Source organism: Medicago sativa, chromosome 8 (assembly GCF_051527215.1).
Source record: "Medicago sativa cultivar Bolivia chromosome 8, Bolivia_mono, whole genome shotgun sequence".
NCBI classification, from domain to species: domain Eukaryota; kingdom Viridiplantae; phylum Streptophyta; class Magnoliopsida; order Fabales; family Fabaceae; genus Medicago; species Medicago sativa.
In genome coordinates, this window is record NC_140756.1 from 39,069,530 (window position 1) to 39,141,618 (window position 72,089).

Sequence of the window (72,089 nt, forward strand, 5' to 3'; positions counted from 1 at the left end):
AAACTCTTAATCACAAATGCACCACATAAAAAAAATAAAAAAATCAATAGACGTCTAACTAGTTTTTTTACTAAACCATGTCACTTTTAGTTGTATTTCACTAACCCCGTCCCACTAAACCACACCACTAATCTTGATTCGTTTACTTTACATGATGAACTCACTGAAATAAAATAAATAAAAAAACTTTGAAATACTCGAGCACCTATTTTCTTCAAGGTCAAAATTGAAAGCGCGACCAGGATTATTCAGACATATATTAAGAATAATTCTATTAATATTGTATGTGTGTCGCACGGGTAGACGTCTAGTAAATAACATCATACTTAATAATAGCAAAATAATTAAAAACCGCCAAAAAAAACAAATCTTAAAATAAATCCAACAATACAAGGAAAATGCAAGTCTAAAATAATAAAAGAAAAACGAGTTAAGCGAGACGACCCGCCCCGCCTCGTGTCCGCCTCGTTTTTCATCGAGTTAAGCATGGAAAGCCAACTGTAGGAAGCAAGTCCGCTAAAAATAACGGGCTAAACAGGACGGCCCGGCTCATTGGACCCGTTTTGCCAATCATACGTATCAGATACCAGTACGTCATCCATTTTGGCGAAATAGTGCTTTTTCATATCGGAAGCAAAACCAGATAAAACACTTGGAATTTCATTTAGGAAAATGTCAGCAGATTTGTAATCTCCCGAGTCCAAAAGTACTTGATACATACTACAGCCATAAAGTAAAATCATAAGGAGAAGGAATATATTATAAGAAAGGGGAAAAAATAGCATAAAGGTTAGAAACCCACCTCATATAGCTTAATTCATCATAAGGATGTTCAGCTAATACATATTCTCTCCAAACCAATTTAGCATTATTCAAATCTCTTGATATGGCACAAAGACTTAGGAGAATATCAAGACACATTTTTGAAGGATCAAGGTCAAGCTCTTTTTTTATTCGATCCAGCAAGTCCAATCCAAATCGCAAATATGTGGGCCCAAATTTCAACATTACATAATACGCCTATACATACATACATGAGACCAATATGTCATGCTTCATGCACAAAAATATTAAACCAAAATTTAATTCTTATAATCGCATTCAAGTCATAAGGAAACAAAAACTTACATTATCAAAAAGATTCTGGCTCTTTCCTATGTAGTAGTAAAGAGGATCCCTTCTATTGGGTGCTTCATTTTTGTAATAATCCTTGAGCTGTTTAAACAGTTCAATGGTAGAACTGCGAAATATACAATGAACATAAACAAATGGCAGAATAAAATCATAATTTAATATTGGGAAAAAAGAACCGTCATACCTTAAATTTTTGTTTTGAACTGAGTACCGGATAGCCCAGCGGCAACCGTCAACCCAATCTTGACCGCTCAACTCCTTGAGTAGGAAAAGCACCCTCTCCAACTCGCCATGTAAATTCCATAACACATCCTAAGAATGTACAATGATTGATGAGTTTTAAGGTTGAAAGTAGAAGGTATACAAATTAGGCTAAATTAATGATTTGATCCCTTAAGTTATTTGTTGGTTATATTTTGGTCCCATAAGTTATTAACGTCAAGTTTTGGTCCCTTAACTTATACTCTGTTGGTCAAATAAATCCTCTCCGTCAAAATAATTAACTGAATGTCTAAGGTGTATACATATTATAAGTGGTCCACCAAAGACCTCATTAACATGTTTAATATTAACCGTTTGATTTTTTATTTTCTTTTCAAAAAGTACAACCATTAGATCATGCATGTACCAGATTAAATATTGCACCATCAACACCTAATTTTTTTTTTTTTTTTTTATCTTTCTTCATCTTCTTCCATGCTACTCTTCTAACATCTTCATACATTAATGAAAAAACTCAAATCAACCCAGAAAAAACTTAGAGGAGGGAGGAGGGGGGGTGGTTTAAACGCAAGCGATCACCTGGTCCTGTAATTTGGTGTCATATTTGTTGTCTCTAGAGTTGAAGAAGCAAACGGAGGGAAGAATCCTTTTAGAATTCAAACGGTAATTGTGAGAAAGAAATGCAGAGAATTGGTTGAGGAGGAAAGTTTGTGGGGATGGAAGAGGGTGCAAGGTAGAAGTGATGATGATGGTGAATAAAAAGAAGTAACTACAATTGAGTTTGAAATTGAAACCATTATTGTGTTAGAGATGACTGCCTTCATTCAGATGCTAGAAACAACAACAAATTTAATATTAGTTTTAATTAAATTTTCCTAGTGTTCTGGGTTTTTCTCGGTTAAATTGAGTTTTTTATGAAGGTATGAAGATGTTGATGAAGATGAGTAAGGAAGAAAATGAAGAAAGGTACAAAAAAATGGATGTTGATGGTGCACTATTAGATCTGGTATAAATGGGTGATTTAAAGGTTGTAATTTTTAAAAATTGATCAAACGGCTGATATTAAACATTTTAATGTGGTTTTTGGTGGACCACTTACAATTTGTATACACCATAGACATTCTGTTAACGTTTTTGACGAGAGGATTTATTTGGCTAACAGAGTATAAGTTAAGGGACCAAAACGTAACATTAATAACTATGGGACCAAATCATTAATTAAGCCTACAAATTAATAAATAATAATCTAAAACCCTACCATGAGACTTACAACATGCTATGTCCTTTACAAGGTCATTCCAAAAGAGAAACCGTAGAAAGACAACATATTTACACAAACATACCTGTTCTTCATAATCTTCAACGCAAGTTGCATATGCATGAATCAGGGCTACAAAAACTTCTTTTGTCAAGTGGACTCCAGATTGTTCCATCTCTTCATAATACTACAAGTAAATATTCTAATTAGCAACTTGATTAATGAAAAATCAAATCTTAATCTCAATACTTGATTTTAAAACTAACAACCAAGTCGTGAAAGTATGTGAATATATGGATTTTTTTTTTTTTTTGGAAAGGAAAATTTATATACACGAAAAGGATAACAAATGTACAAAGAGAATAAGCACACCAAAGGTGGCCCAAGGAAAAAACCCCAACAGTAACATAAAAATAACACCTGCAACACTACTAGGAGGAACTAAAAAACCAACACCATCAGAAAAACAACAACACAAGAAATCTCCCTCCCTCGTGGTGCCCAAAACAAATTAAGAATGGACCAAGCCAACTCCACCAGAGAGATAAGACACATGTAACCAGGAATCGGACCAAAAAACCATGCTCAGAGGCCCCCAAACTTGAATATATGAAATTATTAAACTCAACTTACCTTTTTAATCTCTTCTTTTGTTTCACAATTGCCAATCAAATAGCTGAAAGTGTATGAATCCAGCTTTACGTTGGCATCTCGCATTTGTTCGAGAACCCTCAACCCACCACTGATGTTTTTCTACAATATCGAAAAAAGTCAGAATATGAAAGAACTATTTTAAATAGATTTCATACACTCATTTAAATATATTTTTTAATGAATGAAATCATTAAGAGAGAGAAGCTTTCATAGTTGAAAATCTGAGTGAGAGCACAATCCAACAATGATACCTCGAAAAAATATCCTGCCATAATTGCATTATACATGGTTGTTTTGTATTTGAAATACTTTTTCTGCAATTCATTAACCATCTTGTACGCACATTCAAACTGCATAATGAAAGTAAATACATTATCAGGTTAGTAAAAAGCTTTAGTTCAAAAGATATCATTGTAGAAAACAAGCAGACATTAAGAAATAAAAAATAAAAAGGTAAAACTTACATCTTTCATCACCACACAGCAGTGTACCAAAAGCCTGCAAATCTTTCCATTTAACTCGAAATGGTGGGGATGGCGACTTATGATGGAATAGATTTCAAAAACCTTGATTTTCAAAATAGCAAAAGGAATAGAAGATGAACAAACAGATATTAGTAAAACAAGACAAACAAGAAACAATGCTTCAATTAAGGGGAAAAAAGGAATCATAAATTTCATTAAGTAATTGTAAAAGTTTAAGGGTGAGCCTTGTTGTCACGTGACTGAAAGAAAGGTCGCGAGTTCAAGTCCTTCAAATGGTGGAATCTCCTCCGTCTGATCACCTTTCTACCATCTTTTCTACTATAGGGGCTACCCCAATCTCTCTCTCTCTCCCCCCCCCCCCTCTCTCTCTCTCTTAATCCTATCTAATGGTGTCATTCCTAATCCTATTTTGTCTAGTCTTGTGCCACTCATCCAACACAACATAACATATTGTGCGAAGAAATTGATTAGAATCTAATTGAGAGAGAGAGAGAGAGAGAGAGAGAGAGAGAGGAAGAAGAGTAAAAAAAAAAGGGAAGCTGGTTTACGTAAGATATATAGTACCCGAAAATGTTGATCAGTTTCCGAGCAAGTCTCTAATACAGATTGCATTACATGACTAGAGAGTGTAAAGCCTGCTTCACACATTTTATCAACAACATCAATAGCTACATCCACCTGCATAAGTGAAAAAGAAAAATGAAATGCAGTTTTGAAAAATGATGGTAACAGAAAATAGAATGAAGAGAGAATTTGATATGAAGGGAGCAAACGTCTTGTTATCGTTTTCCTTCTCATGGATGATGCGTAGCCTTTCATATAGGAGGGGTAGCCTTGGCTACCCCAAAAAAATATTATTCTTGACGTGGTCGGTATGTATTTATATCCGGCTACCCCAAATAATAATATTGAGCTACCCAAAACAAATTTTGTTGTAAAAATCACCATAAATAATAAAGTAAAAAAATTACTACAAGATTGCTGGATTTATTTATATTGGTTTGATACTCACGAACTCAATAACAACAATAGAGAAGCCTTTTGTTAGAGATTAAATTTAAGACTAAAAACATTTGTTTTTGTAAAATTTTAAAAAACTGAGATAAAAATTGAATAATTTTTATCAAGGACTAAACCTAAACCTAAAAAATTATAATTTATGTGACTAAAAATATATTTTTTTTTTGCAAGATAACCGTATTATAACTAAAAAAATATTATTCTTGACGTGGTCGGTATGTATTTATATCCGGCTACCCCAAATAATAAACATTGAGCTACCCCAAACAAGTTCTGTTGCAAAAATCAGCATAAATAATAAAGTAAAAAAATTACTACAAGATTGCTGGATTTATTTATATTGGTTTGATACTCGCGAACTCAATAACAACAATAGAGAAGCCTTTTTCAACAACCTATTTATTTACATTTGAAAAGACATTATTAATCTATTATTAAACAAGCAATTATTGATAAAATTGGGTTCTTAAAACGTTTCTAAATAGCGATTTGTATGTTAAGTTTCTAAGATTTGTTAATTTTAGTCCTTAATTTTTTTTGTTAGAGATTAAATTTAAGACTAAAAACACTTTGTTTTTGTAAAATTTTTAAAAACTGAGATAAAAATTGAATAATTTTTATTAAGGACTAAACCTAAACCTAAAAAATTATAATTTGTGACTAAAAATATATTTTATCCTTAAAAATATATGTTTGTTTTCAAAAAAAAAAAAAAATTTATAGTTGGCCCCTGCATAAATTTTTTGCAGCTTCACCGCTGATAACTGTATTATGAGAATGAATAAAGGAGAAAATTATACCTTATCCGAGGCACAGCAATACAAAACTAGCTTTTCATACGTAGAGGACGCAGGCAAAACTTCACCATGCAAATTCTCCATCATTGTTATGATATGCTCAACCTTGAAATTACCAACAAACCATCTAATGTCTATATTTTTCAACACATCCGAAATCTGTGTCTTGCGGTCACTTTGGCTTTCACAAAGTTGTTTCCTCTCAATTGTTAATTCCTTTTGTCTTGTTGAAGCGAAGTCAAGAAGCTTAAACTTCTTGTCAACAGAGTCTAACAGTAAATTTCACAAACAGTTGGTGTTCATTATAATATAGAAGAAAACTGAGATACTCATTAGTTTTAGATACCTGCGGAAGAAGCATCATGGAGTTTGCGAGACGAGAGAATCGGGTTCCATGAAGATGATGTTCTGCGAAAATTTTGTAGATCTGAACCGAAATAAGAGCCAAGAACCCGTAGTTTTTTTAGGAAAAAGGCGTGCATCTTTGAGCTGCACACACACAACTGAGGCAAGGTGAGTTTTGCATCTTCATATCATAATCATACTTGGCATTTGTTCCAAAAATTCCTCCTAAAAACCGTTTTTTATTTAACATTAAATTGTACGTAAAATAGATAGTTTTGTTTTTTTACAAGACGTAAAATAGATAGTTGGTTACAATAAAATAATTATTAATATAATTATTGTTTCGGTTAAAATTTATATGTTACATTAAAAAATTGGTACATCACAATCAAATAATTTTTGTTTTGATTAAAATTTATATGTTGCTTTAAAAAATTGGTACGTTACAACCAAATAATTATTAATATATTTAGTATTCGATTAACATTTTTACGGTACATTAAAAATTTGGTAGGTTACAAAATTATAATAATAACTTGAATAAATTATATTTTGAATTTTGGTCCTTTACACTATGACAGTAACCTACTAATTAAAAATTTAATTGTAGTAATTAGTTTTTGTGGTTATATAATTAATTTTTATTCGTTACAAAATAATATTACTTAATATTAATAAGATATTATTAAATTTCAAATGTTATGAAGTTAATTTTTTGTAGGTTACAAGAAATATAATCCAATTGTTTAATGTACATTTTATAATATTAAAGACGTTGATAATATTAATTTTAAAACAGTCAAATTAATAAATTAATATAAATAGTAGCGCTTTTGGGCGATTACACAACAATCACAAAATATAGTTCTTCTTTTTCTGTTCTCTGATATCTATATAATAAGTTATTTTTGTGATTTTATCTATTACAAAGGAATATGTCTACGAAACAAGACTTCATCTATGATGTTTCGCCAAAAAAACAATCGTGGACATTGGTTGTGAGGATTGTTCGTGCTTGGTTTGTTCAAGACTACAAAAATAAAAAAATTTACCATTTTCCATGGAGTTGGTTCTAATGGATCGAAAGGTACTTTTTTCATATCGTTTTTGTTTTTATTTTATTTTTTTGTTTAAAGTATCATGTTTTAATCTTTGTTATCTAGGGTGATCGAATTGGTGTGTCTATATGAAGAATATTGATCTACAAGTTCAAGGAGCAACTCTAAGTGGGAATGGTGTTCACGATTTCCTCATTTGCTTGCAACAGTGGTTCGTATCGACCATCATGCGGCGAATACAAACTGAATTTCACAATCAACACAAAAGTCAAACTATCTAAAACTGCTTTGGTCCCAACAAACGTGTATTCGTTTACACATGCATATGATGTTTTCAATAATTTTTACAACAACTCCTTGGTTGGTAAGTGACTATCACTTTCTTCGTATCAATTGTATTATTTGATATTGTTTATTTACAATAATACAATAATAAATTAATTATTTTTTGGTGAAAATAATTTTATTTTTCAATATATTTTTTTTTTCAATATTGACCATCATGCGGCGAATACAGACTGAATTTCACAATCAAAACAAAAGTCAAACCATTTAAAACTGCTTTGGTCTCAACAAACGTGTATTCGTTTACACATGCATATGATGTTTTCAATAATTTTTACAACAACTCCTTGGTTGGTAAGTGACTATCACTTTCTTCGTATCAATTGTATTATTTGATATTGTTTATTTACAATAATACAATAATAAATTAATTACTTTTTGGTGAAAATAATTTTTTTTTTCAATATAATTTTTTTTTTCAACTTTGATTTTTCTCATTCATATATATTTTGTTTTTTAATGGTATTTCATTGTTATACATTATTTTTAAATGTTGTATAATTATCTTAAAGGTTGAATTAATAGGTTTAATAATTAACTGTTTAGATCTTTTTTAATGCTAATAACACGTTTTGTTTAATATGATTCAAGTATACATTATATTCTTATAATATTCAATTGTAATTTAATCAATATTTTAATTTGTGTAGTATATGCAGATGTAATTGGAGTCATTACTGGAGTGGGTGTTGAAAGAGAATATGAAAGAGATGGTGGAAAAACTAAAATGAATGTCATTGAACAGGATTCAAATTGCTAAGCTTAATTTTTTGTATGTTTGTTTTTTTTAAACATGTATTACAGGTAAGCTTAAATGTACTCGTTTGACAATTTTTATGACAGGATTTAATGGATAAGTTTTCTGAAACAAGTCCCACAACTCCACAGGATGTGAACGCAAAAGATTCTTAATCATTTGCACCTCCTAAGAAGAGAATGTTGTCAATAAACGAAAATTGTGGGACCTCTGACGCAATTGTTCAACCGGTCAAAAAGATTGTGAAGATAGAGAAATAATATTTACAAGTGACTTGGTTACGTTTAAGTTGTTTATCCATTATGTCGATGTTACGTGTCTGTTTTTATTCCATGTTATAGACAATGGAATTTCGATTTTCAATTGAATAAAATCACTATTGTTGCATGTATTGACACTTCAATGAAAAATATTTCAGTTTTCATGTTATCAATTTACGATTTACTTATGTCTTAAACTTTACACAAATTCAAAAATAAATATAATAATTAAATTAAGGATTCTATGGAAGAAGTTATATATTGAACAAGATACACCTTATCTCTCTGAATTCCTTACTCCCTCCACACAAAAGCAAAAGATAATCATAATAATTAAGGATTCAGTGGAAGGAGTTACACTTGTGGGAGCCTTAAAGAAGGGAATAAATTAAATCAAGGGAGGTGGTATTGAAAGAGAATACATAAGATATAATACAAGAACTAAAATGAATGTCATTGAATTGAATTCGAATGAGTGACCTTTATTTGTTTTTATTTTTTATTTTTAATATGGAATATACTATGGTATTTATTTTTAATTTTGATTATTTGTCAATTCATTTTGAATATATATCGGTTTGGATATGCTCTCTTCAGATATTATGTTGAGGAATTATTTTTAATATCGGTTTATAATTTTGATTGAATATACTCTTTTCATTTACTTAAATCGTTTTATTTGTTTCTTTAGGGATAGGAAAATCAATGTTACAAAATCTTTTTTCATCAACTAGGATCACGTTCAACCCTAAAATTATAGAGACAAATTAACTAAAGAAAATGTATTATTATTTTGGTAGAGAGAATTTTTTGTCACACTTTACTTATGTCTTTTTTATGCTACATATTTTGGTCACACTTTAACTTCAAAAGGTTCCATATAGATTATGATATTAGATGAGTTCAGTCTTTATAATGAAAAAAACTCTACATTCAATCGAGGGAGTTGGCACATATCTTATACCTTTTTATTCCCTGCGTTTGGGTTTGTTGGTTTCAATTAGGAACTTTGAGAAGGAGGGATGGTTCTTTTTGAAAAATGGAAAATAATGATTTGGAAATCAGAATTACGGTAAAGTAAAAGAACATTAATTTAGAGTCTTTTAATTTGTGACCCTTGATCTCCATTAAAATTGAGGGAACATATTAAAGAAAATTGTTTTCTCATTTTTTTCTCTCTTCATAGATAATTTGTTTCCGAGAAAAATACTATCTTCAATATTTTTTTAGGGACTCTTTAAAATCTTAAATATAAATAAATAATTAATTTTTTTTAATCTCAAATCAAATATAACTTACTTTGTCTCTATTTAATGTTGTTTATCCTATGTGGTATTGTAGAAATAATCAGATTTGATAATTCAAGACTTTTGTAACAAAAAAAAAAAACCCAAGACTTGCCAGAAATGCAATTATTGCTATGAAAAGTTCCTCATGAACATACTCTTTTTGTGAAGCATGTTGAAAATAAGTTCCTAATTGTCAGGTTATATGTTGATGATCTCATATATACTGGAAATTGTGAGGCAATGTTTGAAAGCTTCAAGCATTCAATGAAGACAAACTTTGCTATGACTGATTTGGGAAAGATGAGGTACTTCCTTGGTGTGGAAGTAACTCAAAATGATAAAGGAATCTTTATCACTCAACAGAAGTATGCAAGAGAAATATTGAGCAGATTTGGCATGGAGCAATGTAACATGGTATGCAACCCTATTGTCCCAGGTAACAAGATGACTAGAGATGAAAATGGTAAAAAGGTTAATGCTACTAATTTCAAGAAAAAGGTAGGATGCTTGATGTATCTGCTTGCTACAAGACCTGATCTGACTTATGTTGTCTGTCTCATAGCAAGATACATGGAGAAACCAACAGAGCTTCACTTTGCTGCAGCAAAACGTATTCTGAGATACCTCAAAGGTTCATTGCAATATGGAATATTGTATAAGAAAGGTGAATTGAACTGTGAATTAGAGGGTTGGTCTGATTCTGATTATGCAGGAGATCTGGATGACAGGAAAAGTACATCTGGATATGTGTATAAGATGGGTTCTGGAGCAATCTCTTGGTCATCTAAAAAACAAGCTATTGTCACACTGTCAACTACTGAAGCAGAGTTTGTAGCTGCCTCATCATGTGCATGCCAAGGGATATGGCTGAGAAGAATACTTAATCATCTGTGTCAAACACAGAAAAGCTGCACCAAGATTTATTGTGACAACAGCTCATCTATCAAGCTGTCAAAGAATCCTATTATGCATGGAAGATGCAAACACATAGATGTTAGATATCATTTCTTGAGGGATCTTACAAAAGATGGAACAATTGAACTGATACACTGCAACACAGAGGATCAAATTGCTGATATATTCACCAAGCCTCTGAAGCTGGAAAGTTTTTGCAAATTGAGAGCCAAACTTGGAGTCTGTGAGATGAAGATGATAGATTTCTAGTTGTCTTATATTCCTTGTATTTCTATGTGTTTTTGTGTGCTTTTTGTTTGTTGTTTTTAATCTGAATATGTTTGTAGAGGTTCAGATTAGGGGAGTGTTTGTTATGTGTAGTTGCTTGCAACACAAGTCTTGTACCCTTGCCTATATATATAGGCTGAACTCTTAGTGAAATGAAGATGAGAAGCTTACCATTCTAACAGTTACTAGATCTAATATATGTTGTACTGTAACTTGTAGTGAGATTTAATATATTAAGATCTGGAAAAAGTTTATACACACATTTAATTTGATCGCTAAAAGAAATACTCACTAAGACATGAGAAGGATGGTTTCAGTTTCAAATCTTACAATGCATTGCACATCTTTGAACTCCAACTTTATGGGATAGGAAATTTATAAACAAAGTAATCATTGGCTCTCATCAGATTTGGTGTGCCACATAAATCAAACCAACGTTATCTTTACTTTCCACTACATTCCACAAGAGTACCTTTCTCCAACACTTTTTTAATGATAAGTGATGGAAAGTTGATAACATCACTGTTGCTTGTTCCTACTTCCTACTCTTGACATACTTTTGAGCTGAATTTACTAGCAATGCAATTTTAATATAGGCAAAAGTAATGTAAATCAAATAATGTTCAGCTAATGGTTTTTTTCTTCTTTATATTTTGAATATGCTTTTATCTAGAAAAGAAGACATTTTTCATTTTAGCAATATTTTTATTAATAGTAAAGATAGTAATAAAAGGTTGAATAATTTTGTAGGTAACTATACTTTTTGCAATTAGGCCTTTCCTTCAATCGAACCGCAAGAGTCAAATTTCTTTAGCTACCGAATCTTTTAGATTTTGAATTTGCTTTTATCTAGAAAAGAATGCATATTCTCTCTTTTATTGCAATAAATAATGAAAACTTGTAGCCTTATTAGAGAAGTACAACATCAATTTTGAAGGTCCTAGAATGCCTACAACACAAAACGCTAAACCAGCAACCGCTGTTTTTAGAGCAAAAGCATTAATTTCAAATAATCAGAGCTTAGCTTAAGTGCAGCAACAAGAAGGGGGTTAATGGGAATATGGTTGAGTTTGGTTTTGCAAAAGATTCAAATTTTCTCTTGCCTAGTAATTCTTGTAGACTCCCGACTTGCTAAAATTTATCTAGAAGAGGAGTGTTATTGGATGGTGTTAGTTCAGATTGTGTGTGGTGTCCTATGATTCGAGAGGTGAAGGATCACTTGTTTTGTAGAAGTAACTTCGTTGAAGAGGTATTCAATTTTTAAATGGATCGGAACGGGGGTCAATCTACCTGGAAATGTTGTTTCCCACCAGGATTATTTATCTTGTTTATTAAAAAGGCACTGTAAGGGCTTAACACTTATCCAGCATGCAATATTCTAGATGATTTGGGAATCGCAAAATGAGGTTATTTTCTCCTCAAAGATTGCGGGAGTGCAAGAGATTGTAGAAGTTATCAAAGTAACATCTTAGAGTTGGTTTCTTGCTAAAAAAAGGGGACCATGTTTGTATAATGAACTCAAACCCTCTTCTTTGTTTAAATACTTAAGTTATAGGTTGGTTTTTTCAGGGCAAGCACCTTATACTTTCCCCGAGTTGTAGGTTAAGTACTCTTTCTACTTCTCTCCTTTCTAATAAATTTGGTTGTTAAAAAACAAAGCAAAAATCATAGCTTTCATAAGAACACCTGTTTTAGGCTTACGTACTCTTTGTAATAAAGAAAAAAGACACACATACTTGAATATCTAAACAAAAAAAAAAAAAAAAATATACAATGTCCTTTCATTATTTATATCAAATAATTTAATTTCATTACTTCAGTTTAAAAAATATATAAGTAAATAAACTTTACTTAGGTCCCTTGCGAACAGGGACGTTATTATCTATATACATTACTTATCCTTCAATTATTATTGTATTAAAGTAAACTGCTCTTTTCTTATTCCTTTTAAAAAAAGTTGTAGAGAAAGGTAGTCTAGTTTGTGCAACATTTAATAGTGGAAAAATAAAGATAAAGTTGATTTGACATTAACTTTGTGAACTAGAACAAACTCTGATAAGGGCCTAAAATCATTTGTATCAAATTTCCAACCCAAAGTTGGGCAGTGCAGATTGCAAGAAACGAGGTTGTGAGTATTTCTCTTCTTTTTTAAACAATATTCATCAATCGTGATAAGCTTTGAAATAAAGAAACAAGTTGTATTGATATACCTATGGTTGTGGTGGAACACTACTGCTAATATTTGTGTTGATGCAACAAGTGATAGTTTGAAGCCAGGTGATAAATTGGATGCAAATTCCACGCTATATTCAAAACAAGGCAAGTATGCTCTATTTTTCGATCGAACATTTGAGAGCGAAGATGCTCACTTGCTTATAAGTGTTAATGCTGATAATGGCGCAATAGTGTGGATGTATGATAGAAATCATTCCATTGACTTAAATTCAGCAGTTCTATCACTAGACTACTCTGGTGTGCTCAAAATAGAATCTCAAAATATGAAATTACCAATCATCATTTATTCCTCACCTCAACCCATAAACAACACTTTGGCCACTATATTAGACACAGGTAACTTTGTGCTTCAACAACTTCACCCAAATGGGACAAAGAGTTTATTATGGCAGAGTTTTGATTATCCCGATGACACTATGTTACCAACGATGAAGTTAGGTGTTAATCGAAAAACAGGACATAATTGGTCATTGGTGTCATGGTTGACTCCTTCGTTGGCAAATTCAGGTGAATTTAGTCTTGAATGGGAACCAAAACAAGGTGAATTGAACATAAAGAAAAGCGGCAAAGTGTATTGGAAAAGCGGAAAACTTAAAAGCAATGGATTATTCGAGAACATTCCAGTGAATGTTCAACATATGTATCAGTACATTATTGTCTCTAACAAGGATGAAGATTCCTTTACTTTTGAAATTAAAGATCGCAATTATAAGAAGATTTCAGGGTGGACACTAGACTGGGCGGGGATGCTGACGAGTGATGAAGGAACTTATATTGGAAATGCAGACATGTGTTATGGATATAATAGTGATGGAAGCTGCCAAAAATGGGAGGATATACCAGCTTGTAGGGAACCTGGTAAGGTGTTTCAAAGAAAGACTGGAAGACCAAACATAAACAATACATCAACCATTGAAGGTGATGTGACTTATGGTTACAGTGATTGCAAGATGAGATGTTGGAGAAATTGTAACTGCAGTGGATTCCAAGAATTTTATCGTAATGGGACTGGATGTATATTCTATTCATGGAATTCGACACAAGATGTTAATTTGGTGAGTCAGAATAACTTTTACGCCTTGGTAAACTCTACAAAATCAGGACCAAATTCTCATGGTACGTTCTATAATATCATTTTAACAAGATCGGTTCAAAGTGATTATTTACAAATTGGATTCCCAACAGATATGTTTAATGGCTTGTAACTCATTGAGACAAGGAAAATATGCAAAACTTTGAAAGAGATTTGACAAACCTAAAAGTTTTTTTTTTCTTATATATATATATATATATATATATATATATATATATATATATATATATATATATATATATATATATATATATATATATATATATATATATATATATATATATATATATATATATATATAGTATTTGATTGTGAGAATGTTATGGATTCTTAATCACTCTTCAACATTATTACAATCTAACCGGGCTCTGATACCAACTTTGTCACGACCCAATTTCAGGTCATGACCGGCGCACAGTCTAACACTAACTCATAATATATTTAGCCTCGCAAGCCTAATAAACTATAACACTTATAATATTCTAAAATACTAAAATTTTGGTAATGACTCATAAGCTCTCAGGAAATTTCAAGATGCAAGTTTATTATCACCAGGTATATAAAACCCATCTCATTATTTGTATATATAGACTAAAGAGAAGAACAACTATTGTCTCAATAGTTACCTCATAAGTAAATCACAAAAATGGTCAAGACAGAGATCTACCACAAAGCATATATGTTTCTGGTAAACATGACAACTCCATGAGATTAATCCTTTGCTCTGTGAATCTAAAAAAAAGAAACCAAAGAAATGGTGAGTCACAAGAATTCAATGGGAGCATGACAAACAAAGTGGAAATAATGGGTAAGTGAAAATTTCACCGGTCTTTACCCAAAAAAATTTAAACTACAAGTTTCATCCTTTGTAAGCTTATTCATGATAAAAAAAAAAAAAAAAAAAATACTTGCAATATCAAAGTCAATACTGTTCGATAAAAATTATTAGCATGAACCAACGGTTAGTCATACATAAAATTCTACAACCCCATGTTCAATTAAATATATAAAAATAACCATTTCAACATGACAAATATCATTTATCTCCTTTCACTATTTGTACATAAACCACATTATCTCTTCGTTGTGGTGAACGGAGGTATACCACATTTCTCTTCGTTGTGGCGAACGGAGATATACCACATTTCTCTTCGTTGTGGTGAACGGAAATATACCACATTATCTCTTCGTTGTGGTGAACGGAAATATACCACATTATCTCTTCGTTGTGGCGAACGGTAAATGTTTCATTTGTTACTATGAGCACGTACCTCATAGGCTGCATTATCTCTTCGTTGTAGCAAACGGAAATTATTTATAATTTACTATGAGCATGTTACTCATAGGCTGCATTATCTCTTCGTTGCAGCAAACGGATATTATCTATAATTTACTATGAGCATGTTACTCATAGGCTGCATTATCTCTTCCTTGCAGCAAACAGATATAAAATTCTCATTTGAACATTAAAACAAAGTTAAAAATAGTTTATATCACCTGAATTAATTCATAGGATTAAAACCCTCATAACAGTGTTACCATATAACAAGTTATTCACATTATCACCTCAATTTTGCAATAACTGCCAATTCTCATCAAATTCTCTAGTCATCAAAATCACGTCTTTGTAATTGAATGAATAAAATAGTGAAATCTTATTTTTGAAGGAAAATGAGATTCTCTTTAAAAAGATTATTTGTTTCTACCATAAAGTAAACTTGTAACTTATAAAAACATACCACATGGTAATTTAGCTACTCACAAAAACTATGTTGAACCAGCTGAAATTTGATATGCTTCCTTCGATGGTTCCATTTCCAGATTTCCCATTGAATATCAATTACCAATAACTTAAATTAAGTTGGCATCTCACAACAACATGGCCTTCCCCTTTCATCTCAAATCAATAATCTTCTCTATTGCTTCATTAACATATAACATGCGTATATACCATATAGAAACATGTTTCTCCCAATAATCATTCCTCCTCCCTCCGTGATTGTTATTTTCTCTTAGAAAAACTTCCTAATTTTTCTAATTTTACCCAAATCCCTAATTTCCCTAATAACAAACCCTAACATTTAAAATTACAATGAACAAAGAAAATAGAGTTTTCTTACCTCAAATAAGAGTAATTGATGCTTCTCCCATTAGTTTTCTCATCTCTCCCACAATTGTCTAGCTTTGTTTTTCATCTTCTTTTCTCCTGTTCCCTTTCTCGTTTTTTTTTTTCCTTTCTTTTTCTTTTCCTGATGGTTGATGGACTGGCTTCTCCCAGAAGCTTCTCGGTCCTTTCTTTCCTCCTGTTTTTATTGCTATTTTTTTTTTTTTCAATTAAGTTTATGGACTTCACTTTTATTTATTTAATTATTTTTCCTTCTTAGGTGGACCACTTCACATACACACACAAAATGTTATTTGTTCATAAATTATAAATATATTCATCCATTAAATTATTTCTATCTAAAACCTATTATTATTACCATTTGACTTTGATATTAAACTTCTAATAAATAATGAAATGTGTAACTATTCTAGAATTAGAGATCTAGAAGCTATTTTAAATAAATCATAAAATAATTATATAAACCTAAGTTAATAAATAAGTTATTTTAACTAAGCTCCTACATAATTTTTTTTTTCCCTAATTAGGGGTATTACAAAGTTGCTGTAAAAAGACTTTCAAAAACATCCGGACAAGGAATTGTGGAATTCAAAAATGAATTGGTACTTATATGTGAACTTCAGCACAAAAATCTTGTACAACTACTTGGTTGTTGCATTCATGAAGAAGAAAGGATTCTAATCTACGAATATATGCCAAACAAAAGCTTGGATTTCTATCTATTTGGTGAGAATATGTTGAAGTCTATATTTTTATGTGATTTTTATAGGACAAATTCATAATATTGTGTTCATTATTATGCAACGATTAAAGCACAATTACAACAAAACTTTTGAGTTTTCTTTACTAAGCATTTGCTACTTTTTAGTAGTATACATTTTAACGTTAATTATTATGTTTTCAATGAGAATATTGTATGAAAAAGAAGCTGCTAGATTGGAAGAAGCGTTTCAACATAATAGAAGGAGTTGCTCAAGGATTACTCTATCTTCATAAGTACTCAAGACTCAAAATCATTCACAGAGACTTGAAAGCTAGCAACATACTTCTTGATGAGAATATGCACCCAAAAATTGCTGATTTTGGCATGGCAAGAATGTTTACACAGCAGGAGTCCGTAGTAAATACCAACAGAATTGTTGGGACGTAGTGAGTTTTCTAAACTTTATTTGTATCAAATGTTTTGTTGATGATTTTGTGAAAACTTTATTTATTTTTCGAGTTATCAATTTTGTGTGTAGTGGATACATGTCTCCAGAATATGCCATGGAAGGAGTTTGTTCTACAAAGTCTGACGTCTATAGCTTTGGAGTGTTGCTAATTGAAATTATTTGTGGAAGAAAAAACAATAGCTTTTATGATGTTGATCGTCCACTAAATCTAATAAGACATGTATGTCAATTCGTTCCATTGAGTTTCTTTTTAATAAATATTATTCGTTGCTCCTAATTTGATTAAATTATTAATAGGCATGGGAGCTATGGAATGATGGTGAGTATCTAAAGCTAATGGATCCAACATTAAATGACACGTTTGTTCATGATGAAGTGAAAAGGTGCATCATGTTGGTCTCTTATGTGTAGAACAATATGCAAATGATCGACCTACAATGTCTGAAGTTATATCAATGTTAACAAACAAATATGAACTCACAACTTTACCAAGAAGACCAGCATTCTATGTTAGAAGAGAGATCTTTGACGGGGAAACAACTTCTAAAGGGCCAGACACCGACACCTATTCTACGACAGCAATTTCTACCTCAAATGAATTAGAAGGGAAAATATAAGTAATCAATGTATATTGGTCAAAAACTGCAAGCTAGAATGTAAGTAAAAAAAGGCTTGATTATGGCATTGCTATATGTAATATACTCATTTTCTGTGCTTGTAAAAATATTAATCAAATCATTCTTATAGTGTATATTAGATTTATCATAATCCGTGTAATGGATTTTTAGTAATCCTCCACCTACGACTTTTAAATTTTAACTAACACTAATTGTACAACACAAGAGCAAGATTGAATAGTCTCTTACTGATTAGAATTGCCATTGTTTTTTATTGTTTCTTTGACACTATTTCACGTGAACTGCTTGCCGGATCGATATGGATGTTCCTCTTTACTCTTTAATTTTGTAGGTGTGTGCCATTGTTTGGATTATACGTTTCTTTTTCAATTTTGGAAGGAAAATAGGTACTGGAAGTAGGAGACAAGTACAGAAACCTGAACCATATGTAGATATGAATTAAGCAAATAAACTGGTGATGTTACGTTATTAAGAAAAAGTTAAAAATTCAATTGCCTTTGTTCATTCATTTTCGGCACAATAGGATTGAACACTTGCTACTTCTATGCTATGAAGCACGAAAACACACACTAAAAACGACACCAAAAAGTAAATATGACAATAGTTTGAGAAAATATAATGATTGTATGGAATTGAAAAAAGAAACAGTGGATGGGAATAGATGGAATTGACAAATACAGAAGCTGCAAAGATGTGAATGTTAACAATACAAATACAAAATAGAGAAAGAGTGAATAACAAAGACGGCTAGGGTTTCATTAGAATGACAATGCTTAATATTACAAAATGTTATAAGAGAATATATAATAAACCTAATGGACTCTAACTTACTAATATAAAGACCCAATAACATAGCCCGGTACTTTATTATCTAACACCTACCCTCAAACTCATGATGCATCACCAAGAAGCATCGTGAGTTTGTCAAACAAAATACGAAGAAACATACTAATAAATATAAAGTTCTAACACTACCCCTCAAGCTGAAGCTTACTAAGCTTTAAGCTTGTTACAAATTAACCCAGAAAAATAAACCAAATCAGCTGGTAACAAAACCAATGGAGAGCATCAACCAAAGTGAGTTATCTTCATAGAGAGAGCAGCAAGAACCATCACAATCAACCAATCAAAAAGAGAACCATCCAAACAAAAGAACCGATAGAGAGAAGCAATCATACAGAAGAACCAATAGAGGAGCAGCCAAAGAATCATCAAAAGTGGGAGAAGTGCAATCAGAAGAATCAAAAGGGGGGAGAAGTGCAATCAATCAGAAGAATCAAAAGGGGGAGAAGAAACCAAATTGTGAGCACTCGACTCACCAAACAACCAAAGTGTGAGAACTCGTCTCACCAAACAACCAAATTGAAGAATCAGAAGGGGGAGAAACCAAATTGTGAGCACTCGACTCACCAAACAACCAAATGTGTGAACTAGACTCACCAAACAACCAATTGTGAGCACGAATCAAAAGGGGGGAGAAGAAACCAAACGTGAGAACTAGACTCACCAAACAACCAATTGTGAGCACGAATCAAAAGGCGGGAGAAGAAACCAAAATGTGAGCACTCGACTCACCAAACAACCAAATGTGAGAATTAGACTCACCAAACAACCAATCAGAAGAATCAAAAGGGGGAGAAGTAAACAAATGTGAGAACTAGACTCACCAAACAACCAATTGTGAGCACTCGACTCACCAAACAACCAATTGTGAGCACTATCTTAACTCACCCTTCAACCAAAAAATTAAACCAAACGAAACCAAATCAAACTGAACCAAATTAAAACGAACGAAACCAAACCAAGACAAATTGAAGAACCTTAACGAACCGAACTTAACGAACCAAGACAAGCTGAACCAAAGCAACAAGAGACAACAAAGACAAACAACCAATTAACCAAACACAAACACAAAGAAACAAACGAAGACTAAAACAACCCACAAACAAGAAACTAGACTCAAACAACCAACACACAAGGAAATAAACTCAAACAAATAAACCACTGAGGCGGGTCTGAACAAAAATACCAAGACTCTAACAAAAAGAGAAAATCATAACAAAGGGTCACAAAGGAAGAAACTAGAAAGGATCATAACAGTTGAAGCAACGCAAACAAACACCAATAGTCGTCAAACCAAATACCATTGCACCAAACAAATAACCACAAACACCTAAAGGAAACAATGATATTCTTTAAACAAATTCCAAATTGTATGCTAAACCCATTTTTTTTAACGGCAGCTACCTTAATCTAAATAAGAAATGAACTAAAGAACTAATAATCAACAATTTGAACCTTTGACCAACCAATGAGAAAGAGGAACAAATGTCACAGCTCATCAAACCCAAAAATAGCCACGGTTTGTAGAGAAGAGAAGCGAAGTTGCCGAATTGAAATCCATCATAAGATCCATTAAGCGAATTCGTAATCAACAAATAAATAGCCTTCAATGCAACGGACGAGAAAACAAAGAGATCGCAACAAATTCCAAACCAATCTTCAAAAAAATCACCGAACAAGAAATCAAATCAATCACACAACATTCCCAAACTTTTTGAGTTGGGAATTCAATAGCGGAAGCGACGAGTGGTTCAAGGGGGATCGAACCATGCTCTTAATGCCATGTTAACAATACAAATACAAAATAGAGAAAGAGTGAATAACAAAGACGGCTAGGGTTTCATTAGAATGACAATGCTTAATATTACAAAATGTTATAAGAGAATATATAATAAACCTAATGTACTCTAACTTACTAATATAAAGGCCCAATAACATAGCCCGGTACTTTATTATCTAACAGTGAATAGATGGAATTGCGAAAAAAATTAAATATATGGAATCGAGTGTGCTTATTGAATTTCCAACATTGCACTTTGCCGCAATCGCTACTGTGGTAGACTTTTTTATTTTTTGAATTTTTTCCTTCTTTTCTTTAGGTATTTGTGAATTTTTCGTTGTGTTTTCTGATTTCTTTCACTCTGTCATACCCTTCTCAGTCATGATTTCGGGATGCTTTGATATGATATGAATAATGTGAAAAATAGTTCTACGCTTGGACTGTTAACAAAGTGAGCTACATTCAATCTTAGCACACTCCTCAAGTTTCCAATCTTTTCAAGAAACTCACCTTTAGACATTAGATTATTGATTCAACCTATGTAATGTAACAAATTTTGCAATTGTCTATGTTTAGCAATATTTCTTCAGCATAATTCGGCAAAGTGCATTGGAAAAGTGGAAAACTTAGAAGCAATGGATTATTCGAGAACATTCCAGAGAATGACCAACATGTGTATCGATACATGATTGTCTCTAACAAAGATGAAGACTCCTTCAGTTTCCAAATCAAAGGTTGTAAGTATTAAAAGTTTCCAGGGTGGATACTATTATATAATGGAAGGTTAACAAGTAATGAAGGATACTATTATATATAATAGTAACGGTGGATGCAAAAAATGGGAGAATATACCAACTTGTAGGGATTAAGGTGAAGTGTTTCAGAAAAAGAGTGGTAGTCCCAATTTAGACAATACAATACTTTATGGTTATATAGTGGTTGAAAAAGAGTTGTTGGAGAAACCGTAAGTGTACTGGATTAAAAAAAAAAAAATGCTATTATTGGCACTACTACACATATGACATTTTGCAACATTTTTGCAGTGACAATTTAAAAAGTGTTACACACATGATTTATTTTCAGTTTTTAAGAGCACACCCATAAAATAAAATGTTACCCAATATTTCTTTTTGAACAAATAAAAAAAAATGTTACCTAACTCATGTAGGAGGTTTTTCTTAGTAATTTCATAGTATTTTTATTTTAGCCAAATTTTAGTAATTTTCTATTTTTGTTTTAGTTTGTTATTTTCTATAGTTTTTTAAATTTTTTATTTCCCTATTTAAGCTTATCAGATGTAACCTAAGAGGCAACTTTTATTCAGTCAATAATATTTTAGAGAGGTTTCTTCAATTTTTGGTGGATTCCAGAACTCTATTTTCATAAGTTTGTCGCTTGCAAACTTGTTTCTTTTCAATTAGGTTTATCGCTTGCTAGCCTATGCTTACGTACTGCGTCAGTTGACATCAGAGCATGGTTTTTCTGTTCTTTTTATAACGTGATCAGCCATGGAGATCAACCGGTTACGAAGGGCAGAATTTCACGGTTTATTTACGGCTGCCAAAGCTCTGTCAGATCAGATGTCGGCATTGATAACAACAACAACGGGGTTGGCAGCTAAAGTTACCAACTGCAACTGCAGCAACAACAGAAACAATCAGAACAGGGATGGTGAACCAATTCCAGTTATTAGGGTTCGAAATAACAACCATACTATTGTTATGTACCAAAAATCAAAACATACTTGTAACGCCCATTTCGATTATTTAATTATTTTAAATGAGTTTTAAGATATATTTATATGATTGACGTGATTTATATGAGTTTTTAGATTATATTTATATAATCGATGTGATTTATATGATTTATATGATTTTAGAGAAATTTATGAGACATTGTGACTTATTTTATTGTTTAATAAAATAAGATTCTAAAATAAAATAAATATTAAATTGTGGGGTTATTATGTGTAGAAATATATATGTTATTTGGTGTAGAAATATATTTGTTATTTTGTGAAGAAATATATATGTTATTTCGTGTAGAAATATATTTGTTATTTTGTGTGGAAATATATATGTTATCAGGTGTAAAAATATATTTGTTATTCAGTGAAGAGATATATTTGTTATTTGGTGTTAAAATATTATATACATATATATTTTGATGAAAAAGCTCAAGGTATTTGTGCCCGTGCAGATTCTCTTCTTACTAGTTGGAGGAATGCTCAACATATTAGACATTCTATCCCTCATAATCCTGACACCCCGAACAATTCAAAGTGGATCAAACCAAGTCCTGGCAGGTTTACTTGTAATGTTGATGCATCCTTCTCTCAAGCTCGGAATCGAGTTGGTATTGGTGTTTGCATTCGAGATGATGAAGGTCGTTTTGTTTTAGCCAAGACTGAATGGATGACTCCGCTCCTTGATGTGGATTTGAGTGAAGCTTTGGGCTTGTTATCAGCAATGTACTGGGTTCGTGATCTGCATCTCGATATTGTGGACTTTGAGTTTGACTCTAAAACTGTGGTAGATAGTATCTATGGTAGTAAAAGTGGCGTCTCTAATTTTAGCGCAGTCATTAATGATTGTAGACGTCTGTTAGCTTCTGATTTAGTAACCTCTGATGTTAGGTTCATTCGGAGACAAGCCAACGAAGTCGCTCATAGCTTTGCTAGAGTGGCTTTGCGTCATGCTAGTTTCCATATTCATATTAGGATTCCATCTTGTATCTCTACTATTATTATGAATGAAATGCAATAAGTTTCTTCTTGTCAAAAAAAAAATATATATATTTTGATGAAATATGCTATTATGTGTTATTTGGTGTATTAAAATTATTAAGTCGGAGAGATATATATTTAATTTAGAAATAAATAAGATTATGAGGAAAAGAGTAATTTTGAGGTGTAAGAGAAATTAGATGAGGGGTTATAAATAAGAGAAGTTAGGTTTAGAAAGACATAGAACGTACGATCAGTTTTTGGAGAAAACATGGTTTAGAGAGAAGAGAAGAGAAGAGAAGACAAAGAACCAAGAGAGAAAGGCTGCCATCGATAATTCTAAGGTAAGGGTGAGACTAACATTCAATATTATTAAGTCTATAATTCTGATAATTAGATTTAACATGTTATAGGTTGAGTTTGTGAGGATTTGGGAATTAGGGTTTAACATGGTTGTTGTTGTTTGATTTTGATGATTAGAGAAATTAAGTTTCACTCAAAATTGATGAAATATAATGTTGTTGTTGATGAATTCATAGCTGCTTGTTGTTGTTATTGTTATGATATGTTTTTGTTAATGATTGATGCAAGGGGTAATCATAATCATAGAGCTTGAAGTGAATTTATGTTGTTCTTGAAGGTTTTCATGAAAAATGGGTCAAATGGTGATTTTGTTGAAAGGATGTTTTAGTTCAAGTTTTATACAGACTTGGGTGTCTTTTCATGTTTAAAAACGTTTAAACAAACTTTGGGACCAAATTTGGGCTTAGGGGATTCAAAATTAGGATTTTGGGATGAAAAATGGAGTTTTCCCGAGAGCTATCTCTGACAACATTCTTTATTTCATGTTTTTGCATCTTTTTCACACAATTCAGTTTTGAATTGGCTTTAGGTGTAAACACGAAAGTTGTAGGTATGGATGTTAGCTTTCTAATGCCATTGGTTTGACTTCAAAAGGATTTATAGAACTTGAGTTATGGTGAAATCACTGCATGTAGGTCACAGTGAATTTTTATGGACTTCTGCACAACTTTTTCGAATTGAAAATGAAAACTGGTATTGATCGGTACAGAATTAGCCTTTGGTGTAAACATGAAAGTTTTATATAATGTTGTTAGCTTTCCAGTGGCTTCGGTTTGACGTGAATATGATTTTTAGTTTTTGAGTTATGATGAAAATACTCCAAGGAGGTCTTAGCGAAATTGTACAGTGACAACATTCTCTGTCTCATATTTTTGCGTCTGTTTCACTTGTTTCTGTTCTGAATTAGTCTTTGGTATAAACATGAAAGTTGTTGATATTTGTGATATCTTTCCAATTGCTTTAGTTTGACATGAAATTATGTTGTGGATAATTTATTATGTTTTTACAAAGATACATAGTGAATTATTGTTGATGTTTAAATACGATGTTATATGATGTTGTTTATGATTGATGAATATGATGTTTTAAGATGTTGTTTATTATCATTTGATATTGTTATATTATGATATGACATGAATTATTTATGTGATCCATATGTTGTCAAGATGCTAAGATGTTAAGATGTTAAGACGTTAAGATGATAGGAGTTGTTAAGTCGTCGAGTCGTTATGAAGTCATCAAGTTGTTAAGATGTTATGTTGTCAAGATGTTAAGATATTAAGATGTCATAGATGTTCATGAAGTTTCTAAGACGTAAGATGTTGAGTCCATGCATACTCACTTAAAGATGAGGGCTCATGCCCTGGAGCTTTTGCTCAACCACGACGATGGAGCTTTTGCTCAACCACGACGATGAGGGCTTATGCCCTAGGAGTATATTTATGCTCAACCACGACGATGAGGGCTTATGCCCTAGATTGGTACCACATGCATTTGCATTTTCATGATGATCAAAGATGGTTTAATATGTTAAGAGTTGCATAGTCGAGTCAAGATGTTAAGTTATGATGTTTAAGATGATGAATGATTATGATGCTTAAGATGATGAATGATTATGATGTTTATGATGAATGGTTATGAAGTTGTTTATGATGAATGGCTATGAAGTTGTTTATGATGATTGATTATGAAGTGGTTTATGATGATGATGTTATGTTGATGCTATAGTGATAATTATTATGATAAGTTGATGATATGATGCTATATGATTTATGATATGATGCTTATGTTTATTAATTGACGACATGTGATGATGTCTATGATTATTATTGAAGAAATGTGAAGATGATATATGATGTTACGATTAAGATGATATGATGCTTGTGATTAATATTTGATGATATGTGATGACTGTTTATGACAAATATTTGATGATATGTGATGATTGTTTGTGATTAGTATTTGATGATATGTGATGATTGTTTGCGATTATTAATTGATGATATGTGATGATCCTTTTATGAATATATTTATGATGATATATTAGGATGTTTATGATTGTATTTTTGATGATGTATGATGAAGTTTATGACTAATGTAGGAAGATTAATGATGCTAGTTAATGAAGTTTAAGATGTTAGATATAATTGTTGAATTATATGCTTAATATTATTGTTTTGTGAAATCTCACCCCTTCTGCTTGAAAATGTTGCTCTTCGTATGGGTAAGTAACCATGATTAGGCGTGGTCGTGAGTGGACTCCTCACAAGTGTGTCTTAGGTGCTCTGATACGTAACGAGATGGGGACCTCGCTATTGTTTTCTATTCCTTACGTATTGTTTAAGAAATTATGATTAAGTTGTTTGAATTTGAACTAATGAGATGTTTTAGACATTTTATGAGACTTTTATGATGAGGCCTTTGTGCCAAAGGATGTTAAGATTTATGATTTAATTCCGCTGCAAAGTATTGAATAATTTGTTGAACGTTTTGAAGGATAAATATTCATTTATTTAGTTTATGATTTTTAAGAAATGTGACATTCCGTTTTGTGATGAAAAACTCTGATTTTAATTATGAAATTTTTACGTCGGGAAAACGGGGTGTTACAATTGGTATCAGAGCAGGTCGGTCCGTCTGGCCAAGTAGATGAGTCGTAGTGTCGTGTCGTCATGTTTTCTAGTTAGTAGTTATGTTTTATTATGTGATCATGTTTGACTGACTAACCTTAATGTGGTCTTTGTGTAATGTTTGAAGTTACTATTTTGTTATACATTGTTTAAGATATTTAAGTAATAATTAAATTCATTTTTCTCTTGTGCTTTGAATTTCGAGGACGAAATTCTTTTAAGGGGGTAGAGTTGTAACGCCCATTTCGATTATTTAATTATTTTAAATGAGTTTTAAGATATATTTATATGATTGACGTGATTTATATGAGTTTTTAGATTATATTTATATGATCGATATGATTTATGTGATTTATATGATTTATATGATTTTAGAGAAATTTATGAGACGTTGTGACTTATTTTATTGTTTAATAAAATAAGATTCGAAAATAAAATAAATATTAAATTGTGGGGTTATTATGTGTAGAAATATATATGTTATTTGGTGTAGAAATATATTTGTTATTTTGTGAAGAAATATATATGTTATTTGGTGTAGAAATATATTTGTTATTTTGTGTGGAAATATATATGTTATCTGGTGTAAAAATATATTTGTTATTCAGTGAAGAGATATATTTGTTATTTGGTGTTAAAATATTATATACATATATATTTTGATTAAATATGCTATTATGTGTTATTTGGTGTATTAAAATTATTAAGTGGGAGAGATATGTTGGGACAAAATGTGTTTAACAATGAACCTTAAAGAGTTTTGATGATAACAAGGTATTAAAAATTGTAAATTGGACTAGCTAATATTTGTTCAAGTGTACATGACCACAGTTAAAAAGTTACATCATTAATTGGTTCTGAATGAGCAAATAAAGAGCAAAAGAAAATGAAGCTTAGCACTTCTGAAGGCAATACGCTCCTGAAGACGGAAAGCGCTCCTAGAGTCAAGCTGCTCCTGAAGAGAGTAAAGCGCTACTGAAGTCAAGCTGCTCCTGAAGAGAGTAAAGCGCTCCTGAAGAAATGGTGCTCCTGAAGATTACTGCTTCTGAAGACAAGAGGTCCATAAGTCACATCATCAGAAGCTGCGTTATCAGAAGCTGCCTCATCAGAAGTCATTTCACCAGAAGCTGAAGATCAACTGGATTTGCAAAGATTCAAAGATTTAAGAATCAACACTGCAAAAGCTATCTATTGGATTCGAAAACATAGCAGAAAATTAGTGGAACATTGCAACGGTCATTTCAAAGGTGTTTGAAGGCATGTGCTTGCAATTTGGACGAAAGCGTTGACATTGTACTATTGTACGAACTGTACAACCACCTTCTCCACTACTCTGTTTTGTGTCCACGCTACAGGACAAGAAAACAACTCCAGAATACGGCTTTGCCTGCATAGATGTTCCTTTGGATAAGGAATGGATTTCAAATTGGTTCTTCATAGGACAACAACCAAATCAGGCAAAAGATTATTGGTGAAAGATCAAGCTTCAACAACGACTCTTTGATGTGCTGGCAATTTCACAACGTCTCTTTCACACCTCTATATAAAGGAGTGAAGACTTAGAGAATTGGCAATGCAAGAACGTTAATGCTAGAACGCTGAACGAAAGACTCACAATATTTTTACAAGTGCCAAACCTCTGCTGAAAATTCTTAAGTCATTGAGTCTGTATCTGATTTGTATTGTGAGCACCTCTGATTGTATATCAAGTGTTCAACCTCAAACAATTTTCTGTGTAATTTTGTTTAGTTAGAAGTCTCTTGCAGTTGTGCTTGAGCAAGGAAGTCTCTTGATTGTGTTCTTGAGCAAAGGAAGTCTCTTGCTTGTGTGCTTGAGCAAAGGAAGTCTCTTGCTTGTGTGCTTGAGCAAAGGAAGTCTCTTGCTTGTGTGCTTGAGCAATTGTAATCAGATATTACTCTTAGTGAAATCTCCTTGGAAGTGCAAGGGGGACTGGACTACTTCCGGATTGTGGAAGGAACCAGTATAATTGCTTTGTGTCGTTCTTCTTCTCTCCCTGTTTTATTCCGCTGCATTTAGATTCTGATTACCACTTCAGAAGCTGTCTCACTTAGCTTCTGATCAAGTGTGTTCAGTTTTAGGAGAAACGAAGAATTTTTTAAAAACACAATTCAACCCCCCCTTCTTGTGTTTTTCTCACCTTCAATTGGTATCTAGAGCCTTGGTTCTGTTGATAACACCTAACAGTGTAACAGTCCAAGATCGGAGAAAAAGATGACTGATGAATCTGTTTCTAGAAATGGATCTGGCAACAACTACAAAAGTGTTGCATATGATTACAATGTTGACAAGAAATCCAGTGTTGGAAAGATTCCAAAGTTCAACGGAGATGCTGAAGAATTTTCTTGGTGGAAAACCAACTTCTATAGTTATATCATGAGCCTAGATGAAGAACTATGGGATATACTAGAAGATGGTGTTGGTGACTTAGTTCTTGATGAAGAAGGAGCTGTTGTGGATAGAAAGAAACATACTCCTGAGCTGAAGAAACTCTACAAGAAGCATTATATTATCAGAGGAGCCCTTGTCACTGCCATACCCAAAGCAGAGTATATGAAGATGAGTGACAAATCCACTGCTAAAGCTATGTTTGCTTCTCTCTGTTCAAACTACGAAGGCAGCAGGAAGGTCAAAGAAGCTAAAGCTCTCATGCTTGTACATCAGTACGAGTTATTCAAAATGAAGGATGATGAAACAATTGAGGAGATGTACTCAAGGTTTCAAACCTTAGTCTCTGGGCTACAAATTCTAAAGAAGAGCTATGTTGCTTTTGACCATGTGAGCAAGATACTCAGAAGCTTGCCTGCAAGATGGAGACCAAAGGTGACTGCCATTGAGGAAGCTAAAGATTTAAACACTTTAAGTGTCGAAGATCTTGTTAGTTCTCTCAAAGTTCATGAGATAAGTCTTAATGAACATGAGTCTACTAAGAAGAGTAAATCAATAGCTCTTCCATCCAAAGGCAAGTCATCAAAAGCTCTCAAAGTGGTTGAATCTGAAGAGGAAGAACAATCAAGTTCAGATTCTGAACCAGATGCTGCTGAAATGGCCATGCTCTCAAACAGACTTCAATATCTGGACAAGAAGAACAGAAAGTTTCTATCCAAGAGGAGTAACTCCAGAAGCTCAAGGAAAGATGATCAGAAGGGACGCTTCAACTGTAAGAAGCCTGGACATTTCATTGCTGAATGCCCTGATCTTCAAAGAGAAAAGTCAAAGGACAAGTCAAAGAGGTCTACATTCAAACCAAGCAAATTCAAGAAGCAGATCAAGCAGAGTTTAATGGCAACCTGGGATGATTTGGGAAGTGAATCTGGATCTGATAAAGAGGAAGCTGATGAAGATGCAAAGATAGTTGTTGGGTTGGTAGCGACAGCAACTTCAGAAGCTGGATCAGATTCAGACTCAGAAGATGAAAACGAGGTATATTCCAAAATTCCCAGAAATGAAATTGTTGAGTCACTTAAAGAACTTCTTACACATTTTGAAGTAAGAACCAATGAGTTGAAGGATTTAAAAGAAAAATATGTTGATTTAATGAAACAACAAAAATCAACTCTATTGGATCTGAAAGCTTCTGAAGAAGGACTTATGGGCTTTGACTTCATTTGTAAAACATATGAAGACAAGCTCAGGTTCTTATGTCAGAAGCTACAAGAAAAGTGTAATGAGAAACCTTTAAGCAACCATGAAATTGCTCTTGAAGATTTTATCATATCTGGCATTGACAGAAGCAGAGTGGCTTCTATGATTTATAGCATTTACAGAAACAATGGCAAAGGGATTGGTTTTTCAGGAGGGAAACCAAATGAAATCAGTCTCAAAGCATGTTTTGAATGCATCAAGGAAGGTCTGAAAATAGTTTTTGTACCTGAAGGTGCTGAGTTAGAAACTGTTGTTCAATCAGAACCTGAAGCTTCTAGCTCTAAGGCTAAGATTACTTCAAAGCCAAAGAACTCTAAGCCAAAGGCTATGATTAAATCTGACTCCAAGACTTCAAAGATCAGGATCCTGAAAAGATCAGAACCTGTACCTCAGAGTCTCGTGAAACCTAAATCTGAGGTTCTGAAGTCTAAGTTTCAGAAGAAGACAGTTACTGCTTCTGAAGTACCAAAACCAAAGGTAATGGTTAATTAGAAGCAACCCAACTCACAGCACAAGGTACAAGGAGTGAAGAGTAAAGCCTTAAGTACTAACCTTTCAGGACCCATAGGACAATGGGTACCTAAATCTGAAAATGTCAATGATGCAGGTATGTCTAAGAGCAGCACCAATGCAAAGATCATGGTACCTAGACAGCGGTTGCTCAAGACACATGACAGGAGAGAAGTCCAGCTTCCTCAGCTTAACAATGAAAGAAGGAGGAAGTGTGAAATTTGGAGGCAACCAATCTGGCAAGATCATAGGTACATGAACTATTGGTAATTCCTCTACCTCAATTAATAATGTATGGTTGGTAGATGGTCTTGAACATAACCTTTTGAGCATTAGTCAATTTTGTGATAATGGTTATGATGTGCTTTTTGAGAAAATCAACTGTACAGTAATCAACAAGGAAGACAAATCCATTGTGTTCAAGGGAAAGAGAGTTGATAATGTCTATAAAATCAATTTTTCTGAACTGGCTGATCAGAAGGTGATTTGCCTTCTATCAGTGAATGATAAGAAATGGATGTGGCACAGAAGGTTGGGACATGCTATCTAGAGGTTAATCTCTAAGCTTAGTAAGTTACAACTTGTCAAAGGGCTACCAGACATTGACTATCATTCAGATGCACTCTGTGGTGCATGTCAAAGAGGGAAAATTGTGAAATCATCTTTTAAAACCAAAGACATTGTTTCAACCTCAAGACCCTTAGGACTACTCCATATTGATTTATTTGGACCAGTGAGTACTGCATCCTTATATGGAAGTAAATATGGATTAGTCATTGTTGATGATTACAGCAGATGGACTTGGGTGAAATTCCTGAAAAGTAAAGGTAATGCATATGATGTATTCAGTAACTTCTGCACACAAATTCAAACTGAAAAAGAGTCAAAGATTTTGAAAATCAGAAGTGATCATGGTGGAGAATTTGAAAATGAGCCATTTGTAACTTTTTGTGAAAAACATGGAATTATTCATGAATTCTCTTCTCCTAGAACTCCACAACAAAATGGGGTTGTAGAGAGAAAGAATAGAACTTTACAAGAAATGGCCAGAACCATGATCCATGAAAACAATTTGGCTAAACATTTTTGGGCAGAAGTAATGAATACAGCATGTTATGTTCAAAACAGGATCTATATTAGACCTATTTTGGAGAAAACAGCGTATGAACTCTTTAAAGGAAGGAGACCCAATATCTCTTACTTTCATCAATTTGGATGTACATGTTACATTCTAAATAACAAGCTCTACCTAAAGAAATTTGATGCCAAGGCCCAAAGAGGAATCTTCTTAGGTTACTCTGAAAGGTCAAAGGCATACAGAGTGTATAATTCAGAGACACTCTGTGTTGAAGAATCTATGCACGTTAAATTTGATGACAAAGAGCTTAAAGATAAAACTTCAAAGCAAGGTGAAAGTGTTGCAGAGATACAGGTTCCTGAAGCTACTCCAGAACCTGATCAGATAGCTGAATCTGAAGAAAGTCCAAAAGCTGAACCCACATCAGAAGCGCAAGATGAAACTGCTTCTGATGAAGCACAAGATGGCTCACATCAAGCAGATCCTCCCAGAAACACTTTCAAGCACAAGTCTTCACATCCTGAGGAGCTAATCATTGGAAACAAAGATAGTCCAAGAAGAACAAGATCATACTTCAAACAAGAAGAGTTAATGATTGGATTGATCTCAATGATTGAACCTACAACAGTTGATGAAGCACTTTCAGATGATGGATGGATCTTAGCTATGCAAGAAGAGTTGAATCAATTTCAAAGAGATGATGTGTGGGATCTGGTACCCAAACCTCAGCACAAGAACATTATTGGAACAAAATGGGTATTCAAAAACCAGCTGAATGAGCAAGGAGAGGTAACAAGAAACAAAGCCAGACTTGTTGCACAAGGGTATAGTCAACAAGAAGGCATTGATTACACTGAAACATTTGCTCCAGTTGCAAGATTGGAAGCAATCAGGTTACTTCTTTCCTATGCAGTTAATCATGGCATAATATTATATCAAATGGATGTCAAGAGTGCATTTCTTAATGGTGTCATAGAATAAGAAGTGTATGTCAAGCAACCTCCTGGATTTGAGGATATTAAGTATCCTGACCATGTTTTTAAACTGAAGAAATCACTATATGGCTTGAAACAAGCTCCCAGAGCTTGGTATGATAGACTAAGTAATTTCTTAATAAAAAATGACTTTAAAAGAGGAGAGGTTGATACAACACTCTTCAGAAGGACTCTTGGGAAAGATATTTTTGTAGTGCAAATATATGTTGATGATATAATATTTGGTTCTACTAATGCATCTCTTTGCAAGGAATTTTCTAAGTTAACGCAGGATGAATTTGAAATGAGCATGATGGGAGAGCTGAAGTTCTTCCTGGGCATTCAAATTAATCAATGCAAAGATGGAGTCTATGTTCATCAATCAAAATATACAAAGGAGCTTCTGAAGAAGTTCAAGCTTGAAGATTGTAAAGTGACGAACACTCCAATGCATCCTACGTGCACCTTAAGCAAAGAAGATGAAGGAGCTAAAGTTGATCAGAAGCTGTACAGAGGTATGATTGGTTCCTTGTTATACCTCACTGCATCTAGGCCAGATATTTTATTCAGTGTATGCTTGTGTGCAAGATTCTAATCAGATCCTAGAGAATCTCATATGACTGCTATCAAGAGAATCTTCAGGTATTTGAAAGGAACAACTAATCTTGGACTCCTTTATAGGAAATCCTTAGATTATAAGCTAATTGGATTCTGTGATGCTGATTATGCTGGTGATAGGATTGAAAGAAAGTCAACCAGTGGCAATTGTCAATTTCTGGGTGATAATCTTATATCCTGGGCTAGCAAAAGACAAACAACTATTGCTATGTCTACAGCAGAAGCAGAATATATTTCAGCTGCAAGTTGTTGTACACAACTACTTTGGATGAAACATCAGTTGGAAGACTATCAGATAATTGCTAACAGTATTCCCATTTATTGTGATAATACTGCTGCTATTTGTTTGTCTAAAAATCCAATTTTGCATTCAAGAGCTAAGCATATTGAAATCAAACACCATTTTATCAGAGACTATGTTCAAAAAGGAATTTTAGATATACAATTCATTGATACTGAGAATCAATGGGCTGATATATTTACTAAGCCTTTAACTGTTGAAAGATTTGATTTTATAAAGAAAAATTTGAACATGCACTTTGTGTCTGATTAAATGTTTGCTTGCTCCTGAATAGGATTTTAGGTTCTGAAGTTAGTTCAGAAGCAGTAGTCCATCAGAAGCTCTTTATTGAGGTTCTGAGGAAAACTCGCTTCTGATGATGACGCCAGCATCTGAAATCCAGAAGCTGGATTTTATGCTTCTGAATAGTAGAGTTAGTGGAAACGTTGGGAGTTACTTTCTGTGGTAACTTCTGGCCCACTAACTTGGTAGTTACTCTGAGAACTTCTGACGTGGCCTGTATGTATTGGTGTATAACTAAAAAGGGTAATGATGATTTAATAGCTTTGAAAGTACTTTTCACGCGCCCCCAATTTCGTCATTAATATTATGTTTGTTTGTCTCTTTTGAATTGCAATCGTTTTTACGTTTAACACTTTGTCAATTCACACACTACTCACTCACAACAAACACATTTGCTCTCAAACCTCTTGCGAAGTAAGCTCAAAAACCCTAGAACCCTAAATCTTCTTCAAATCTTCATCAAAATGGCATCATCAAGCTCGCATCAAAATCCTTCAGAATCAACTTCAAGGATACAACAACAAGCACCTGGATCTGGATCTGTTTACAAACAGAGGACAATGTCTATTCCTCTTACAAACAGAAGAATGTTGTTGAAGTTCAACACTGATTGTTTCTTTCAGAGAGGAGGAGGATCTGATCAACCAAATTTTCAGCAGAAGCTAGCTATCTATTTCATGGCAATCCATGACAAGATCAACTTCCCAAGATACGTCATGGATCATCTATGCTGGGCAATTAATTAGGGCATTGTTAAAGGAAGGAAGCAAGTGCCCTATGCAAGATTGTTGTCGGAGATCTTTCATCAAGGGAAAGTGCTAGACAATTTGAAAAAACAAGGGATGCATCTGATAAATGCTTTGAAGTCTCTACTGCTGAGAAGACTATCAGTAGCAAGACCTTGCATTCCATGCATCTTTTCAAAAATGCCCCTCAAGATGAAAAGTGGTTGGAAATGACTACAGCTGAATCTGAGATTATCAGGGACTTTCCTCTCATCATTAAGGAAAGCAATCCTGAAATCTTAGCTAAATCAGTAGCTGAGTATGTCATGGAAATAGATGCAAGCCCACAGGAGCAAGCTGCTCCTGTTAAAACCAAAGGGAGGAAAGTCAAGGGAGTTACTGCAGAAGCCACTGATGATAAACCCAAACAGAAGAAGGATGCCAAGAGAAAGTGAGGGAAAGCTGAAACTGTTTTCCATAAAGAAAAGTTGGATGAAGCTCTGGATGAGCTAGAGAAAGAAGATGATGAACCCAAGCTGAAGAAGAAGAAGGCACCTTTACAGATGGAATCTTCTATGGTTAAAGTAACTCCAGGCATGAAGAGGATGGCAAAGGAACGTTCTGATGATTTTTTAGCCAAGAGGCAAGAAGTGAAAGCTATGAAAGAATTTCAAAGAGACGAGGAAGGAGAAATGATGATAATCGTGGAAGAAGCTGGTGTTGAAAATATAGAGCAAGTTCAAATAAATCAGGAAGAGAATCTTGGAACTTCAGAAGCAGTAGATAACTCAACAATGTTATCTAAGGTACCTCAAGTTTCTCACACATCTTGTACCACATCCTCTATTCCTTCTGAAGACACTTCTCTTTTAGATCACCAAGAAAGTCATTATCTTGGTGAACTACCCCAATCTAGCTTTAACTCAACCTCAGAGAAAGCCTCTGAGACAACCCCAGAAGCAACCTCTTCTGATAAAGTTGTTTCAGAAGACCCCCCCACAACAACAACCAGAACCAGAAAAAGCCTTTTCACCCCCTCAAACAGAACCTACAACTTCATCACCCCCAACTGTTCGTGAACCATCTGTTCCTGAACAAGTCACTCCTCAAAAGATCGTTCCTGAACATATTGTTCCTGAACAACCAGTTACTAAACCCATTCTTGAACCTGCATCTGAAACTGCTACTCCTGAACACATTGTTCCTGAGCCAACCCCTGCTTCCATAATTCCTTCACCAGTACAAGCCATCAAGATCACCCACCATACTGGTGTATGTGATATGGACACAGACTCTGAGGATGGTCAAGATGATCATGCCTCTGATATGGTAGTTGACCCCACTCCTGACCAACCATCAACTAGCCAATCCTTAACTACAAATGACCAATCATCATCAAACCTAACCATTGTACACTTAGCCCCTCCAAAACCCTCTAAACAACCTTCACCTCCCACCATTTTCCTGGATTCTCAAGTGCTACAAGATGTGTGGGAAGATATGGCTTCTGAAGTTCTCAGACTTATAGCAGGAAGAAATGACTTGGGTCATCAGTTAACTATCAGAAGCAATGGAAAAGGATCAAGGAAAGGGTCATCAACCTGATTTCAGCACTGCATGATTCCTGCATTGAGGCTCAAGAGCAAGCTAAGCAGAAGTTGGAAGATTGGTTGAATGGAATGGAAGAGAATACTGGAGATGTAGAAATTCTTGGTACTTGGGTGAAGAACCCACTCAGTATCAGAGGCAGAGAACCTGGTGAATTCCTGCCTAAGGATTTGCATCTGATTATCCCTTCTGAGATCCTGGAGAAGAATGATGCACCTGACCTGACTCTAGCTCAGGAGAACAAGGTGCTCAAAGAAAAAAATGAAAGACTTGAAACAGAGCTACTAGAGCAGAAGCTGAAGATATCAAAATTGGAAGCTGATATGCAAGAACCCAAGATCAGAGAAGACAACTACAGAAAAGAGATGGACAAGAAGTATGCTGATGTTCATGAGCTTCTGAAGAAGATTTTAGAGAAATAAGCCAAACCCATAGTTGCACACTTTTACCTTATTTTTTGTCTCTTTAGGCTTTTAATATTCCATGATCATTGTTATACCCTAATTTTGGACCTAAAAATATTTTCTCAAGATTTTTCCTATCTCTGATATGTGTCTTTGGACCTTTGAAAGATTGCCTATTTGTTACTGTTTACTCTGATATTTCACTCTGCTGTATTTGCATATTTCTACTGTCTATGTTTGAAAATATTTTCAATTGTGACTTTGTCCATGTTTTCTTGCATTTCAAGTCATCCATAAACATTTTTCTTGCACTTCAAGTCATTTGAATTTGTCTCTGATCAATTGCATTTTTCTCTGCATTTTATTCCAATATTATTTGCAAAATTCATGAAAAAGGGTATTTTAGTCATTTCATGCATTCAAACTCATTTTAGTCCTTAAAAATTGTTTGAGTCTTTTCAATTGGTTTGTGTAAGTCCTTATTTCAATTCCATGTCAAAATCCATTTCAAAAAATTGCATTTGAGTCATTTTGAGTCAGTTTAGCCCCTAGGGGCATTTTAGTCATTTCCAGTGTTAAAACCCTGTTTAATCTCTAAAAATTGTCTCTGAGTCTTTTAATTTGCTCGTATAAGCTCTTGCCTTAATTCCCTGTTAAAAAACCATTTTTCAATGTGCGTCTGAGTCATTTTGAGTCGTTTTAGTCCCTAGGGGGCATTTTGGTCATTTCACACAAAATTTTGACAGAGAGAGGTTACTTTGAAGTACCTCATTTAGTAGTTGATTCATTTTAGTCCGTTTTGCTATTTTTAATCGTTTCACTTTACGTTAATTTTCAAATTACTTTTTTTAATGCAACTTTAGTTAATTTTGCATTTTAGTCCTCAAGTTGTTAAAATTGCATTGTAGTTTATTTTTTGTCCAAGAAGTTAGTTACGCCACATGTCTTACTCCTATTGGTCCAACATCCCTTTCATCACCTATATAAGGGGTCCCATGGATCAAGGTCAACTAACTTATTATTTTCACAAAATTCACAAAAATTTCACAAAGTTTTTTCTCTCATTTTTTTTTCCCACTCATTCTCTCCTTTTCTCCTCTCCTTAACCGTATCACCCTCCTCACTCACCTATGACAAACTTTCTCATCTTCCATCTCCACCATAACAACCTTCAAATCTTTCCTCCAACCACCATAACTAACTTTCCACCACCATAACCTCCACAATCTTCATCTTTAACAAACTTCAACCACCACAAAACCTCCATAACCACCACAATCTTCATCTCTAACAAACTTCAACCACCACAAAAACCTCCATAACCACCACTCTCCTCCACCCTCACAACCTTCAGCCGTAATCGAATTCACCAACATCAAAGAGGAAACCGATCTTAAACCGTCACAAGCCATTTTGATTGTGAATTAAACTCATCATCATTGAAGCACCATTAACAAAGCTAGCTGGACCGTACAAAGCAAGAATGAATCGTATCTTCCAGCCTCAAAGATTCAGATCGTGAATAGAGGAGGGAGAGAGAACCAAGCCTACTAGCACAGAGGAGCGAAGCTTGCCGTTGCATTTTGTTCATCTCCGATCCAAAACAGAGGTAACCGTGAATCACCTTCGTTATCTTGTCTCTTTCGTTCATCCACACTCTTTTGTTTCTTCTTCGAATTGGAGTTTGAATTCAGCAATTTTGAGGCAAGTTCTTCGAAAACTAAGTGCAGATTCGTCTTTAGAATCGAAAAGGATATCCAAATCCGTGTTTTTTCTTTAAAACCAAAACACTTTGATTTCTCCGGTGCGGTGGCGCCGCCTGTTAGGCCGGCCACTGTCGCACCGGTATTCATAGGTAGAACGGAATCTGCGTTTGGTTTGAGAAGGAGGTCGATAGGGTGTGAGCAAGAGAAGGAAGAAGAAGGCGTTTCATGCCTCTGTTCCAACGTTTTCCTTTTAACAAATCTTAATTCCGTTTTAATCCTATGCGCTTGCTTGCACCGTTACCATGCTCCTTACCTTCTTGCGACCGTTAGATCACGGGTTGATCCATTTGGATCAATCCGATGGTTCCTGTAGCGTCTGCTTGATCCAAGATCTACGTCCCCTTGGGCTTGGGCCTCTTTTTGTGCAGACCTTGTGTTCTTGTGATTTTCTTGCTGTTCACACACATGCCTAATACTTTTTACACCCCTGTTCATTCAAAAACTCTTGGAAAAATTCCACAAAAATTCTAGTAGTTTTTTTTTGCTTTTTTGATAATTTTTGATGTATCTTGCGTGCCAAATCTTGATCGCAACATGTGAAAAATATTTTGATTCTATGATTAATGCTTTGTGACAATTTTTGTTCAAATCTTGATAAAATTTCTAAAGCTTTTTGTGAAGTTGTTGTGATCAATTATTGGCATTGGATACTTGTTTTTACATGTGAAAATTGCATCAAAAATATATGTGTTCGAGTTTTGTTAGTTTGTGCACTTTTTTTATGATTTTGTGAAAATTGTGATGTGATTTTGTCCTTGAATTTTGGTACATAAGTGTGGCTTTGAGTATGTCGTTCTTGGAGTGATTTTGCTTCTTTTTAGTATATGCTTGCTGTTCTTGTTATGGATCCTTCACCTTGTGAATAATGCGTGTTTCTTGTGTTAAATAAAGTGCAAATATGCTTGAAAATACTATGATTGTATTGCATACTAATTTCCCTTGATATCTCACATCATGATTGAATTAAAACTTTTGAAATGTTACCATTGATGTGAGGATTCTAGGCCTTGGTTTTTCCTTAGAATTTTAGTAATCTTTCAAGTGTTATTTCATCATGTTTTTGATTAAGTTCTTGGTTATCTCTTTGTTAATTTCTAGTTACTTTAATTCTCTTTACTTGTCTCTATTTCTTTTCTATATTTTTGTACTACTAACCCCTTTCCTTTCATGTTTCATGAGCATATTTCATCCTTCAATTTTAGTTTCATTTCTTGCACTTTAAAATTCATGCAAAAGTTAGAATGTAAAGCTTAGGGATTTTGTATCATTTTTCTTATGCTTTTAAATCCTTGCAAGACCATAGAATGTATCTAGGCCAATGATGTAAAGGACAATGGACTCTAATGATGTACACCGACACAAGCACCGACACATGCACACACATCACATAGATACTTTAGATGTATGGTTAGGATATGCATGCCTTAGATGTATGTTTAGGGAATGTATGTTTAGATGTATGTCTAGGAACTTTAAAACTTAGCCAAAAACCCTTTTTCCAAGAAATATGAACAATTTCACTCAAATATTTTTCCAAATAAACCTTGGGATCAAAGTCCCATTGGATTTTCCTTTTCTTTCCTTAAACAAAAATCTTAATGAATTCTAATAATACTTAGACCTCATTTTGCAAAATAACTAATTCAACCTCACAATTTCACAATCTTATGCCTTTGAGGCCTCTCTCTCTCTCTCTCTTATTCTTAAAAATTCCCATTTTCAAACTTAAAATCAATCAACAAAAACAAAAACTTTTTTGGAAGAGAACTACGGTGGATTTGATCCCTTAAAAGGGTACGTAGGCAAGGAATCAAAATTCCTTCAATTCAAATAAAATAAAAATTCAAACACTTTCTTCTCCCTCCAATTCTTCATTTAGTAATTCTTAGGTGTAAATATCATCTTTCAAATAGCATTTAAAATAAAGCGCGCGCATAGAAAATAAAGACGGTTCCTATAGGATACTATAGTCGTTATGGGTGCCTAACACCTTCCCGTAACGAAAACAACTCCCGAACCTCGATTCTCAAGGGTTTTGCTTATTTTTCCCTTCCCAAGAAAAAATGAGATATCAACGGTTAAAAAGGTTCAAACTTAATCAATGTTTGACACCCGAAAAACCAAGATAAAACAGCTGGCGACTTCACTGGGGAGATTTGAGAGTTACGCCTAGTCTTTATTTTTTACGCTTGCGCTTGTATTTTTACTTGCTTCTTTTACTTGCTTTCTTATGTGAATAAATGTTTAAATTTTGCAAACGTGTGGGGGTGAGAATAACAAAGCCCTGCACCCGGGCTGAGTGAACTTAGGATTTAGGGGGGATATAATCGACAATTCATTCCAGGGGTTGCCTCGTGCATTCGATTATGCGATCAATCCCACATAGCTAAGGCATTTTGGAGGTGATGTTGTCGGCGCGTGTTTGTCGCGTTTAGGCACTTTACTTCTAATTGTTCTATGACGCTATGAACCGTAGATAACCAAATCCATCCATGGCCATTTTCTAGGATGTAGTGCGGAGGCTAAACCGAGTGTTTGTCTCGAGTTTTAGTCGTCACGCGATACTACACTCAAGTTAAACCTTCTTACGGATAATCATGGAGCGAGTGCTTGTCTCGTGACACCATGATATACGTCGGAGAGGTTGCGACTTGGGAACCTTTTTAGAACCCGGTTACTATTTCCTAAAGCCCTAGATTCACCGGACACCGTGTCCACCCATGACTCCTTGACTTTGAACCTCAACCCACCATGTTTTCTCCGTACTTGAATGTGATCATGCATACATGCATACATGCATACATGCATAAACTTTTTCCATGCATTTATCGAAAGGCTTAGACAATTTGAATTTGTAAACATTGTAGGAATGGGGAAGACTAAGTCCTACAAGTTCAAGGAAGTGGATTTGGCTAGTTTGAGAGATTTGGCACTCAAGATTAAGGATCCGATTGGTTTCCGACGCCGTTATGGGGATTTACTTACTCTTCTCCGGACTAATGTGGATGAGAAGCTTGTGCACACCCTAGTGCAATTCTATGATCGGAAGTATCGGTGCTTCACATTTCCAGACTTTCAATTGGTACCCACTCTTGAGGCTTATTCTTCTATGACCGGTTTACCCATAGCCAAGGGAACACCTTTCACGGGCCTTGAGCATCCTCCTACTTCTTTGGTTATTGCTAAGGATCTCCATCTTATGACCTCCGATGTTTCCAAGAATCTTGTCACTAAGGCTCGCATCCGAGGGTTCACTTCGAAGTATCTACTTGAGAAAGCTAATCTCCAGACTACTTGTCAAGACACTCTTGAGGCTATTCTTGCACTACTCATCTATGGGCTTATTCTCTTTCCACGTCTTGATGACTTTGTGGATATGAATGCTATTGTAATCTTCCGCTCCAAGAATCCGGTTCCTACTTTGCTAGCTGACACGTACCATGCTATTCATGATCGATCCGGCAAGGGTCGTGGATACACTCTCTGCTGCATATCTCTCCTCTATAGGTGGTTTATTTCGCACCTTCCAAAGTCTTTCCATGGTAATCCGGAGAATTGGACTATTTCACAGAGGATCATGGCTCTCACTCCTAATGAAGTGGTTTGGCTCATTCCCGCTGCTAGAGTCAAAGAGATCATCTTTGGTGGTGGGAAGTTTCTTAATGTACCTCTTCTTGGTACCCGGGGTGGAATCAACTACAATCCAGAACTCTTTTTCTATTCCTAATAATGATTACAAAAGTTCTAATTTGTCTAAAACCCTTCGATAATACAAAAAGAGTCTTTTGCATATGCATCTGTACATATTGATGAGTCATAGATAGTATTAATTTATTGCCTTATTTAGTTTAGTTTTATTTTAGATTTGATTTAGTTTTATTGCATTTTATTTTATATTAGAATATTTTACTTCAAATTATGTTTTATTTTATTTTAGGAATAAATATATGGTGGAAGGTGTCTTGGAGCAAAAAGAAAGAGGACTGGAACAAATACAGCGCAAGAATACGAAGATACGGGACAAAAATATGTTCCCACCAAGTCAGAAGCTTGGCACGGCCAGTGCCAACATGTGGCACGGCCGTGCCACCTCCCAGAGCCTCTTTTGCTGCTTTTTCTTCGGACCCAAGTTACCCTGTTGCAGCTTTACTGTTTTACCCTTTTAGTTGCTTAGTTTCTAAGTCGATTGTAAAGCTATAAATAGAGTAGCTCTCCATCATAAACAATCACGTTTTACTTTGTTTATTTCAATTGCTATTTCAATAAAGTCTTTATTTCCTTTTACTTCCTTTGCAATTTACTTTTATCGCATTCTCTCTTCTTCCCCCATGTCTACGATGAACATGAGTGAGTAGACTTCTTTGTCTTGGGATCGTTGGATAAGTCTAATGACGTAATCCGGATCTAGCCAAGTCTTAAACCTTAATTAATTGTTACCCTAATTCCTAATCTAAATTCACCGTTTTAACATGAATTAATTATTATCAAACTGTGGAAGCGAACGCGGAGGGTTTGATAATGGTTAATTCATCATCACAGATATCAATTCATAAAGCGAACGCGGAGCTTTGATATCCGATCAAGTGAATTTAGACAAGGTTTGCGAAACATGAGAATAGTCTAGCAAACCTTGGGACACATAAAGTTTCGATCTTCAAGGGTCCCAAAGGCAATCACCCATGAGAATAGGTGTGGTTGTTGGAGGGATACACTCACTGACTTCGAGAGGAGCTGTGATATGCTAAAGAGAAACTTGTCCTTAGTAATTAGGATTAACGTTTAATTATAAGTTTAAGGCTTGCTTGTGAAAAGATTCGTTATTATGATGAACCAATGATCCCGAGGCTTTTTATTATCATTGTTATTTACTTTCAAAAACTGCACTCTCCAACTTCTTAATTCTTTCTCCTCTAATCAATATCTAAAAGTTAATTAGATTGACCAACTCCCTAGCGGAACGATACTCTTACTTACTACTATTACTTCGATAGGCCGTGCACTTGCGGTTTGGCCCTATCAAGTTTTTGGCGCCGTTGCCGGGGAGTTAACTAATTTAATTAGCTTTTTCTTAGTGATTAGAATTCTCTCTTCTTCTTCCTCTTTTTCTTTTTATTTTTAACTTTTTTTTCTGTTATCGTTAACTTCTTGGGTTCTCAACCTTGTATGCGAAGAACTAGAAATCAAGCGGTATTCATACCCGAGATCGAAAGGTTCTTACATAGAAGGAGGAGAGCAGCACAAAATAACACCGACATGGCCAATCGCACTCTCAAAGAGTATGCAACGCCGTCTACGGCTGAGCCACAAGCTGTTATTGTGTACCCAACGGTTGAGGATGACAACTTTGAAATCAAGCCTGCCCTACTTAACTTGGTGCAGCAAAACCAATTCTCGGGATCCCCCACTGAGGATCCCAATCTTCACATCTCTGTTTTCCTACGAATTAGTGGAACCATGAAGGAGAACCAAGAAGCCGTAAGACTTCATCTCTTTCCCTTTTCCTTAAGGGATAGAGCTAGCGCTTGGTTCCATTCCCTCGAAGTCGGTTCCATTACTTCATGGGATCAGATGAGGCAAGCATTCCTTGCCCGTTTCTTTCCACCATCTAAAACCGCTAAACTTAGAGACCAAATCACGCGGTTTAACCAAAAAGATGGGGAATCTCTCTATGATGCGTGGGAGCGTTTCAAAGAAATGCTAAGACTTTGTCCCCACCATGGCCTAGAGAAGTGGCTTATAGTCCACACTTTTTATAATGGCTTGTCTTATACCACTAAGATGTCTGTTGATGCAGCTGCAGGTGGAGCACTTATGAACAAGAACTACACGGAGGCGTATGCCCTAATTGAAGACATGGCTCAGAATCATTACAAATGGACCGACGAGAGAGCCATCTCTAGTTCTTCACCCTCCAAAAAGGAGGCAGGTATACACGAAGTCTCTAACTATGATCACCTTGCTTCTAAAATTGATACACTAACTGAAAAACTTGAAAAATTCAATGTTAGTGCTATCAACTTTGCATCTACTTCTTCTTGTGAAATATGTGGTATAGCTGGTCATGCTGGTGTTGATTGCCAGCTAGGTAGTGCTATTAATGGTGTTGAGCAAATGAATTATGCTCAATACAACCAGGGGATGCGACAAAATCAAAATTTTTATAAAAACCAAAATCCCTATGGACAAGTAGCACCAGCCGGTTATGCAAACAACCAAAGATTCACTCAAAAATCCAATTTGGAAATTTTGTTGGAAAACTCTATTGCCAACCAAAACAAACAACTTCAAGAACTCAAAAACCAAACTGGATTTCTGAATGATTCTCTTTCCAAGCTCAATACCAAGGTTGATTCTATTGCTACTCACTCTAAAATGCTTGAAACTCAAATCGCTCAAATAGCCCAACAAGTGGCTACATCTTCCCAAACACCGGGAGTCTTTCCTGGTCAAACCGAAGCCAACCCCAAAGCCCAAGTTAATGTCATATCTTTTAGGGGTAGTAAGTTAGGCGAAACTTTTGCCAAGGTTAAAAACATTGGGAAAGAAAATGTCAAGCCCTTAGGTGATAAAGTTGTGATAGAAGAAGCTAAACCACTTTAAGAAAACAAAACTCCATCCCCCTTAAATCCCGAAAAGCTTAAATTAGAGGGTAAATTTGAAAAATTTGTTAACATACTTAGGAAGATTTGCATTAAACTTCCCTTTGCTGAAGCTTTGTCTAGGATGCCTCTTTATGCCAAGTTTTTAAAGGAAATTTTTTCAAAGAAAAGGGCTATAGAGCATAATGAGACAATAGCCTTGGCTAAGGAGACTAGTGCAAACATCCAAGAAGCACCCCCTAAGCTTAGAGATCCAGGTAGCTTTGCCATACCATGTGAAATTGGGAAAGAAACCATAAACAAAGCCTTATGTGACTTAGGAGCTAGTGTTAGTTTGCTGCCTTTGTCTCTTCTTAAAAGGATAGGGATAGGAGAATTGAAACCTACCGAAATGGAACTGAAGATAGCTGATCGTTCTACCATGAAACTTGTAGGATTTGTCGAGGACATACCTGTTAAGATAGAGGGGATATACATCCCCACTGATTTTGTAGTCGTTGACATTGAAGAGGACGATGACGTCCCTATAATCCTAGGTAGACCCTTCCTTGCAACTGCGGGAGCTCTCATTGATGTGAAACTTGGTAGGATATTCTTTCAAGTGAGTGATAAAATGGTAGGATACGAGTTGGAAAACGTTATGAAAGGTCCCGCTCTTTACTCTTGTTGCATGCTTAACGATCATGTTGTGAAAGAACGTTTTATAGCGTCATCTACACAATATGATATCTTTGATCCATTCTAAGGACTCTTTCTAACCGTCAAGCTAATGACATTAAAAGAGCGCTTCGTGGGAGGCAACCCACGCATTTAATTGCTTTTGTTTTGTTTGTTTTTCTTTGTTCTAGGATGTTTTGTAGGTAATTGTCCGAGTAAGATTCAAGAAAATGAAAATTTTTGAAGCCCCCTGGACCAGAAGGTTGGCACGGCCCGTGCTAAGACTGGCACGGCCGTGCCAGATTTTTAAGCAAAACTGAAGGTTCAAAGTCAGAATGATGGCACGGCCCGTGCCAATAGGTGGCACGGCCGTGCCCGACTTCTAGCACCCTATAACATCAAATTTTTCTTCCTTCTTCCTCATTCACAAACCACAACCCTCTTTCATCTTTCAAACTTCTCTCTAAACCTCCATAACCTTCAAACCTTCAAACCACCATATCTCCCTCAATTCTTAACCAAATCACTCCATTCTTTCACCAATCAACCACAAACTTCACCCAAAACAAAAACCACCAATCAAAAACATCTTTCATCCATCCAAACCCACAATTCACCAAAACCCTAATCCTTCAAAACCTAACCCAAACACCACAAAACCTTAACCAATCTCCATATCCAAACCAACAAAACTTCCTTAAACATCAACCCCAACCCTAAACCAATCCTTTCCACCAAAAATTTTCCCAAACCCTAAACCTTCAAAACCAATTCTACCAAAGGTCAATGGCTTCAAGAAGAAGTGGTAAAGAACCAGCAAGCTCTCAAGGAGGACCTCCCCCAAAGAAGCAAGCCCAAGTGAAGAATCATGGGATCCAGTTCAAAAACAACAAGCAAAGGGACAGGTATAAAAATCTTATCTCTAAACATCTGCACCCTTCTCGTTATCCTGATTCCCATACTTTAGATATGCTAGAGCTGCTTGATGATGTTTCTAGGTTGATAGGAAAGTTAGGTTGGACTGAATTGCTGAAACCTATGAGGGGTTATGAAAATTTCACTTATGAATTCTTGAGCTCAATAGATTTTACTAAAGATAAGATGAATTTTGATAACCCTAACCATAGAGTTGTTTTCCGGTTAATGAATATTGATTATGACATGTCACTTCAGCACTTTTGTGATGCCTTAGGCTTTGCAAATGAGGGATATATTCATGATCATTGGGATCCCAGCCTTAAACCGGATAACTATGACCCAGCTGCCTTTTGGAAACAAATCACCGGTCTTAACAAATACGTCCCTAGGGCGAACAAAGCAAGCAATATTCACAACCCCGTACTTAGGTACCTTCAGAGGGTAATGGCTTGCACTATTTGGGGTAGAACCGAGCTAGGAAACACTAGAACCGATGAGTTGTTCATGCTATGGGCAATGCTCCACAACCACCCCGTCAATACCTGTTTTTATTTGATTGATCACCTAGACTTTGTCGGTACTAGACCGGCCGGTAGAGGAGACATAGTGGTGGGTGGCATCATTACATATATAGCTAGGTGTTTTGGAGTGGGTGAAGATGAGGGGATCAAACCAATTGAGGGAAATAATAGGCTTAACATAGAAACCCTTATTGCTATGAATTTCATCAAACATCGTCCACCCCTCCATTACCAACTTAAGCTAAATGTGCCAATCATGTTTTTATTGCCTAACCCATCTCGGACTACCACCGAGGTGGAAGAAAATTGGTTGTATGTTAATGATGTGCAGGTTCTTGGTGATGATGAGGGAGAAGGTGCTAACTTGCACCGTGATGAAGGAGAAGGTGCTAACTTGCACCATGAAGAGGGGCACCATGGCCATGAAACCGGTGAGCTTCATGAAAATCAACAATGGACATGGATTCACAATGAAATCGAGAGGATGAGCACCGAGCAACAAAGGCAAGGTGTTGAGATCTCCGGCCTTCGCAATGAAGTTCAAAGGGGCAACCGTGTCAATGATGAAAATAATAAAATGCTCCGTCGGATGATGCAACACCTCCAACTTCAAGGTCCTCCTTACGGACCTCAATAAACAAATGTGAGCTTTCCTCTTCCTCTCTTCCCTTCTTCTTCTCCCTATCTCTCTCATTCTTCTACTCATCTCCTTCTTTCATCTTCTTCTTCCTCTTCTTCTTCTTCTTTTAATTTCTTTTTCTTTTGAATCATTGAGGACAATGCTTCCCCTAAGTGTGGGGGGGGCCTAATAAAGTGTCTAGAGTCGTAGTGTTCCCAAACTCCCTTGAACTTTATTCTTTTGTTTTGTTTTTATAGCAAGAGGCATGACTAGTAGCTTGTTTTTAATGTAAATATGGCATGAAAATTTTTGTTTTGTCTCTTCTTTAGGTTGCTTCTTGTACATGAAAATAGTTTCTTGTGTTTCTTATGTTCTTGCTATACCCATATCATGTTTTATTGTGAAAATTCTCCAATGAGAAAAGCACCCGGTTGCAATCCTTGAGTAAATGTATGAATAGGTATTTTAAGGAACACGTTCTATCTTTAGTGTTAACTTAGACCCTTTAAAGTCTTAAGAGTAAAAGTAGTATAAGTTTGTGTGGGAAAATTAATCAAATTGTTCTTAATTGTTATATTCTTATTAATTTGTTAATGTTAAATGGGGCGGGAGAATGGCACCAACATGTGGGGGAAAGGACAATCCCTAACTTCCTAATTGTGGTGGTGACTCCTTAATTTGAACCTAAAGTGAAACAAATTCATCAATGCTAGGGGGAAAGGACAATTACATCCAAAAAGACTTCCTACGCGGAGATGAAACAAACAATAATTTTGCAGCACTACTTAGGGTGATTTTGAATCTAGGGGGAAAGGACAATTACATCCGAGAAGACTCCCTACGAGGATAGATAACCCCTAAGCATCTGCAGCCCCTTGTGCTTAATTGTTATATCTAATTTAATGTTTAACTCAAATTCCCATCACTCTTATATGAAATGAAGAAAAGACTTTTCTCGGTTACTTTAGCACTAAGGATAGAACCTATTCCTCATAATATCTGTCTTATACAGGAGCAAGAAAAGGGTTGGACTGCACACACACACTCACTTGAGACTTGATGTTGGGTAGAATAGGTTCATGAGAAGTATTTGAAATTGTAATTAGTGTACTTGAGGCAAGGCCTTTCTTTTGAGACATTTGTTCTTAATATTGCCATAATCAAATCTTTTGTTGCTACTATGTTTGCTGCCTTTTGCTTGAGGACAAGCAAAGATTCAAGTGTGGGGGAGTTTGATGAGTCATAGATAGTATTAATTTATTGCCTTATTTAGTTTAGTTTTATTTTAGATTTGATTTAGTTTTATTGCATTTTATTTTATATTAGAATATTTTACTTCAAATTATGTTTTATTTTATTTTAGGAATAAATATATGGTGGAAGGTGTCTTGGAGCAAAAGAAAGAGGACTGGAACAAATACAGCGCAAGAATACGAAGATACGGGACAAAAATATGTTCCCACCAAGTCAGAAGCTTGGCACGGCCAGTGCCAACATGTGGCACGGCCGTGCCACCTCCCAGAGCCTCTTTTGCTGCTTTTTCTTCGGACCCAAGTTACCCTGTTGCAGCTTTACTGTTTTACCCTTTTAGTTGCTTAGTTTCTAAGTCGATTGTAAAGCTATAAATAGAGTAGCTCTCCACCATAAACAATCACGTTTTACTTTGTTTATTTCAATTGCTATTTCAATAAAGTCTTTATTTCCTTTTACTTCCTTTGCAATTTACTTTTATCGCATTCTCTCTTCTTCCCCCATGTCTACGATGAACATGAGTGAGTAGACTTCTTTGTCTTGGGATCGTTGGATAAGTCTAATGACGTAATCCGGATCTAGCCAAGTCTTAAACCTTAATTAATTGTTACCCTAATTCCTAATCTAAATTCACCGTTTTAACATGAATTAATTATTATCAAACTGTGGAAGCGAACGCGGAGGGTTTGATAATGGTTAATTCATCATCACAGATATCAATTCATAAAGCGAACGCGGAGCTTTGATATCCGATCAAGTGAATTTAGACAAGGTTTGCGAAACATGAGAATAGTCTAGCAAACCTTGGGACACATAAAGTTTCGATCTTCAAGGGTCCCAAAGGCAATCACCCATGAGAATAGGTGTGGTTGTTGGAGGGATACACTCACTGACTTCGAGAGGAGCTGTGATATGCTAAAGAGAAACTTGTCCTTAGTAATTAGGATTAACGTTTAATTATAAGTTTAAGGCTTGCTTGTGAAAAGATTCGTTATTATGATGAACCAATGATCCCGAGGCTTTTTATTATCATTGTTATTTACTTTCAAAAACTGCACTCTCCAACTTCTTAATTCTTTCTCCTCTAATCAATATCTAAAAGTTAATTAGATTGACCAACTCCCTAGCGGAACGATACTCTTACTTACTACTATTACTTCGATAGGCCGTGCACTTGCGGTTTGGCCCTATCACATATCATGCATCATTCTGCATTCATAGTTTCTCGTTCGTGTCTCACATATTTCTCTTTCCTACAAGAGGGTCGTCTCTGCCGCCTAAAGTCGAGCTACAACTGTAAAACACTCGGGTTAAACAAGAAATCAGAATGGGTCCATTTGAACAAGAAATTCAGGAGCTTCGCGAAGAAGTAACAACACTCCATGGGGAGGTGGAGAGGTTAAGCGCCTTGGTGACAACATTGATAACTGCACAAGGTCAGCCGACACTCTCATCATTAGCCAGCTTTCAAACGCTTGATGTTACTGTTCCGATTCTGACAAAGGTTGCCAACACTTCCCAACCTATGCATGTGCTCTATGGTCTCGATGAAATACCTCTTCCCTGTGTCTATGAGGTTCCAATGCCTACGCACCTGATCAGAAGAAGTGGTCCCACTGATGGTCCTGAAGAGAAGGAACAAAGAGCGAGTATGGTGAACTTCAATGCTGCCACTGTCATACCTATTATCGAGGCTGCCCGAAACCTGGGTCATCAATCTACTGCAACTGTGATACCTGTATTCCATGCTGCTCAGGAACATGTTGCTACTGTTACACCTGTAATCAAAGTTGCTCAAAGTCCCAGTTATCAGACCTAGTTTCAACCTTACCAGCATCAAGGACAACAGAATCTCCAACAATCTCAACAGCCTCAACGGCAACATCAGGGTCCCCAACCTAAGCAAATCTTTCCTCCTATACCGATGCAATATGCTACATTGCTCCCATTTCTTATCGCTAAAGGGCATTGTCAGACTAGGCAGGGCAAGCCTCCACCCAATCCTATGCATCCCGAATTCCGTATCGATCTCAGGTGTGTTTTCCACCAAGGTGCTATGGGCCATGATATTGAGGGATGCTATGCCCTGAGGTATATTGTGAAGAAGCTGATAGACAAGGGAGAGTTAACTTTTGAAAATAATACTTCTAATGTCCGAGACAATTCTCTTTCAAATCAGGCACCTGTTGTTAGTGAGACACGACCATTACCACACCTTGCACCAAGGGGCGCGAAGCCTTGAGCTCGAGCATTGTTTTTTCTGTGGAAATGGAAGTCCAGAAATTGATTGAGGATAACATCTTTCTGTCCATATATGGAAGTCAATTTGAAACCAGGGGCATGGCGCCTACTGCTGATACATGGGATATTCAGCTGCAACTGAGATGTTTTGTTGATGTTTTCTACTGTTTGTTTGTCTAATAATTGTGTTTGTTTGCTGTTTTTCAAAAATAAAAACCTTTCGTCTCGCCCGAAGACGAAAGTGAACTTATTTAGGGCACTTTGCTTCATGTGTTTGCATCACTAATAAAAAGTCGTTTCTATCGCGGCTTTGTTTTTTTACTTTGTGCTTTCTTTGGAAAGAATGGTAATACCAAAAAAAACCGTAATTTTTTTTTTTACTTCACTTTGATCATTTTTGAATACCTGCATAATCATAATTTCTATTCAAAATCAAAGCATGCATTGATAAACCCGTTGAATACTGTAACACTGTGCTCTCTCTCGACTTTGAGTTCCTATGTTCGAAGCTGAAGGAGCTGGAGATGAGAAGTTTTCCAATAAGATCTCGCCCACTGGAACATTCTAGTCATCTGAGCTGCAAATATGAGCATCAAGAAGATTGTCCCGCAGGGACATTTGCTTACAAAAATTGATTCAGGAAGCTACCACTAATTTGGCATGGATATCGTACTTCAATACAGATCAACAAGAGCAAAGGGATGCCTAGTTCCAAATGATAATGACAAGTTCACATGTCTATGAACCCCAGTGCAGTCAATGAATGCTTTGTCAAAAAAAAAAAGAAGAAAGAAAAATAAAAAAGAAAACTCAAAAAAGCTCGACAAGTCACACACCTAAAAGGTGGCTTGGGCAAAAAAGAGCGTCTCGATGGACTAAATCAGTCCATGCAAAAGTTAGAGACACAAAAAGTGTATCCTGATAGATCGAAGACCCGCAAGGGCGATCTATGCAAAAATTAAGGATTTATGACAAAGCAACTGCATCGGGTCCGACAAGATTCACCTGGGGCAATCTTTTTATCTCTGGTATATGGAATGGAATCAGTACTCCCAGTAAAAGTCATGATCATGTCAATGAAAATTCTCATGGAAGGCAAGTTTTCCTGTGTTTAAATGATGCTCCAACAAATGCGATCTGGTAAATTCGAATGTTAATGCTTTGTGCCATGGTCAATTATATCAAGAGGAGGATGGATCAAACTTTCGACAAGAAAGTCCATCTCGGTGCTTTTCAAGAAAGAGATCTCGTGTTCAAGTATGGTCTTATATTTTCAAGCCCACTCCAGGGGCAAGTGGAGGCTGAGCTATGAAGGCCCATATGTCGTCAAGATGATTTTCTCCAGTGGTGTAATGACTCGTGCAATCATGAATGGTGTTGAACTTTCTCGCCTTATGAATACTGATGCAGTCAAGAAATACTTTGTCAAAAATAATGAAAAGAACAACGTGGTAGGTCGAAAACCCGAAAGGGCGGCCTAGGCAAAAATGCGCTTCCCGGTGGATCGAAAACCCGAAAGGGCGATCCAGGCAAAAATTAGGGACAAAAAAATGAATATGAAAAGCTCGCTGAGATTGTACGCAACTCAGGCAAGAATGAGCGTCTCGATGAACCGAAAACCTGAAAAGGCGGTTCATGCAAAAATGAGATTGAAATGAAAAGACAAGTAACTGTATCAGTCAGTCACGACTCCCTTGGGGCACCTCAGCTATCAAAGGACCCCAATTCAAAACGTCATCTATCAGAGGACTCCAGTTCGGAATACCTCTAATATAAAGTCTCTGCTATGCAAGGCGTATCAAATTCAAGACATCTCCAATGCAAAGTCTCTGTGGTTCAATGTATCTGTAAATTCAAAGCATCTCCAGTTCAACGTACTTACAACTCCAAAACATCTGTGTTTCAAAGCATCTGCAATCCGGAAGTGCCTACCATTCAAGCGTTCGAACAAAGGAATTCAAAGTTGCCAGTGAGAACAGTGTTATTGTGTTCAATGTATCCTTTCCAATATGATTACCATCTTCCAAACTTTTTAAGATCTGTGGAGCTGCGCCCTCGGCCGGTTACCGCTCTTCTACATCCATTTGAGCCTGTGCCCATTTATTTGGAACTCTCACTTCTTCTACTTGCAAAATTTCTTCTATTTGTGATGCTAATACTTAAAGCAAAATTTCAAAAAATCTTTTTTCAAAAAAAAATCTTTTTATGCAAACAACAAACATGCACTATCTTTGAACTTATGAACAGGTGAAACATGCATCAACATCCATCTCAACATGCAATATGAACATACAATCTCTCCAGGACAAACTGTGGTCAATGGCAAGAATGAAAAAACAGAATGAAAGTAAAAAAAATGCAAATAAAAAGCTCGCTAAGTTGAAAACCAGAAAGGGCGGCTTAGGCAAAAATGAGCACCCCGCTGATTGACAATCTATGAAGGCAATTCAGGCAAAAATGGGGCAATGAAAAGAATTTATTCCCGGTGAATCGAAAACCTGAAAGGGCGGTTCAGACAAAAATGGGATTGAAAAATGAAAGAATGAAAAATGAAAATGAAAGCATTGACCACAGGTGCGACATTCAAAGTCTATCCAATGCTGGTTCTGGAGGACTGGCGACCTCTGCCAAAGCCTTGTCTAAAGGACTTCCATATGAAACATCCAATGTATGTCCATCACTAGTTCCTGAGAAATGGCGACTTCTGCCCGAGTTTGTTCGAAGAATTTTCAGGGGCAATTTTCAAAGTCTATCCAGCTTGCGACTTCTACCAAGGTCTTGATCAAATGGCCTCCCCCAAGGAGCATGTACTGTTGCAAGTATGATATGATCAGGTTCTCTTAGTTATGGTTTTGATACGTCTTTCAATGACGTCATCCCCTTTGAAGATAGCCGAGTGCGTATGTTGTAGCTCAAGTCACTACGTGCCCAATCTTCCAATGTCTTATCTACCTCTGTGAAACTTTCTTGCCAAATTAAAAACCAATCATGCAATTCCAAGCATTCATACATGCATAATCATGCATTCTATGTGCTCATACATTTGATAATATTGTTATACCATACATACATGTTGCATTTCCAATCTCAACTTTCAATTTAGCCCAATTTCAACTTTCAAACCTCAATTTCAGTTCATTCCCGATCTCAACTTTCAATTCAACTCAATCTTCACTTCCAATTCAGTTCAACTCAAATCCAACTTTCAAATCTCAATCTCAATTCAATTCAATCTCAATCTCAATTCAATTCAATCTCAATCTCAATTCAACTCAATCTCCAATTTCAATTCAATCTCAATTCCAATTCATCCCTAATTTCAACTGTCAATTCAATTCAATCTCAATCTCAATTCAACTCAATCTCCAATTACAATTCAATCTCAATTTCAATTCAATTCAATTGCAACTCCCAATTCAATTCAATTCCAACTCTCAAATCAAATATCAATGTCAATGTCTATGTCTATGTCTATGTCTCTGTTAAACCCTCAATTCAATTCAATGTCTATGTCTATGTCTCTGATTATTTTCAACTTTCAATGTCTCTTTCAAAATCAACTTTCAATTCAATATCTCAATCAATGTTAATCCACTCTCAATTTGCTTTTGGGCCAACAAAAATGGTCATGTCTATCCTCAAATCAAGTCAATATCAACTTACTCTCAATTTGTATCTTTCCAAATCAAACTCCCAATTTGTATCTTGTTATTGGTCAAGTGGCTAGTTCGATCCAAAGAACAGCTTGTACCTGCTTATATGCCTATGTTTCCAGTCAAACGGCAAGTTCGATCCAAAGAACAGTTTGTACCTGCCTATCTGTTTGTGTTTTTCGGCAAGTGGCGAGTTCGATCCAAAGAACAGCTTGCACCTGCCTACACGTTGTGATATTGATCAAGCAGCAAGTTCGATCCAAAGAACAGCTTGTATCAGCCTTGTGTCTATGTCTCCAGATCAAACAGCAAGTTCGATCCAAAGAACAGTTTGTACCTGCCTATCTGTTTGTGTTTTCAATCAAGTGGCGAGTTCGATCCAAAGAACAGCTTGTACCTGCCTATCTGTTTGTGTTTTCAATCAAGTAGCAAGTTCGATCCAAAGAACAGCTTGTATCTACCTGTCTTTTGTTTGTATTCCCGGTCAAGCAGCAAGTTCGATCCAAAGAACAGCTTGTACCTGTCTATTTGTTGCCCGTTCTTTCTATCTTGATGTCTATAAATCCCTTGGTGGTGTGACACAGCCCGTAGATTCCGGTTCGATTGTCTTGCATTCATAAATGAAATGTTGCATGACATTCATAGTGTTTGAAAATGTGAAAGCATATTTTTAGGTCCAAAATAGCGTCATGTCTGATATTTAAGTATCTTCGTCTCGTCAAACAAAGACTTCGTCTTGTGATTCTCCGGACAAAGAAACTTAAATAGGGGCAGCTGTTATACCCTAATTTTGGACCTAAAAATATTTTCTCAAGATTTTTCCTATCTCTGATATGTGTCTTTGGACCTTTGAAAGATTGCCTATTTGTTACTGTTTACTCTGATATTTCACTCTGCTGTATTTGCATATTTCTACTGTCTATGTTTGAAAATATTTTCAATTGTGACTTTGTCCATGTTTTCTTGCATTTCAAGTCATCCATAAACATTTTTCTTGCACTTCAAGTCATTTGAATTTGTCTCTGATCAATTGCATTTTTCTCTGCATTTTATTCCAATATTATTTGCAAAATTCATGAAAAAGGGTATTTTAGTCATTTCATGCATTCAAACTCATTTTAGTCCTTAAAAATTGTTTGAGTCTTTTCAATTGGTTTGTGTAAGTCCTTATTTCAATTCCATGTCAAAATCCATTTCAAAAAATTGCATTTGAGTCATTTTGAGTCAGTTTAGCCCCTAGGGGCATTTTAGTCATTTCCAGTGTTAAAACCCTGTTTAATCTCTAAAAATTGTCTCTGAGTCTTTTAATTTGCTCGTATAAGCTCTTGCCTTAATTCCCTGTTAAAAAACCATTTTTCAATGTGCGTCTGAGTCATTTTGAGTCGTTTTAGTCCCTAGGGGGCATTTTGGTCATTTCACACAAAATTTTGACAGAGAGAGGTTACTTTGAAGTACCTCATTTAGTAGTTGATTCATTTTAGTCCGTTTTGCTATTTTTAATCGTTTCACTTTACGTTAATTTTCAAATTACTTTTTTTAATGCAACTTTAGTTAATTTTGCATTTTAGTCCTCAAGTTGTTAAAATTGCATTGTAGTTTATTTTTTGTCCAAGAAGTTAGTTACGCCACATGTCCTACTCCTATTGGTCCAACATCCCTTTCATCACCTATATAAGGGGTCCCATGGATCAAGGTCAACTAACTAATTATTTTCACAAAATTCACAAAAATTTCACAAAGTTTTTTCTCTCATTTTTTTTCCCACTCATTCTCTCTTTTTCTCCTCTCCTTAACCGTATCACCCTCCTCACTCACCTATGACAAACTTTCTCATCTTCCATCTCCTCCATAACAACCTTCAAATCTTTCCTCCAACCACCATAACTAACTTTCCACCACCATAACCTCCACAATCTTCATCTCTAACAAACTTCAACCACCACAAAACCTCCATAACCACCACAATCTTCATCTCTAACAAACTTCAACCACCACAAAAACCTCCATAACCACCACTCTCCTCCACCCTCACAACCTTCAGCCGTAATCGAATTCACCAACATCAAAGAGGAAACCGATCTCAAACCGTCACAAGCCATTTCGATTGTGAATTAAACTCATCATCATTGAAGCACCATTAACAAAGCTAGCTGGACCGTACAAAGCAAGAATGAATCGAATCTTCCAGCCTCAAAGATTCAGATCGTGAACAGAGGAGGGAGATAGAACCAAGCCTACTAGCACAGAGGAGCGAAGCTTGCCGTTGCATTTTGTTCATCTCCGATCCAAAACAGAGGTAACCGTGAATCACCTTTGTTATCTTGTCTCTTTCGTTCATCCACACTCTTTTGTTTCTTCTTCGAATTGGAGTTTGAATTCAGCAATTTTGAGGCAAGTTCTTCGAAAACTAAGTGCAGATTCGTCTTTAGAATCGAAAAGGATATCCAAATCCGTGTTTTTTCTTTAAAACCGAAACACTTTGATTTCTCCGGTGCGGTGGCGCCGCCTGTTAGGCCGGCCACTGTCGCACCGGTATTCATAGGTAGAACGGAATCTGTGTTTGGTTTGAGAAGGAGGTCGATAGGGTGTGAGCAAGAGAAGGAAGAAGAAGGCGTTTCATGCCTCTGTTCCAACGTTTTCCTTTTAACAATTCTTAATTCCGTTTTAATCCTATGCGCTTGCTTGCACCGTTACCATGCTCCTTACCTTCTTGCGACCGTTAGATCACGGGTTGATCCATTTGGATCAATCCGATGGTTCCTGTAGCGTCTGCTTGATCCAAGATCTACGTCCCCTTGGGCTTGGGCCTCTTTTTGTGCAGACCTTGTGTTCTTGTGATTTTCTTGCTGTTCACACACATGCCTAATACTTTTTACACCCCTGTTCATTCAAAAACTCTTGGAAAAATTCCACAAAAATTCTAGTAGTTTTTTTTTTGCTTTTTTGATAATTTTTGATGTATCTTGCGTGCCAAATCTTGATCGCAACATGTGAAAAATATTTTGATTCTATGATTAATGCTTTGTGACAATTTTTGTTCAAATCTTGATAAAATTTCTAAAGCTTTTTGTGAAGTTGTTGTGATCAATTATTGGCATTGGATACTTGTTTTTACATGTGAAAATTGCATCAAAAATATATGTGTTCGAGTTTTGCTAGTTTGTGCACTCTTTTTATGATTTTGTGAAAATTGTGATGTGATTTTGTCCTTGAATTTTGGTACATAAGTGTGGCTTTGAGTATGTCGTTCTTGGAGTGATTTTGCTTCTTTTTAGTATATGCTTGCTGTTCTTGTTATGGATCCTTCACCTTGTGAATAATGCGTGTTTCTTGTGTTAAATAAAGTGCAAATATGCTTGAAAATACTATGATTGTATTGCATACTAATTTCCCTTGATATCTCACATCATGATTGAATTAAAACTTTTGAAATGTTACCATTGATGTGAGGATTCTAGGCCTTGGTTTTGCCTTAGAATTTTAGTAATCTTTCAAGTGTTATTTCATCATGTTTTTGATTAAGTTCTTGGTTATCTCTTTGTTAATTTCTAGTTACTTTAATTCTCTTTACTTGTCTCTATTTCTTTTCTATATTTTTGTACTACTAACCCCTTTCCTTTCATGTTTCATGAGCATATTTCATCCTTCAATTTTAGTTTCATTTCTTGCACTTTAAAATTCATGCAAAAGTTAGAATGTAAAGCTTAGGGATTTTGTATCATTTTTCTTATGCTTTTAAATCCTTGCAAGACCATAGAATGTATCTAGGCCAATGATGTAAAGGACAATGGACTCTAATGATGTACACCGACACAAGCACCGACACATGCACACACATCACATAGATACTTTAGATGTATGGTTAGGATATGCATGCCTTAGATGTATGTTTAGGGAATGTATGTTTAGATGTATGTCTAGGAACTTTAAAACTTAGCCAAAAACCCTTTTTCCAAGAAATATGAAAAATTTCACTCAAATATTTTTCCAAATAAACCTTGGGATCAAAGTCCCATTGGATTTTCCTTTTCTTTCCTTAAACAAAAATCTTAATGAATTCTAATAATACTTAGACCTCATTTTGCAAAATAACTAATTCAACCTCACAATTTCACAATCTTATGCCTTTGAGGCCTCTCTCTCTTATTCTTAAAAATTCCCATTTTCAAACTTAAAATCAATCAACAAAAACAAAAACTTTTTTGGAAGAGAACTACGGTGGATTTGATCCCTTAAAAGGGTACGTAGGCAAGGAATCAAAATTCCTTCAATTCAAATAAAGTAAAAATTCAAACACTTTCTTCTCCCTCCAATTCTTCATTTAGTAATTCTTAGGTGTAAATATCATCTTTCAAATAGCATTTAAAATAAAGCGCGCGCATAGAAAATAAAGACGGTTCCTATAGGATACTATAGTCGTTATGGGTGCCTAACACCTTCCCGTAACGAAAACAACTCCCGAACCTCGATTCTCAAGGGTTTTGCTTATTTTTCCCTTCCCAAGAAAAAATGAGATATCAACGGTTAAAAAGGTTCAAACTTAATCAATGTTTGACACCCGAAAAACCAAGATAAAACAATCATCTCTGCTTCTGATTCAGTTCTTTTCGCTTCTGATATTATATGCTTCTGAATTCTTCTTGCTTCTGAATATCATTAACTGTTTATATCATGTGTGTTGTTATTTGCTTTGATAATAATGCTTGCTATGCCTGTTTATTTAATTTTTTTTTAAGATGGTTAATATGCTTTAAAATAATTTGAATTATGCTCTCAACCTTTAATCTTACGTTTTTCTCATCTCTTCTTTTTGTTTATGTCTTTTTGCTAATGACAAAAGGGGGAGTATATGTGATAGTATTTAAAGGCTCTGAGCCCCATTAATGATATTTGAAAATTTTGAAAAATTTCTATCTTTTTGTTTTACCTTTAAAAGGGTGTATCAAAAAGGGTGAAGTATCAAATCTCAAATAAAAATTAATTGAACCATTCTTCTTATCTATAAGTCAATTCTTTCAATTTTTTTAAGCTCTGATATTACTGTGCGAAAAATGAATTTAATTAACCTGGATAGAACTTAGGGGGAGCTTACAAACCTCACCTTAAAGACTATCAGACTCAGGGGGAGTTAGAGCTTACAAACCTCAGACTCTGAGCTTACAAACCTCAGAAACCCCAAAGTCAACTCGTTAATTAGATTAACAACAATTGATCAATTTTAAATACTATTGTTTGTCATCATCAAAAAGGGGGAGAATGTTGGGACAAAATGTGTTTAACAATGAACCTTAAAGAGTTTTGATGATAACAAGGTATTAAAATTTGTAAATTGGACAAGCTAATATTTGTTCAAGTGTACAGGACCACAGTTAAAAAGTTACATCATTAATTGGTTCTGAATGAGCAAATAAAGAGCAAAAGAAAATGAAGCTTAGACGCTTCTGAAGGCAATACGCTCCTGAAGACGGAAAGCGCTCCTGAAGTCAAGCTGCTCCTGAAGAGAGTAAAGCGCTCCTGAAGTCAAGCTGCTCCTGAAGAGAGTAAAGCGCTCCTGAAGAAATGGTGCTCCTGAAGATTACTGCTTCTGAAGACAAGAGGTCCAGAAGTCACATCATCAGAAGCTACGTTATCAGAAGCTGCCTCATCAGAAGTCATTTCACCAGAAGCTGAAGATCAACTGGATTTGCAAAGATTCAAAGATTGAAGACTCAACACTGCAAAAGCAGTCTATTGGATTCGAAAACATAGCAGAAAATTAGTGGAACATTGCAACGGTCATTTCAAAGGTGTTTGAAGGCATGTGGTTGCAATTTGGACGAAAGCGTTGACATTGTACTATTGTACGAACTGTACAACCACCTTCTCCACTACTCTGTTTTGTGTCCACGCTACAGGACAAGAAAACAGCTCCAGGATACGGCTTTGCCTGCATAGATGTTCCTTTGGATAAGGAATGGATTTCAAATTGGTTCTTCATAGGACAATAACCAAATCAGGCAAAAGATTATTGGTGAAAGATCAAGCTTCAACAACGACTCTTTGATGTGCTGGCAATTTCACAACGTCTCTTTCACACCTCTATATAAAGGAGTGAAGACTTAGAGTGTTGGAACAAAATGTGTTTAACAATAAACCTTAAAGAGTTTTGATGATAACAAGGTATTAAAAATTGTAAATTGGACTAGCTAATAATTGTTCAAGTGTACAGGACCTTAATTAAAAAGTTACATCATTTATTGGTTCTGAATGAGCAAATGAAGAGCTAAAGGAATCAACAATAACTGAAGCTTAGTGCTTCTGAAGGCAACTCGCTCCTGAAGAGAAAAGCCGCTTCTGAAGTTAGTAAAGCGCTCCTGAAGAATAGTGCTCCTGAAGACAAGAGGTCCAGAAGCCACATCATCAGAAGCTGCGTTATCAGAAGCTGTATCAGCCAGAAGCTGCATCATCAGAAGCTATGTTATCAGAAGCTGCCTCATCAGAAGGCATTTCACCAGAAGCTGAAGATCAACTGGATTTGCAAAAGATTCAAGGATTGAAGAATCATCACTGCAAAAGCTGTCTATTTGATTCGAAAACACAACAAAAGATTAGTGGAATTTTGCAACGGTCATTTCAAAGGTGTTTGAAGATATGTGCTTGCAATTTTGGATGAAAGCGTTGACATTGTACTTTGTACGAACTGTACAACCACCTTCTCCACTACTCTGTTCTGTGTCCACGCTACAAGACAAGAAAACAGCTCCAGAATACGGCTTCGCCTGCATAGATGTTTCTTTGGATAAGGAATGGATTTCAAATTGGTTCTTCGTAGGACAACAACCAAATCAGGCAAAAGATCAAAGGTGAAAGATCAAGCTTCAACAACGACTCTTTGATGTGCTGGCAATTTCACAACGTCTCTTTCACATCTCTATATAAAGGAGTGAAGACTTAGAGAATTGGCAATGTTGAACAAACGACTCACAACATTATTACAAGTGCCAAACCTCTGCTGAAATTGTTCTGCATTCACTTAGAATTTCTGTGTCTCAAAGTCATATCTTAGAAATTCTTAAGTCCATTGAGTCTGTATCTGATTTGTATTGTGAGCACCTCTGATTGTATATCAAGTGTTCAACCTTAAACAATTTTCTGTGTAATTTTGTTTAGTGAGAAGTCTCTTGCAGTTGTGCTTGAGCAGGAAGTCTCTTGATTGTGTTCTTGAGCAAAGGAAGTCTCTTGCTTGTGTGCTTGAGCAAAGGAAGTCTCTTGCTTGTGTGCTTGAGCAAAGGAAGTCTCTTGCTTGTGTGCTTGAGCAATTGTAATCAGATATTACTCTTAGTGAAATCTCCTTGGAAGTGCAAGGGGGACTGGACTACTTCCGGATTGTGGAAGGAACCAGTATAATTGCTTTGTGTCGTTCTTCTTCTCTCTCTGTTTTATTCCGCTGCATTTAGATTCTGATAATCACTTCAGAAGCTGTCTCAATTAGCTTCTGGTCAAGTGTGTTCAGTTTTAGGAGAAACGAAGAATTTTTCAAAACACAATTCAACCCCCTTCTTGTGTTTTTCCCATCTTCAATTGATATCTAGAGCCTTGGTCTGTTGTGAAACACTTAACCGTGTAACAGTCAAAGATCTGAGAAAAACATGTCTGGTCCTATTCCAACTCCTACTGGTTCTGGTGATACTAGCTATAAAAATGTTTCACATGATTATAGTGATAGTAAGAAATCCAGTGTTGGAAAGATTCCAAAGTTCAACGGAGATGCTGAAGAATTTTCTTGGTGGAAGACCAACTTTTACAGTTACATCATGAGCCTAGATGAAGAATTATGGGATATTCTGGAAGATGGTGTTGGTGATTTAGTCCTTGATGAAGAAAGAGCTGCTGTGGATAGAAAGAAACATACTCCTGAGTTGAAGAAACTCTACAAGAAGCATCATATTATCAGAGGAGCTATTGTCACTGCTATATCCAAAGCAGAGTACATGAAGATGAGTGACAAGTCCACTGCCAAAGCTATGTTTGCTTCTCTCTGTTCAAACTACGAAGGCAGCAAGAAGGTCAAAGAAGCTAAAGCTCTCATGCTTGTACATCAGTACGAGTTATTCAAGATGAAGGATGATGAAACTATTGAGGAGATGTACTCAAGGTTTCAAACCTTAGTCTCTGGGCTACAGATTCTGAAGAAGAGCTATGTTGCTTCTGATCATGTAAGCAAGATACTCAGAAGCTTACCTGCCAGATGGAGACCAATGGTGACCGCCATTGAGGAAGCTAAAGATTTAAACACTTTAAGTGTCGAAGATCTTGTTAGTTCTCTCAAAGTTCATGAGTTAAGTCTTAATGAACATGAGTCTACTAAGAAGAGTAAATCAATAGCTCTTTCATCCAAAGGCAAGTCATCAAAAGCTCTCAAAGTGGTTGAATCTGAAGAGGAAGAACAATCAAGTTCAGATTCTGAACCAGATGCTGCTGAAATGGCCACGCTCTCAAACAGACTTCAGTATCTGGCCAAGAAGAACAGAAAGTTTCTCACCAGAAGGGGTAACTCCAGAAGCTCAAGGAAAGAAGATCAGAAGGGATGCTTCAACTGTAAGAAGCCTGGACACTTCATTGTTGAATGCCCTGATCTTCAAAGAGAAAAGTCAGAAGACAAGTCAAAGAGGTCTACATTCAAACCAAGCAAATTCAAGAAGCAGATTAAGCAGAGTTTAATGGCAACCTGGGATGATTTGGGAAGTGAATCTGGATCTGATAAAGAGGAAGCTGATGAAGATGCAAAGATAGCTGTTGGGTTGGTAGCAACAACAACTTCAGAAGCTGGATCAGATTCAGACTCAGAAGATGAAAACGAGGTATATTCCAAAATTCCCAGAAATGAACTTGTTGAGTCACTTAAAGAACTTCTTACACATTTTGAAGTAAGAACCAATGAGTTGAAGGATTTAAAAGAAAAATATGTTGATTTAATGAAACAACAAAATTCAACTCTATTGGATCTGAAAGCTTCTGAAGAAGGACTTAGGGGCTTTGACTTCATTTGTAAAACATATGAAGACAGGCTCAGATTCTTATGTCAGAAGCTACAAGAAAAGTGTAATGAGAAACCTTTAAGCAACCATGAAATTGCTCTTGAGGATTTTATCATATCTGGCATTGACAGAAGCAGAGTGGCTTCTATGATTTATAGCATTTACAGAAACAATGGCAAAGGGATTGGTTTTTCAGGAGGGAAACCAAATGAAATCAGTCTCAAAGCATGTTGTGGATGCATCAAGGAAGGACTGAAAACAGTTTTTGTACCTGAAGGCGCTGTGTTGGAAACTGTTGTTCAATCAGAACCTGAAGTTTCTAGTTCTAAGGCTAAGATTACTTCAAAGCCAAAGAACTCTAAGTCAAAGGCTATGATCAAATCTGATTCCAAAACTTCAAAGATCAGGATCCTGAAAAGATCAGAACCTGTACCTCAGAGTCTGGTGAAACCAAAATCTGAGGTTCTGAAGTCTAAGTTTCAGAAGAATACAGTTACTGCTTCTGAAGTTCCAAAACCAAAGGTAATGGTTAATCAGAAGCAACCCAACTCACAGCACAAGGTACAAAGAGTGAAGAGTAAAGCCTTAAGTACTAACCTTTCAGGACCCATAGGACAATGGGTACCTAAATCTGAAAATGTCAATGATGCAGGTATGTCTAAGAGCAACACCAAAGCAAAGATCATGGTACCTAGACAGCGGTTTCTCAAGACACGTGACAGGAGAGAAGTCCAGCTTCCTCAGCTTAACAATGAAAGAAGGAGGAAGTGTGAAATTTGAAGGCAACCAATCTGGCAAGATCATAGGTACAGGAACTATTGGTAATTCCTCTACCTCAATTAATAATGTATGGTTGGTAGATGGTCTTGAACATAACCTTTTGAGCATTAGTCAATTTTGTGATAATGGTTATGATGTGGTTTTTGAGAAAACCAACTGTACAGTAATCAACAAGGAAGACAAATCCATTGTGTTCAAGGGAAAGAGAGTTGACAATGTCTATAAAATCAATTTTTCTGAACTGGCTGATCAGAAGGTGATTTGCCTACTATCAGTGAATGATAAGAAATGGATGTGGCACAGAAGGTTGGGACATGCTAACTGGAGGTTAATCTCTAAGCTTAGTAAGTTACAACTTGTGAAAGGGCTACCAGACATTGACTATCATTCAGAAGCACTCTGTGGTGCATGTCAGAGAGGGAAAATTGTGAAATCATCTTTTAAAACCAAAGACATTATTTCAACCTCAAGACCCTTAGAATTACTCCATATTGATTTATTTGGACCAGTGAGTACTGCATCCTTATATGGAAGTAAATATGGATTAGTCATTGCTGATGATTACAGCAGATGGACTTGGGTGAAATTCCTGAAAAGTAAGGATCATGCATATGAGGTATTCAGTAACTTCTGCACACAAATTCAAACTGAAAAAGAGTCAAAGATTTTGAAAATCAGAAGTGATCATGGTGGAGAATTTGAAAATGAGCCATTTGAAGCTTTTTCTGAAAAACATGGAATTATCCATGAATTCTCTTCTCCTAGAACTCCACAACAAAATGGGGTTGTAGAGAGAAAGAATAGAACTTTACAAGAAATGGCCAGAACCATGATCCATGAAAATAATTTGGCTAAACATTTTTGGGCAGAAGCAGTGAATACAGCATGTTATGTTCAAAACAGGATCTATATTAGAACTATTTTGGAGAAAACAGCATATGAACTCTTTAAAGGAAGAAAACCCAATATCTCTTACTTTCATCAATTTGGATGTACATGTTACATTCTGAACAACAAGCTCTACCTAAAGAAATTTGATGCCAAGGCCCAAAGAGGAATCTTCTTAGGTTACTCTGAAAGGTGAAAGGCATACAGAGTGTATAATTCAGAGACACTCTGTGTTGAAGAATCTATGCACGTTAAATTTGATGACAAAGAGCTTGAAGATAAAACTTCAAAGCAAGGTGAAAGTGTTGCAGAGATACAGGTTCCTGAAGCTACTGAAGAACCTGATCAGATAGCTGAATCTGAAGATAGTCCAGAAGCTGAACCCACATCAGAAGCGCAAGATGAAACTGCTTCTGATGAAGCACATGATGGCTCACATCAAGAAGATCCTCCCAGAAACACTTTCAAGCACAAATCTTCACATCCTGAGGAATTAATCATTGGAAACAAAGATAGTCCAAGGAGAACAAGATCATACTTCAGACAAGAAGAATCAATGATTGGACTGATCTTAATGATTGAACCTACAACAGTTGATGAAGCACTTTCAGATGATGGATGGATCTTAGCTATGCAAGAATAGTTGAATCAATTTCAAAGAAATGATGTGTGGGATCTGGTACCCAAACCTCAGCACAAGAACATTATTGGAACAAAATGGGTATTCAGAAACAAGTTGAATGAGCAAGGAGAAGTAACAAGAAACAAAGCCAGACTTGTTGCACAAGGGTATAGTCAACAAGAAGGCATTGATTACACTAAAACATTTGCTCCAGTTGCAAGATTGGAAGCAATCAGGTTACTTCTTTCCTATGCAGTTAATCATGGCATAATATTATATCAAATGGATGTCAAGAGTGCATTTCTTAATGGCGTCATAGAAGAAGAAGTGTATGTCAAGCAACCTCCTGGATTTGAGGATATTAAATATCCTGACCATGTTTTTAAACTGAAGAAATCACTATATGGCTTGAAACAAGCTCCCAGAGCTTGGTACGATAGACTAAGTAATTTCTTAATCAAAAATGATTTTAAAAGAGGACAGGTTGATACAACTCTCTTCAGAAGGACCCTTAGGAAAGATATTCTTATTGTGCAAATATATGTTGATGATATAATATTTGGTTCTACTAATGCATCTCTTTGCAAGGAATTTTCTAAGTTAATGCAGGATGAATTTGAAATGAGCATGATGGGAGAGCTGAAGTTCTTCCTGGGCATTCAAATTAATCAATGCAAAGATGGAGTCTATGTTCATCAATCTAAGTATACAAAGGAGCTTCTGAAGAAGTTCAAGCTTGAAGATTGTAAAGTGATGAACACTCCAATGCACCCTACGTGCACCTTGAGCAAAGAAGATGAAGGAGCTAAAGTTGATCAGAAGCTGTATAGAGGTATGATTGGTTCTTTGTTATACCTTACTGCATCTAGGCCAGATATTTTATTTAGTGTATGCTTGTGTGCAAGATTCCAATCAGATCCTAGAGAATCTCATATGACTGCTGTCAAGAGAATCTTCACGTATTTGAAAGGAATAACTAATCTTGGACTCCTTTATAGGAAATCCTTAGATTATAAGCTAATTGGATTCTGTGATGCTGATTATGCTGGTGATAGGATTGAAAGAAAGTCAACCAGTGGCAATTGTCAATTTCTGGGTGATAATCTTATATCCTGGGCTAGCAAAAGACAAACAACTATTGCTATGTCTACAGCAGAAGCAGAATACATTTCAGCTGCAAGTTGTTGTACACAACTACTTTGGATGAAACATCAGTTGGAAGACTATCAGATAACTGCTAACAGTATTCCCATTTATTGTGATAATACTGCTGCTATTTGTTTGTCTAAAAATCCAATTTTGCATTCAAGAGCTAAGCACATTGAAATCAAACACCATTTTATCAGAGATTATGTTCAAAAAGGAATTTTGGATATACAATTCATTGATACTGAAAATCAATGGGCTGATATGCCTTTAACTGTTGAAAGATTTGATTTTATAAGGAAAAATTTGAACATGCACTTTGTGTCTGATTAAATGATTGCTTGCTCCTGAATAGGATTTTAGGTTCAGAAGCAGTAGTCCATCAGAAGCTCTTTATTGAGGTTCTGAGGAAAACTCGCTTCTGATGATGACGTCAGCATCTGAAGTCCAGAAGCTGGATTTTATGCTTCTGAATAGTAGAAGTTAGTGGAAACGTTGGGAGTTACTTTTTATGGTAACTTCTGGCCCACTAACTTGGTAGTTACTCTGTGAACTTCTGACGTGGCCTGTATGTGTTGGTGTATAACTAAAAGGGCAATGATGATTCAATAGCTTTGAAAGTATTTTTCACGCGCCCCCAATCTTCTCATTAATGTTATGTTTGTTTGTCTCTTTTGAATTTCAATCGTTTTACTTTTAACACTTTGTCAATTCACACAATACTCACTCACAACAAACACATTTGCTTTCAAACCTTTTGCGAAGTAAGCGCATTCTCTCAACCCTAGAACCCTTAATCATCATCTTCTTCAAATCTTCTTCAATCATCATCAATGGCATCATCAAGCTCGCAACGAGAAGTTTCAGTATCTACTACACGTATGGTCCCTGAATATGACTACAGAGGAAGAAGCATGAAATTGGAAGAATGGGATTTACTAGTTCAGATAGAGAATCCAGTGGATTTTGAATCACTGGCTTTTCATAAGTGTTGGATCAGAAGCTTCTATGAAGAGCAAGGACTCATGCTTTACTTCAATATGTTGAATGGACCAACATACGAAGCACTGGTCAGACACTTCTGGGTAAGAGCGAAAGTTTATAACAGAACGGCATCTCTAGCTGAGGAAAGTCAAATGGTGTTGATGTATCCAGAATTAGAAGGGAAGACAAGAGAAGAAATGGGACTTGAGCCATTTGTAGAAGATGAAATCAGGTCAAGCATCTGTGGTATTCCAGTAAGAATTACACAATGGCAGATAGAATTTGTTCTTAAGGTTGAAGCTTCTGGATATTACTCTGAAATTGATCTTTCAAGTGCTGCTGAAAAATGCATTTGGAGAAAACAAGCTAACCTGGTTATATACAATTCTGAGAGGGAGAAGAAATATGCTGAATTAAGCATGGAAACTAAGATGCTTCTGAAGATTCAGAATGAGAACCTGTTTCCATGTGGTGACAGTGTGAAACCAAATTTGGCTCAGAAGGTCCTTCTCCAGCACTTCATCAAGAAGGAAAAGGTGAACGTGCCCAAATATATGTTCAAGTACCTCATAGAGTGTCTGAAACAGAGTCAGCTACTGGATAAACCCTGGGTTCCTTATGGAAGACTCTTATCAGAGATATTCTATCAAGGAGGTGTCTTGGACAGTCTGAGCAGATCTCAAGGCTACACAGATCATCTACTTGACACTAAGACTGGGAAGTTCATCAATGCTCATACTCTCTTAAATATGAAGCTAATCAGTGAAGTCACCAAACTTCAAACTGATTTAAGTGAATCCAATGTTATGTCTGACCTTATGAGAGATTTTCCACCCATCTGCAAACAGGATCCTATTGAAGTGCAGATGAGGTACATCAAGGATCACTATGAGGCAACCAACAAGGTCATCAGGTTGGATGATGTACCTGAGGAAATGTATGGTGGTGCAGTGCCTCTAGCAAAAGGCAGAAGATCAAAAAGGAAAATGACTGCAGAAGAGTATATGGAGGTTGAAAAATCTGCTAAGAAGGCAAAACCTGCTTCTGACAAGCTTAAGATTGGTGGTTCTGCAATGCCATCAATTGAAGAGATAGCTGAAGACATCAACTCCAGTGTAGTCCTGAGTACTGGTATTGCTCTTGTACAACCAGCTATACCAAAGAGGAAGAGGAAGCCAGCCTTGAGGAGGACCAAGGATTTTCCTCATATCACCATTATAGCTCAAGCTACTTCTGATTTGGATTTAAAGGACTTACAAGGGAAGAAGGCAGAAGCTGAAAAAGTCTTGGAAATTGCTGCTGAGCTACAAGAGTCTGTAGCTTCAGAAGCCAAGCAACTGATGTTGATGGCTAGTGAGTCTACTAAGAAGGATTCTGGTTCTGAACCAGAAGAGGTAGTTAATATATCATCAGATTCCACATCCTCATCATCATCAGATTCTGATGATGATATTCCCTTAGCTCAACTTTTTCAAAAACCAGTAAAAAGCCATTCAGCATTAACCAAGACCAACACAGAGCCCTCTCAGCCAAGCTCGTATGAATCAGTTGGTCATATAATCAATGAGAAGTTGGCTGAAATAGATGAGCAGAGAGATAGAGTTATAAGTGGAATCCTTCGTCATCACCCTCAACCTCTCAATATTCCACCCATCAACATGATTTTACCAGAAAATGTTGAGTCAAACTCAGAAAAAGCCTCTGAGACAACTCCAGAAGCAGCTGCTTCTGATAAAGTTGTTTCAGAAAGCCCCCATCAACAAACACCTGAACCACATAAACCCACATCACCCCCACAATCACCAGTAGCAACCATTGACCCCCAACTCAACAATCAAACATCAACTTCACCACAACAACCACCAACTGAAACTGAAACTGACTTTCAACACTCACCAGAACCAACTCCCATGGATATTGACAATTCTCAAGTCAATGTCCAAGACTCAATCTCTACCGCACACATTGCTTCTGACCAGCCATCATCCTCAACCCCAACTCAACACATCACCATTCCAGTTTCTAGCCCTGTTCAAGACCTTGTACTTAGTGATTCTGACCTTGAAACTCTTGAACAACCACCCCCAAACATCCTGGAATCTGGATATATTAATGCTGAGTTACTCACGATCCTCTCTCAAATGCATAATCTGGTGGATCAAAGAAGGACAATTGATCTCACCAATGCATATGAAGACTCATGGGCATCACTTCAGAACAAAGCTGCGGAGTTTATTGAAGATATAAAGGCTAAGTGCATCAGAATCAAGCAAGCTTCAGTCAGAAGGCTTATGGAAAATCTGAAACAAAGTCTCAGAGTTAGAATTCCTACATTGCTCCTGGCAAACAAGCCATTCATCTCAGAAATGGACTACTTGACCAGAGACGCAAGGATGTTTAAGCTTCTGAGGCAACAGATGGCACAGCAGCAGCAAGAGGCTAGAGAAAGGGAACAGGCTCTTCTCCAGAGGCAACAATATCTTGAAGAACTGTTGCAGAAGAAAACTGAAGAAATGGAGAAGATGAAGAAACAACAACAAACCAACCCTTAGTTGCACACCTTAGTGTTATCTTTTATTTGTTGTTTGTTTTAAATTCTTAGTCCCTGCTTCTGAAACTGTCTTGTTTTATTTCTCAATGCTTCTGAATGCTTAATGGTTCTGACTGCTTAGCTGGTTCTGATTCATATATGCCTGAATATTCTTGATCATATACATTGCTCTAATTTATTTAGTTATTTTCCTATTATACTCTCTTCATATTTGAGTTTTTCTCAAATCTTTTTGTCTTTTATGCTTACTTTCTTTTTCAATATTTTTTTTTGATAATGACAAAAGGGGGAGTATATGTGACAAGTATTTAAAGGCTCTGAGCCCCATTAATGGTATTTGAAACTTTTTGAAAAACTTCTATCATTTTTACCTTAGTGGTATAAGCTATGAACGAAAGAAGGAGTATCAAATTTCAAGTAAAATTAATTGAACCATTCTTCTTATCTATAAATATTTTTTCAATGTTTCAATTTTTTTAAGCTCTGATAATTTTATTGTGCTTAAAATGAATTTAATTAACCTGGATAGAACTTAGGGGGAGCTTACAAACCTCACCCTAAAGACTATCAGACTCAGGGGGAGTTTGAGCTTACAAACCTCAGATTCTGAGCTTACAAACCTCAGGACCCCAAAGTCAACTTGTTAATTGGATTAACAACAATTGATCAATTTTAAATACTATTGTTTGTCATCATCAAAAAGGGGGAGATTGTTGGAACAAAATGTGTTTAACAATAAACCTTAAAGAGTTTTGATGATAACAAGGTATTAAAAATTGTAAATTGGACTAGCTAATATTTGTTCAAGTGTACAGGACCTTAATTAAAAAGTTACATCATTTATTGGTTCTGAGTGAGCAAATGAAGAGCTAAAGGAATCAACAATAACTGAAGCTTAGTGCTTCTGAAGGCAACTCGCTCCTGAAGAGAAAAGCCGCTTCTGAAGTTAGTAAAGCGCTCCTGAAGAATAGTGCTCCTGAAGACAAGAGGTCCAGAAGCCACATCATCAGAAGCTGCGTTATCAGAAGTTGTATCAGCCAGAAGCTGCATCATCAGAAGCTACGTTATCAGAAACTGCCTCATCAGAAGGCATTTCACCAGAAGCTGAAGATCAACTGGATTTGCAAAAGATTCAAGGATTGAAGAATCATCACTGCAAAAGCTGTCTATTTGATTCGAAAACACAACAAAAGATTAGTGGAATTTTGCAACGGTCATTTCAAAGGTGTTTGAAGACATGTGCTTGCAATTTTGGACGAAAGCGTTGACATTGTACTTTGTACGAACTGTACAACCACCTTCT

The 72,089-nt window shown here is 35.7% G+C and overlaps 3 protein-coding genes and 1 non-coding gene across 5 annotated transcripts; 2 read left to right on the forward strand and 2 right to left on the reverse strand.

Moving 5' to 3' along the window:
- Nucleotides 1-226: 226 nt before the first annotated feature.
- Nucleotides 227-16,445, reverse strand: LOC146899002 (pentatricopeptide repeat-containing protein At4g21880, mitochondrial-like). Of its 2 annotated transcripts, none has more exons than XM_085733167.1 (13): nucleotides 16,255-16,445; nucleotides 14,761-14,866; nucleotides 5,917-6,059; nucleotides 5,574-5,839; nucleotides 4,318-4,431; nucleotides 3,733-3,834; nucleotides 3,520-3,618; nucleotides 3,248-3,367; nucleotides 2,700-2,801; nucleotides 1,319-1,446; nucleotides 1,129-1,240; nucleotides 803-1,020; nucleotides 227-720 (listed from the first exon to the last, which is right to left on the reverse strand). In XM_085733167.1, the coding sequence occupies exons 2-13, from the start codon at nucleotides 14,763-14,765 to the stop codon at nucleotides 531-533; spliced, it is 1,599 nt and encodes a 532-aa protein (XP_085589293.1). In that variant the 5' UTR covers nucleotides 14,766-14,866; nucleotides 16,255-16,445; the 3' UTR covers nucleotides 227-530. The 2 variants fall into 2 exon arrangements, with proteins under 2 accessions (XP_085589293.1, XP_085589294.1); XM_085733168.1 differs by having other exon boundaries at nucleotides 5,917-6,073.
- LOC146899003 (G-type lectin S-receptor-like serine/threonine-protein kinase CES101) lies at nucleotides 12,775-14,246 on the forward strand. The gene has a single exon (XM_085733169.1). It carries the CDS (start codon nucleotides 13,218-13,220, stop codon nucleotides 14,244-14,246), a length of 1,029 nt encoding a protein of 342 aa, XP_085589295.1. The 5' UTR covers nucleotides 12,775-13,217.
- A 712-nt stretch (nucleotides 16,446-17,157) lies between the features above and the next one.
- Nucleotides 17,158-18,155, forward strand: LOC146899004 (G-type lectin S-receptor-like serine/threonine-protein kinase At1g11330). Its single transcript, XM_085733170.1, has 4 exons — nucleotides 17,158-17,408; nucleotides 17,501-17,651; nucleotides 17,729-17,750; nucleotides 17,843-18,155. Exons 1-4 carry the CDS (start codon nucleotides 17,176-17,178, stop codon nucleotides 18,046-18,048), a joined length of 612 nt encoding a protein of 203 aa, XP_085589296.1. The 5' UTR covers nucleotides 17,158-17,175; the 3' UTR covers nucleotides 18,049-18,155.
- Nucleotides 18,156-43,955: 25,800 nt separating this feature from the next.
- On the reverse strand, nucleotides 43,956-44,062 carry LOC146899005 (small nucleolar RNA R71). Its single transcript, XR_015024291.1, has one exon. It is a non-coding gene; the product is annotated as a small nucleolar RNA R71 (small nucleolar RNA).
- Nucleotides 44,063-72,089: the final 28,027 nt, after the last annotated feature.

What these genes read in the sequence shown, in the direction of transcription:
- LOC146899002 (XM_085733167.1), bottom strand. An exon ending in TGGCAGGATATTTTTTCGAG is followed by an intron (nt 3,368 to 3,519) that starts GTATCATTGTTG and finishes TCGATATTGTAG; the next exon opens with AAAAACATCAGTGGTGGGTT. An exon ending in GATGAATTAAGCTATATGAG is followed by an intron (nt 721 to 802) that starts GTGGGTTTCTAA and finishes TTATGGCTGTAG; the next exon opens with TATGTATCAAGTACTTTTGG.
- LOC146899004 (XM_085733170.1), top strand. Translation starts at nt 17,176, where the DNA reads ATGAAAAAGAAGCTGCTAGATTGGAAGAAGCGTTTCAACATAATAGAA. An exon ending in AACAGAATTGTTGGGACGTA is followed by an intron (nt 17,409 to 17,500) that starts GTGAGTTTTCTA and finishes TTTTGTGTGTAG; the next exon opens with TGGATACATGTCTCCAGAAT. An exon ending in ATGGGAGCTATGGAATGATG is followed by an intron (nt 17,751 to 17,842) that starts GTGAGTATCTAA and finishes TCTTATGTGTAG; the next exon opens with AACAATATGCAAATGATCGA.
- LOC146899003 (XM_085733169.1), top strand. Translation starts at nt 13,218, where the DNA reads ATGTATGATAGAAATCATTCCATTGACTTAAATTCAGCAGTTCTATCA.